Genomic DNA, 51240 nt, shown 5'->3' with positions numbered 1-51240 from the left:
AGAAAGTGTCCTAGTGTTACCTTCACTGATGAGTTAAACTTGAAATCCCTTTTCTCTTACGTGTAATGCTCCCACCTATTCTTGAGGGATAAAACTCTGACTCCAAATCTCAGTGAGTCCAGGACTTCATGCAAATGTTTCAGTGTGCGAGATTAAGTGTTAGATGGGTAGCACGCAAGCACTATCTTTGTGTGTCTCCACCTTAGTGTTCCTGTGCGAGATGTTCCCAGTTTTTTGTTCTTCCTGCTTTGTGGAGAACAGTATGGATGGAAATTTTCCATGTATTAAGAAAAAAAAAGGTCAGTAGTTTCATGTTCCTGAAAGATTATGATGGCAGTTGAAATCTAACAATTTCCAGATCATATTGTATCTGGAGAATGGTAAGACTGACCTGAAGGACTGTGTGCCAGCATGTTTCCACCTTGCTCCATTCTTTCTAATGGGACACGTTGGCACGTTCACCACATTTCATTTCTCACTGGCATTTCAGAGGACGCGTCGTCTCTTTTAGCCTCCTGACCGTGGCCTGTGCCAGCTGGGTGGAGAAGGGGACACATACTTTTTCACATGATTTACACTTTGTTATTCAAAAATACTAGGGGAAAAATTTATGTACCAAGGTGTGCTCAGGAGTATAATGGCACATCACTGGCCTTTAATCTGAATCATCTCAGACCGTTGCCTTGGGAGCACTGGCTTTTTTCACTTACTTGCAGGTTGGGTTTGAAGGGGTACAGTCTTTCTCTCATTTATGCCAAGCTGTTATCTGTTTAGTCTTCACGTTGCTCGTGACTTTTTGTCTCTGAAATGCTTCCAGCATGCCAGGACTCATTTGAAACACGGGCAGGGTGCAGTGTGTAGTTGATGTAGGGCATCACGCTGGGTCCAGACCCAAAGTGGAGGGCACAGGGCAGCTGTGCTCTTGATGGGGCCTTTGCAGCATGGCGTGGTGCCCCCAGCATGGTGGAGACATGGTTTTGATGTCAGGCTGACCTGTCCCCACTGTGGAGTTTCCTGCCCAGCGTGTCTCATGGGTGCCATGGAGAGGCAAGGGTGCTGGCTTTGCTGCTTCTCACTGGGTGCCTGCTGGAGTCTCCCGTGGCTGCGCCCACATCCCTGTGTGCTGGCAGGCACCTGACAACAAGAAGGAAGATTGTCCCTGCTCCCACCTGTCAGTTAAGCAAGCAAAGAAAATCAACCTCAGAAAAGGAGGCTCTGACTTGGCTACCCCAAAGGAAGCCTGGAGTCATTTTGACAGTCCAGGCATCATCCAGCCCTCGAATACATGACGTTATTGATCCCCTAAATATGAAAGCCCACTAGTTAGGGCCTGCACAGTGTGCTGAAGAAGTGAAGGGCAGCACACTAGAGTTGTTTCTTCTCCTCATAGTTGACCATATTTTTGCTTTTCTGCCCTGGGCAAGGTGGCCCATCCCAGACCAGCAGACCGCTGTACTGCACCAGCTTAGTGCTAACAGAGCCCAGGAGAGGGCATAAGGAGAAGCACCTCAGATTGGTGCCTACGGAGACCACACAAAGCCTTTACTGGGAATGGGCAGCCATGGCAGAGGCTGGTAAATGAGTGGGAGATGCTGTATTGGGGTCTCCAGAGGCATGTGGGCTCCCGTGACCACTGCCTGGCTGGGAGGTACTGCTGTTTCTGCAGCAGCCCGTCGTGCTCTGGAGCAGCGGCACAGCACAGCTCTTCGATTGTGGTGAGTCTTTTAAATACACAAGTGTGGTTTTTGAGACTAGACCAACACTGACCTACCAGCAAATAAACTTTAAGGTAATTTAAACCAGGTAGTGGACCTACTGTGTATTCCATTCATCTAGCAGGGCAAGATAGTGGTGTAGGACCTATTTTTGGACATGTGAGATGTCAGTCACCAACTGCATCTCTGCAGCACTGCAGGTAAAACATGCCGAAACAACTTCTCCTTCCTCTGTGGCTTCAGAGGAAGTTTATTCAAATGTGTCTCTGCTCTTCCTCACCCATCTCTGGAGAATTACACCAGTTAGATTCACGCAGAAAAGAGCTCAGTTTTGAGCTCGGATAGTTGCTTCTGAATATGCAAACCTTTTGCAAGTGGCAGGACTGAATACATTGAGCAGAGGAGTCGTATTTGTGTGGGGACCGTGGTAATGTGGAACACTGGAGCAATAGATGTTTTGGTTTATTTTAGTTAATGTTGAGAAGAAAAAGTATCAGAGTTGGGGAAAATAAACACTGACTGTATTAAATTATCATTTCTCCTCTATTGACTTGCCAGAAAAAATACTGGTTTTACCAACAAACCTGAAGGCAAGAAGAACAGGTGACTTACCTGGTGTCACTCAACATGTGAAAACCAGAGATGAGACACAAGTTGTCTTGAACCTGTGCCCCCTTCGTTAGTCCACACTGCCTGACATGCAGGCTGTTAACAGAGATACAGATAATCAGAGAAAGAAAAAATCTGACGATACATTATTTGTATCTGCCTAGTCTTTTTTAGGGCAAAAAAGCCTTTCACTTCTTAGAAGTTGGTTGCAAAGGGATATTCCTCTTATGCTTATGCAAGTATGATAATTATATTGCATTGAAAACAATTTAATCTAAACTGCAAATAAATACTTTGGTACTAGGGAGTTGCATCAGTGTGACTTCAGAGGTGTAGTGCTCAGTTACAGCAGTATAATTACCTCTGTAAATCTCCCCTATGTAGACAAACCCTTCGACAAGCAGAGTAGTACAGATTTCCTGTAAGTAGATGTGTTTGTGTTTCAGAGCACTGACTTGCCCCCAGTGCCAGTGACGGTTAGATTTGGATTTTTGGAGCAGTGGTACATGCAGACATGCTCAAAGCAGCACGTGGCTGAATTTCATACCCGCTGTGTTGTGTGTGGTTGGGTGCATTGTTTTATGAATCGGGCCAAGAAAATGCATGCAATATGCTCTACAAAAAAGGTAGTACAAAGGCACAGCTGGTTTTGAACGAGCCGTGGTTTTTCAGTTTATACCAGACTACCGTCTTTTAGGCTAAAGTTGCAGTGTGTCCATTTTAATCTGAAAACACAGAGGACCCTGGAGGCTCGATCCTTTGCTCATGTAAATTAGGGTTGCACTATTCCCTTCGGTGCAGTTGAATTGTGCTGTCACTTGATAACATTTGTTTTACTTCTGTGGCAGAAGAGCTCTAAAAGCCTTCCACTTTTGCAAGTGAACAGTAAGTAACCGTACCAATCAAAAATAGCTTAATAAAAACACTGAGAAACCTTTCTCTGCTAATTGTAAACAAATCTAGGTTTGCTATGCATATTGGGAGTATATTTCTCTTATTGTTGGAAACAGGTTGAGATGAACTGGATTTCAGTGTCTGTACGGGCCACGCTCAGCTGCCGTGTGCAGCAATACCGCACAGATACAGCCTTCGCGGCACAGCCCGAGCGTCTGTACCGCATCCTGCTGACACCCACCAGGCTCCAGAGGCGCGCGCCTCCATGTTTGGAGGGTTATTGCCTTACGTGCCAGCCTGAGGTAATTCGTTATCCTGTTCTAACTGAGTCTGCTCCAGCAGCGAGAAGGAAGCTCAATAGTTAGAACTGCTGTGTCCCTTAAACTACTGCTTTTTGGGGTCTTCATGCGATGGTGTTGGGTAAATGTTCCCTGGTGGATGATCTCGCTGGAGACTGTTGAGCAGCTGGAGTTTATCGTGGTGTGCTGGGGGTTGCGTGCCGCAGCAAGGGTGCTGCTCACCTTGTGCACCACCCATTGCAGCCTGGGCTGCCCGTGGTGTGCTGGGAGAGGGATGCCAGCCCCAGCCCTCTGGTTTTCTGTCCCCCAGGAGCCCCCCCACGGCCTTATCCCCTACCAAAGTCAGCAGGCAGAAACGTGTGACTTCAGCATGTGCTGGACCATGCACAGCTTCTCTGTGCTAGGATATTTGCATTTTGTTCTTCATTCTCTGCTATTAGAGCAGGTCTCGCCCCATCACCTTTAATACTGAAAAATTTAGCCATTTGATTTGAATATCACATTTCCTCTTCTGATTGTTAAACCGTTCCTAAAATAGACTTGGAAACCAATTTGCAGTTTTGTCCCTGGAGCTCTCACACTGGTAGTGGGACAAGGGGCTTTGTGTCAAAGAAAGATGTCTACCTCCAGCACCAGGCTCGAATAAAAAATGATAATAAAACACTTTTAAGAATGCATTTCACAGTTATCCTTAGTGTGAATTGCTTCTTACACTGTGAACTTTTTGGACTGAGAATTTTCCTTTGAGTCCATCCTGGGTTACAACCAATAAAGGTCTCAGAGCAGAGATAGCAAAGCTGCTGCTCCGAACTCCAGAGAACGTGAAAATGGAGCTCTAATGAGGACGTCTGTCCTGTGACAGCTTTCCCAGCAACCAACAAACTGGCCGTACTCTTGTTGAGCACTAGAAACCCTTAGGGGATGCTAATGTGGCATGTACTCACTTCCTGATTAACTATACCTGCTGAAAAAGCTTTTTTGTTCTCAGGATCTTATGAATTGCTCCGGTCTGAAGGATTACATTACAGAGCAGTTCATGAGTGTGGCATTTCCTGGAACATGTTTAAAGAAATATGGTGCAAGTGCATATATTGGCATAGAGGCTTCAACCTTCCTATAAATGAAATATTACCAAACCCAGAAAACAACCCCCACCAAGAAAAAAACCCCAAACCATTAAGGGTCTGTGAGATGTCTAAAGCTAGGTGTGGACTATGTCATAAAGTGCATTTTGTTAGTATAATATTTTCAGCTTCTGGAATCTGAGTTGAAATTGCTGTTATACAGCTACACTTTTTCTAGGTTAATGCTGACATTAGCTCAATGTTACATTTGAGGAGTTAGATGATGCTTTGCAACAAAATGCAGAATTTAGACAGAAGATTATCCACAGCTCCGTGGTTGCACACTTTGAAAATGTCCGTGCCTCTCAGGTTGAATTCACCAGGCTCTGGTACTAACCTGTGGTAGAGCTCCTACCGTTTTGTGAATGTATGTCAAACCTCTGGCTGTTCCACAGCCCAGGTACACTTTGAAGATTATTTTTGTTTTACTAGCAGATGGATGTGAAGCCTGCCGAGGCTGCTGGGGTTTTTTTCCATCATCTTCTGCAGCTGGTGGGATGCAGTCAGGCCTGGATCTGCTGCCAGTGAATTTTTTCCTCCTGCACCTTGTGGAGTCCTGCAAGAGAAGGTCCAGAAAAGCATGGGCGGCTTTCTGGGCTTTGTACCAACCCGAGGGATGGTCCAAAGAGGCAGGGTGGTAGTGGCTGCACAGCAGCAGGAAGAGGCATACAGAGCTATAAAGCGAGCTGCATCCAGCATCCCCATATGTTATGCATCAAAAGTAACAGGGGACTTCCCAAATCTACAGCCAGCCTGAAACGTTACTCCCAAGAAGTAAGTATTTCTTATTCACTATGAAGCAGTAAGTTGGATTGGATTGTATAATTGGATAAGTATGTATAATTGGATTTTGAGCTTATTTACCAAGACTTTGAAATGTTGCTGATCACTGTTGCACAAGCATTTAGACTGCTCCTTCCACAAATCTGGGAAAGGCAATATCAAGGTTGAAATTCTCCATCTGACTCAGACCAGAGGTTTGAGCAAAGGTGTCCCCATGTCAGCCTGGGAGGAGGGGTAGCTATCGGGCTGCTACAGACTGAGCTGATCGGTTCAGTTTTCCCTGTTCAAGCTCTTTCCTTGTCTGTGGAAAACTTAATTCTTCCCTGGCAGTAGGGCTGGAGCTGAGGTTGCATCTCTCAGCTGAAAATCCTAAATCTCTTGTTACCATCTTCCCAGCCAAAAAATGTTTTACCGGTCCGTGTAAGCTGGAAGAGCATCCAGAGGAAAAGATGCTCGGGCACCGAGTACCCTGCCGTGGCGGTTTGGGCACACTGTTGAAAGGGCAGGCATGGGTTCAGGGTCCCTCCCGCCCCTTGGGAGAACGGTGTCGTTACCAAGTTAGCAGGGTGTAAGCGGCCTACGTAACCTCCTTCGATTCACAGCAAGCAATTATTTTCCTTTCTCACTACAACCACTTGGGAAAGAACTACACCCTGGCAGCAGGAGGGCCGGCAGGAGGAATGCTCCTGTGCAGAGAGAGAGGGGAAAAAAAACGTTGGACTCAAAGCAATCCTTCTGTTGTTTTCCAGTCCAGATTTCAGACTGGAAAACAGGCCAAAGGGTGAGCGTGCAGCCAGGCGCAAAGTTGCCTGGCCCATGATTTTTAGAAGAGCCGCAACCGATTCTGCAGGTTTTCCCTCCGTGTGTGGGTGCGGGCGGCGAGGCCTCTGCAGGCAGGGCCTCGCTCCAGGTGCTGCCCTGTGCCTCTAGCAGGGAACATCTGAGCCTCGGGGACGACTCAATTCCGTGGCTCTGCACTGTCATTTCATCTCCATTGTTCCACCTTTTCCCTGTGAACATGGCTTCTGACAGTATGTTTGCTGCCTTCTCCGTCAAGCTCACTTGTGCCTTGCTCTAGGGACAAGTGACATAAAGGCCTTCTTGCTCAACAAGCAAGGCCCCTTGTGCTGCCATTACAGAGCCCTGACTGAATGCAAAACCCAAGCTGGTATTGCTCATACTTAATCAATCGTGTTACTGCCGATGGTATTGGTAATTCCTGAGTTGTGTCTGCTAGGCAGGCTGGGAAATAACAAGTAACGACCAGGAAGAAAAATCACTTTGCAACAGCCAGACGTGCAGAGATTGAGACGGCAAAAATTTACAGCATCTCCTCCTTGGGCCCGAGACAAGACGACTCCATGCAATGCAAGGTAGGCTCATCTTTTTACTGTTGCGCTGCTTTCTTCTCTATATTTTAAACATCAGAGTTTTCACTTCTGTGCCGTGGTTGAAACTGTTGATTGAACTCTCTCTTCTGTTGGCAAAATTTTCGTGCTTCGCATAGTAGAGCTATTGCTTCTCAGAGCAATACTTCTGTTACTGCAGATTTTAATTACCGCTCACTGAGAACAAGATAAATGGAGCTTGAAGTCCATAGCATTAAAGCTATCCATAGACAACCTAACTGTGCTGGTTACTGTGCTTAGATGATGTCAGCAGCATACTATTTACTTAACCCATAAACGTCACTGATGTGATCTGTGCTGCTGAAGAAGATTTGGGGAGAAATTCTAACACGCAGCAAAAGAAACAAACCTTTAAGGAACAGATGGACAGGCAGGATTTTCACACTCACTGTTCAGATGCAAGAGCATGGAGAACCCGTATTTAAGGCAGCAGATTTTGGTGGGGGTGAGCACATCTTGCACATCACTTGGCGTGCGCGCAGGAACATGCCTTCTCTCCGCACTTTGCACCTGCCAGCGAAGCCCCGTGGCAGCCCGGTGGGCGTGAAGAGGTGCCGGGTGGGTGCCAGCTCCGCGCCTGTCAAAATAGTTGTCCTACCAGTGCAGGTGAGGATGAGCGCGGCTGGGCCAGGGGAAGAGTAAACACCCAGATACGCTGAACTGCTCCTTTGAACAGAGCTTGCCTCCTGGCAAGCACACGCTGCAGGCAGCAAGGCTCTGCTGCGGAGCTGCTGGCTCACGCCAACCTCCGTCAGGAATGTAGGACGCTGGTAAAGGAGCGGGTAAGGCTGCCTCTGCCAGCCTTTGGATCCTGAGTAGAAATTTTACTATTTGGGTGGAAGAAAAAAAAGTCTTATAAACTCTTCTCCACCTGTCTGCTCTCAGCCTTAAAGTTGCCAACAGCCTGTGGTTAGCTGGATGGCCTCACGGACCCCCCGCATGCATTTGTACGCATGCTGCAGTATCTGACCTGAAGGGCGTTCGTCCGTGGAGCAGAAGTCCCAGGTGAGGCTTTCCAAACGCCAGCTTGACCTCTGGGGCTGGATCTGCCACCCTGCCTGCCAGCTTCTCCTCTGAGCTCGCCGGTGGATTGCTCCCAGGTCCTCTTCCAGCCCAGGGGAGGCCTTCTCCTCCGGAGGCGCTGTTGTTCAGAGCAAGGGGAGGACAGAGGAAAAGGTTTGGGGTTTTTTTGTTTCTGTGGGTTTTGGGGGGGTTTTTTTGGTTTTTTTTTTTTTGCAGTCTCACAGGAGGTCACGAGACAATGTAGGTCAGTGACAGGGCAAGGCTAGGGACATTTTAGGTGTAGCTGCTGCTTGTACATCGGGGTTTAACACAGCATGCTCCACAGCTATTTTTGGAGGGGTGGTATAGTGGGAAAGTTACACCCTCTGAATATAATTCCTGATTTATGTGTGTCAAGTCGGGTGTATATTTTTTCTCTTTTTTTTTTTCTTTTTTCTTTTTTTTTGGATAAATTTATACTACTTTCTGGTCTCCATCCTGTTTGATGAGTTCATGGTGCCATCTACTGATTAAAAATGGAATTAGCACTGAGTTCTAGTCGGGGGGCGCATTCTGCACTACCTATTTCAAAATAAAATTTAATTATGTGACTAAACAACAGCTTTAAACATGGAAAGCACCAAATACCTGGGATTTGTTTTTTTTCGCCAGAAGAGCTCAGGACCTCTAAATCACCCTGACTACTTTGGAATATGTGCCTGTCTCTGCAGGAGGCTGAATAAGAGCGGTGCTTTTAAAATCTCGCCCCAAATGTACAGCAGAGCCCCAAGGCTTTCTCCTCCCCCTATGCTCAGAGCATTTGTACACCTCTGCCGCTGCTCTGCTCCTCAAAATGAGAAATAGTTTTCAAAAACATTTTGAGCTTTTTGGAAAACTGGAAGATTATGGTGTGTTTTCCTTTTTTAAAAAAATAGCAGTGACCAAAAACAACAGATCAAAATGTTATGTTTTGAGTTTGTTTGTGAAGCAGACAAATTCTTTCAGCAATGTTACACAATCTGATCTCACGGCCAAATCTGCAATTTAAAAAACCCAAACAAACCACCAGTGAGAGGGGAAAAATTGATCTCAGCTGTCTTTGCGGACGATATGTCTGAATTTCAGATTTCAAAAAGCCCCAAACGTTTTGATTAGAAAATAAATAAATAAATCGGTAAATAATTTGCTGGTTCTACTGAGGATACACGAATGGGGATGAGCTTTGCTCCTGCAGATCCCTTCTCCAGCTTTAACTACTGTCTCATGCTATTATTGTCTCTTCCGTGCTGACTGCTCCTGAACTATCTATTTCTCCTGAAGCATCCTGCTCTTCAGGAGTCTGTTTCCCATCCCCAGGCAGATGCACAGCATCACCAACCTAAGAACCTGGCAGTCGACCTGGAAAACAGGGTATGGGGCTAGAGTTAGAGATCCACATGGATCCACAAGAGTACTTCTTCATCCCCAGGTGGCTCTTGCCTTTTGAAGGACTCTCTATGAGGAGCGAGCAACAGAAAATGTGTGGGAAAAATACAAGCAAGTAGAAACATCTTTAAAAAATATATGAGTACTTCACCAAATGCAAAACAGCCGGGAGGCTTAATTGAGATATATTGGCTTTGCCTCTGAAATACCTAGTTCTTTTTCCTTTAGAAGAAAATGAGAAATGTACCCTAAACAGCAAACAATTTTCACATACACCTTTAAAGCATAGCCCCTTTTCCATCCATTTTCTGTAAGCACAGCGATTGCCCATAAAAGCTTGCCAATGTTCCTAAGGTTAATAGATAAAATAGATAAGAGATAATAGTGTTCCATGTAGTGGTGCTTTAGGGAATACTGCGAATATTGAGGTAATTGGGAAGTCTGTAAGGGGGGGGGTCACCAAAGAGGAGTCAAGGTAAGATTAGAAAAGCTGAGCTGCAGATCTCGGCAATACTTGATAAAGGTCAGAACTAGAGGCCACTGGATCACTTTCTTTTGAAATACTGAGTCAAGTAAAGAAGAGGGCAGAACTAGAGCAGTACCCATTATTTCTGACATCTAATTATTGTATAGATATTGTTATTTTAATAAGATTGCCATAAGGAATGGCAAAGCAGTAGACCCTTCCCTTCTTTGTATATCTGATAGATTAGTCTGCCCACCAGCAGAGCAGTGGCGTGCTTAGAGGGGGACATGCTGTAGTTAGGCATGATAGATCACAGGTTGGTTAAGAAATAACTTTGATGGTTTTCTCCTCTCCTTGTACAATCAGATTCAGCTTTGTACAAGCTGTTAATGGCAGGTGGTGGGAAGCCAGCTACAAGTTAAGAACTGGCTCAAATGATGCTGTAAATGGACAGCCGGTATTTATATGAAGAAGGTTTGGAATTTGGAGGGTCATTATTTTTAATCCAGATCGGACCTGTTAAATTAAAGTCTTTCAGTAAAAACAAAGCAAATGGGATTTTTTTTTTTTTGTTTATAATGTGCCTTTTTAATCCCACCCCAGGGATAAACACAAGGAATATTCTTGCTTTCTACCAAATGTAAGAGGGACGGGTCAGAATTACCCCTTGCTTCTCATTTGAAAAGGCTAATGCCCTAGTTCAGCCTGCCCCCCTTTGCAGGCTAAGCTGATTTTAGGAAACTGATTTTGTTCAAGTCCTAAGTGATTTGGTACAGCTGTGTCGACATAAGCAGGCTGTAAACAATTGTTGCATGATACTTCAGGAAAGTCAGATTCACATGTGCAATAGTGGGCAATGCTCTGAATGTATTCATCGGTGCCCAGACATGTGCAGCAGACTTGCAAACCAGCTCGAGGCAGGGATCGCTGTTCCTCAGTTTGTGTAGGGCTCGGCACAACAGAACCACAAACTCTGTTGTTTAATAGTAATAATTTGTGTTTGGTAACTCCTGGGCACCACTGCCATGGACCAGGACTGTACGAAGGATGGGACCCGGGGCTGAGGTTGGAGCGGAGGATGGTTCCTGTCTCCAGGAGTTTGTAGCACAACATGCCAGCAGATGAATAGGGATATGAGAAAACAAATAAATTATTGAGACATTATTGGGTAATATGATAGACAGTAGTCTCGTAACACAATTTGTTTTATGGTTGTCATGCTCTTTTGGTAGGATCTGTGGCAAAATTAACTTTCTTATGAGGAGCCTGGAGGAGGAAAATGAAGCGATGCAGTGTGTGTCTATGAGGAATTCCTGTTAGAGAAGCAGAAAGTACGAAGATGCTGATTTGAAAAAGTAATTAGAGGATAATGGAAGCTGGATCCATCAAGTAAGTAGAAAGTAAGGAGGTTATGGTGGGAATAAATTAGGATGCACATTAGAAGTAAAGAAAAGCAGGTTACATTTGGTGTGAGAAAAAACGTTGGTCTGATGAAAGTAAGAGGCCAGGAAAGTTTTGGAGTATTTATGTTTTTGGTTTTTTTATTCTTCACGGTGACTGTAGTGGCTAGGAGAAGGAGACTAACCAACAAACCAATTACTTTAGCATCCACACTCACTTGGTGTGGTAGGTATGTTTAATTTGAGCAAGGATCCTGTGAAAGGGAGATGAATTCAGTATCTAGAATTATGGAGAGAGAACTTCAAGTCCTTCAGTCACAGTAGCACCTCTGTGTGATCTTTGGAAAATAGACCTTCTCTGCCTCATGGATGTACTAGAACAAATCCACAAAAAATATAGGGCAAGCCAAAGGTTGGTGAAAGCCGCTGCAGTGCAGAGGAGCTGGATATTGCACATCTAGCAATTTCCTGAGGGCATTAGCCTGAGATTTCGGGTCAAGAACTGGACCTCTTACAAACCTGTGTTGTTGGAGTGTGCTTCCTTTCGTTTATAGGTCTGTTAAGATAACTCTTTCAGTTCCCAGCTCTTTCACAGACAGGCTGAAGTCTGAACTCCAGTAGTAGCCTATAAGGTCAGCAAATGCTCGTGCATGTACTACCAATGTTTTTCCTATGCAAACATTTGTAACTGCTGCAGTGCCAATTTATTGGTTGACTTCTGAACTTGGTTGCTGTTAGTACTCTGCAAGACTCCAGCCTCACAAGAGCAGCTGAGCGGAAGCAAGGCAGTGAAACACAAACGCAGACATGCTCGTTATGTTATGTGCACCTTCAAACTGATCTTCACCTCTCATGGACCTGAAGTTTACAAGGCAAAAGAATAGTTAAAAGAGTTGGAACAAGTCACAGGGGGGTGAGAAAACAAAGAGGCTCATTAAACTTTATGCCTGCACCTCACCTATAAACAGCATAGTGCAGTTTTTGTTAATGCTTCGAATTTTAATTACATGCTGCCTTACCTAGTACACATCTAAACTTATCTTTTTCCACCTGGTATTAGAAAATGGCTCTCAAGTTTAATTTAAAAGCTGTACAAGATTTTGAGGAATGCTGGAGTACATGTTTGTGTGTAGGATACAAGTTTGCTCACTGTTTCAAAGAGAGCAAAATTTTCATTCTGAAGCACATCAGGGACTTGATTTTACTATCCACAAAGCAATTAATAACGTATTAGTATATATGACTGCATTCAGTGTTTGCTGGTAAGTCCACATGCTTCTGTGTAGAACACATTTTCTTCCGAGTATGACATCTTTCTTAACCACCAAAGAGTATAAATATTGGTCTTAGTGCATGAATGAATCTAATCTCAAACAAGTGAATCACATTTTTAAAGCACCATGCTATATTGTGGAATTACTGAATTTCTGTACAGATCAAAGCTGTGACAAATTTTCATGTTGCCTTGAACATGAACCATATCCCTCTGTTCTGACCAAGCAGACAGTATTCCAGGGGGTATCGCAATGTGTTTCAGAATAAGTTCTCTTTTTAAAGTTATTCTCATTGAAAATAATACAGCGTCACAATTTAAAGCTTGAGCCAATTGAAAAACTTTTCATGGAAATTTTTCTCAGAAAATACCAATTTTCCTGAGACACACTCCTGCTTTGAAATTCTCTTCTCTGGTGTACTCTGCAGTCCATTTCATTGACAGCGGGCTATTTTGGGAATCAAAGTGACTGCACACAGGCCTAGCGCAAACAGTGACCATGCACATCGTCCTTATTCTTGTGCCTTGTTAGTCTAGCAACTCCCTCCATCACAAGGTGTTTTTCCTACTGAATCTGGTTTCAGCTAGGAGCAGTAATATCAGCAGAGCAGCAGAAGTGCTGGGACATTATGGAACAACACAGCGCAGTAAGTGCCAGAGATATGCGCCGATGCAGAGCTCAGAAATTTTCACAAAACTGAGCTGATTGCTGCTCCGTTGGTATCATCCGACTCACAGTGATTCCCAGCAGCTGACAATCAAGTCTAAGATGTTTTTCTCACAACAGTTCTTAACCAAAAGCTTGGAAAGAATATTTCCAGGAAACCTGTAATTGCTTTGGAGAGCATTCTCCTAGGTCAGGTCTAAAAACCTTTATGGTGAATATTGGCTATTTTTAGCAGTGATTAAACGGAAACTGGTGAACGATTCAGGCTTGAATTTGACACAAACAGGTAGGAAATCAGTTTTTGTTTATTTTTTCCAGGCTAGATAAATAATTATGGTCAAAACTGGAAACTGAATGAATAATGAAAATTACTTTAACTTTTTTAATATAAAGGATACATATGGGACGTATTTGTGCTCATATACATACGTATCTGTAAGTAAAAATTGTGTATGTTAGTAGGAATTGGGGTACTTACAGAAATGTGTGAAGATTCTGCAGACGCTTTATCTTGGAGTAAATTATTGTCGCAGTGTCACTTTTGTGGATGACTCCAAAGGGCATTTAAGAAATAGTATGGAACAAAAATGGTTTAATAAAAGAGAAAAGTGCTGAATGTTAATTTACTTACTCCAGAACTGAATGGAAAAGCCATTAGGGAAAATATGCTGAACAGGTTTGGCAGCCTGTGCCACAAGAAACATTTCGCGTAGCACATGCAGACAGAGCAGTTAAGTGTTAATAGGAAGCAATGCTGCTTTTTTTCCTTGAAACTAATATTAGTAGATACGTTGTTAAGAAGTGTTAATCTGATATAAGACACAATTATTTCATTTATTAAACATTCTTCACTACTGCTAACAGCTGGGAAACCACGAGTAAGAGGTAAAATACACCCTCCTGATGCATGGGGAGCCAGGGTTATAAAGTAGGTTATAAAGTAGCTCCTGAGGTTATTAAAGAGTCACAGTGTATGTTCCTGGGATGGTAGCACAGTGGTGCCGGTGCGAGGCAGAGGGCAGCCGCCGGGTGCAGAGAAGAGGTGTGGATCAGAATTCACAGCCGGAGCAATTTCCAGCGCCCTGCGATGCCCTGGCCGCCCGTCCTTGCTGGTAGGTCTCGCTTCTGCTCTCTGAGCTGCCACCGCGTTTCACCTTTGCTTAATTTTAAGCCCGTGTATGAATTATCCCACTGCCAGCAATGGGATTGCTCATGTATTTGCAGTATTTCCCACAAGTAAGTCTGAATGGAAGGAGGACTGCCATAAAATGCTAGATTTATTTTCCAAAGTGACACATGCATGGTTAAATTACATTTATGTTATATATCTGTTTTTATCTATCTGTCTATTTTCTGTAATGAATCAGTGCCACAGGATTGTAAAATAAATATTTACATGAAATATGTAGAGGAGGTTATACAAATTAGGTTATATTGACATTGCTGATCTGTTTTATATTGATATTTATGCTATTTGGTTTGTTACAAGTGAATTGAATTATAAATACTGTGTTTCTTAAAGCAAAGTCTATTTAATAGCAAGTATTGAGGTCATTTTTCTGGCATGATATTTCATGAAAAGCTTGTTTTTAACCAAACTAGCAGTTTTTGGAGCACAGCTCTATTCAAAATTTCTGTATTTCAAGAAGTGATATGGAAATTTGATAGCATATTGGAGTCTGATGTACCTGTAAATAAATCAGGTATGTGGGGCAAGAGGGACTTTCAGGAATCACCCTGGGTCAGGTAACTCAGTTGTGGCATATCTTTCATAAAAGCAACGAGGAATCTCAGCAAGTTAATAAGCTTGCAAGTCATCAGATTTTCCGCATGCGGTCATGTCCTGTAAGTGCAATAGAGTGTATTAATAGTACTCCAATGTAACATTTTCCAAGTGTTTTGTAGTAATACTGGTTGGGCCGTGTACTTCTAACAAGCGTTAACATTCCTCGGGGAAGACTCAGGGTTTGAAGTGCCTTATACTACCATAAAATGCGGAATAATCAAATCTGTGAAGGACAGGCCACTGTGAACCTGGCAGGAATATGACACTTGTGTATTGTGTAACAGGCATTTCCTCTATTTCTGTGATGAACTGGAGAAAATTATTTTGAAGTATATGCATTGTACACCTGAAGCAGAACATAACTTTACATAACATTCAAGTTTCCTACTTAATCAACACATGACTGTGGTGGGTTCCTGGAATGGAAAAGAACTGGAATTGCTGCTGACATCCCAAAGTCTTTGCCCAGTATCCTTTCCTCCCCTTATGTTTATTTTCAGTAGCCCCTGGCTCCCCATTAGGTTGTTGGACAGTCAGGGAATGTTCTTTGCCCCAGGGTATGGAGAAGGTGATGATGAGCTGCTATGCAGGTATGACTCTCACGGGATAGTCTTTTGGTCTTTGGACATCCTAGAGTAGGAACCTGACAAGTGGCTGGGACTGAAAAAGAATTATGTCTGGAAAACATTTGATTAATCTGCACGTTGTTATTTGAGAAAAAAACAAATCTGTAGTCAAAAGATGCAGCATACTTTTACACAATTTTAGTTAAGAGAAATTCCAGTTGAAGGTAGTATCTTCCCATTAAGTGGACCACAGGGGCAAGGGTCATTCTTTCTTTTTTAAGAACTGTTACTATTTCACAATAGCTATATCTTTAATTGATGACAGTATAACCTGCCTGTCAATATAGCTAATAGCCAATGCCATTGCAGATGTTGGAAGGTATTGCTTAGTAGCCTAGAAACATGTTTATATTTCATCCTCAGACTCGGTCTGAAGTGTCACCCTGCCTAGATACGTACCCGGAGTTCGACACAGCCCCTAGCTGCAGGGGTGCTCCATAAATCCCTACACATAAATGCCTTCCCTGCTTTGTCTGCAGTTAAGGATGCTTCTGGGCAAGGCTGCTTGTGAAAGTACATATCTGCGGGTTCTCATCTCCAGTGATCGTACGTCACAGCAGCCTGTTGTCACCTGTCCTGCTGTAGTTCCTGAGCTCTGCAACAGCGGGTCATCTCGTCCCATCTTATAGGGAGACATTGCTCACAGTCCTTGAACTACAAAACCTTTTAAGTCAGGGGCTGAAGTATGTTGTTCTGTAAAGAGCTTCACACATACGCTTACATCCTACATATGATCATTTACAAGAATGACTTATGTTTTATTGATTATATGAACTTCCACTTATATTTTAATATGGAATAAATAGTTGATGCAACTATATACAAGGAATGAAATCTGATTTCAGTTGATATCATAATCCATGTAATAAAGTAACATCTGAATCTGACTTCCCAAATCTCGGCTTCCAAACTCTTCAGAAATTAATGGGAAAGTCAGTAGAAAGCCTCTACATAGAGCATAGTATTAATTCTTCATGTCTGCTTCATTTTACTTTATTTAGACTTGAAAGACATCTGATATCTTCCCTCATCACCCAGGAATGGGAATCACCCATGAATAAATCATATATTATAACTCAAAGGAGAATACTGAGGGAAAACAGCCAGAGAAATTCAGCCCCAACCATGTCATGAGTTGTAATAAACAGTTCTTGTACTTTCCACTGGTCTGACCTTTTCCACTACTTGTTGTCTGAGGCACTCTAATCAGTGGATTTATAATTTACTGTATAATACAGCTCTTCTATTTCAAACAGCAAAAGCTTTGTTAACCCTCTTTTGTAAGTCAGTGTAGAATTTGGCCAATCTAAGATACTCCCCGAGTTTGTTGTTTCAGTCCTAATATCTCTCACTGTGGGTGTTTTGCAGTTGATTTTGATGGGCTCAGACATAGACCTTGAACCAGCTCCATTCATTTTCTTGATTACTGATTTCTTGATAATTAGAGGATACTAACTGAAATACTGAAAGTGCTAATCACTGTTGCTATGTACAGTTATCACTGGGTGGGGAGGATAATAGTTTGGCTTACAGAGTTTGGCTTCCAATGACGTGAAGAAAATCCCTCTGTCTGAAGTGGTGTCATCGTCAGGTAACCACCATTTCCAAGGGAAGAGCGTGGCTGGAGAGATGTAAACCTTCACAGGAGCTCTTCAGGTGTTTGCTAAGACCCCGATTTCAGAGGTATTTATGAAAAAAAGATTTACAAAGGCATGCATGCTACCTATATGTGGCTTTCTATTCTTAGATTTGCTTGTGTTGTGATATGTGAGATGTTGCCATTTTATTTGGCAATTGCATTGGTACCTATTAGGGAACAGTGTGTCAGGGCACTGTGGGGGCTGGGGGCTCTCTGGGGTCTGGGGATGCTCCCCAGGGGATGGCAGGGCAGGGCCTGGCAGCCAGGGCAGCACTGGGCACCTCCCTGGGGACTGGGACAGGCTGAGGACAAGCTGGGAACGTGTGTTACGGTGAGAAGTGTGTCATGGGGGGAAAGGAGCATGTGGTCAGGGCCCTCACAGGTTAAACCTCGAGGGCTTGTTTTGCTCAAGGCTGATCTAACCAGTCGTTTGTAATCATCCCTGGTAGGTAACTGCTAGTGCAGAGTAAGCATTTTTACTTTTTTATACACTTGAGAGTATTTTGAAGTTAAACCTTCTTGCTTCTATTCTTTCTTTTTCTTTCGAATGGAATGATTATTTGCCATTATCCTGAGTATGCAAATGTCACATACAAGATATTTTGTGCACTTGTAAATTCAGCAGGCATTTTCTTGGCACCTTAATATTCCATTGATGCAGCTGGTACGCTCTTCATTTAAAAAAACCCAATATCTTGCCAAATTACATTAAGTCTCATTTGGCCTTTACCTCTGTACAGCTAAAAGTGGTGGTATAACCACCCTCTCCTTGTCCGGAAGCAGGAATGAACTCGGAGCAAATGCACCGAGTGCTCAAAGCTCTCAGATTTATATCTCTCAAGATCAAAGAGCTAATCATAACGAATTCATTCCTTTTTCATGAGCGGTAGCTCTTCATTCTGGCCACAGTTCAAGAAAATAGTCACATTCAGAAAGTTTGAGTATTTAAAGACGCAATTTCTATCTCAGTATGCAGGTGACAGCAAGGGTACAGGCAGGTCATTGCCATGACTGCAGTGCAGCGTCACTGCGTGAGAGATGGCACAGCTGCACCTCATCCACGCTGCCGGTGACTTCTGCTGTCCCCCACCATGTGCTCGGGTTTTTGTCAAGGAGGGTGTATTCCTGGGATAATGTATTTTAAAGAAGATTTAAGTAAGAGATGTGTTTGTGGCCATTAGGACCAGAAGGGTAGAGAGTAGCCTTGAAAGGAGGGCAGAAGCTTTGCAAGAGAAGCGGTTGGTGACAGAAGACAGATTTTGGCAAGAATGAGGGAAAGGGGGAATGTCATAAAAAGAAGCAGGGCGATGCAGCAAGACAAAGCTTTATTTCACATAATCTGGGTTGCTGACCTCCTGAAAAGTTGCTTTTCTAGCTTGCTGCCCACTACGCTGTGGCAATTTTGCTCTCGCCGTACAGGGGTGTGTATTGTTATCCATACGGCTGGCAAGGGAACCCCCATTGCTTTAGTTCTGCAGGTGAACCTGCAACGGTTCTGTATGTTTAGAAGTGATAACCAGTGGAAAGGGTGCTGGGGTAGCCCAGATGGGAAAGCGGAGCAGTCCTGAACACTGCAGTGAGTTCTCGTGAGAGATTAGTGTCCACCTTGGTGACTGTTTAAGTTCACAGAAAATATATGCTTCACCGTTGAGCACTAGACTGGGACTGCAGCCATGACCCAAACAGGAGGCACGTGCGCCTAGGCAGCGAGGCAATGCTGGCTGCCCTGCTCCTGCAGGAGGGTGCCTGCGTCGGCTCGTGCGCGTAGGCTGGGACTGGAGTTCCTTCATCCCCTCAGTAATTCAAAGCCTATCACAACTTGATTCAAAGCACTCCTAAATAAATGAGCCTTTCAGCTGATGTCAATAGGATTTCTAGTCTCTTTCCCATTCCTCGGCATCCTTGCATCCCCAGAGAATATAATCGAGCACAGGAGACTGTAACAATCAGGGCTTGGAGATTATGTAGCATCCAGGCACAGCCTTGAGGAGTCATGTTTGCTGACATTAAGTTGACTACAGCTTTACGGTCATTTTACACATGACAGCATGTCAGCTGTGTAAACCTCGCTGGAACAGGAGATTGCCTATGACTAGCTGCTGTGAAATTGAAATGATTTGTCTGTGTCTACGTGGACTGAAAATCATGGCTATTGTTTGCTAGTCATTGCAATTTCTCAAGCTGCTTTTCTAATTCAGTGTAATTTTGTAGTGGAGACAAGGCATTGAGGGGGTTCATGATGCAGGTGTGTGCCAGACCCCCACTTCATCAGTGCCTCCCATCAGCCTCCCATCAGATTTAATGGGCTTCACCTTGAAAGCACCAGATCATATTGTATTTTCCTAAGTAGAATTTTCAGTAGAATTTATTCCAAGGGAAATCTGCGCCATTGCAGAGGGAAGTATTACTCAAGGTTGCTTAGGGTTACAGAAGTGAGCTCTAACTGACATGATTTCTGTGAACAACCTGTGGATTAAGGAACCATTTAGTGTAACTGGTGTAGAGTTTGAGCTCATGGATTCCTGTGCTTTCGGTGTGACTGTATAGGTAATGATGGATGTGCTAGTCTGCACCAGGAACCAAAGCAATTTTGTAAATGATGATTACTCCTGCTCTCATTTTTCAGACTTAACAAAGCTATATAGAGTTTGTGGTGTAGTTAAACAACAGGACAATACTTTGAGTACGGCTTTTGAACATAATTCTATACAAGTTAGCTATATTTTGCTTTAAACTAGCATACAAAAATTGAAAATGTTTTGACCTATTCTTTTTGACCAAAAGCTACAGAGTTCCTATATGTTCCATAACTTGACCACTCCGTGTGTCACAAGAAAAAACAGAAATGCTTTATTTTAAGTTTTTGTGATATTCTATTTCACGTGACTTGAAGTATAATAATGATTGGGATAAACAGACTTTATGCAACACCACATCCTAGTACAGAACATTTTATAAGAGAAAAGGAATAAAGACTCCCACTGAAAAGCTGCTGGTGTCAAATAATCATTTATTGTGCTGTTGTTGACTTGCCCCCGTCTAAATGACAGGGGCTTAGCTACCAACAGGAAACAATATTCCAAAAAACACTTGTTGAAACCCTGTGTAATTCTTGTCACATCAAAACCCTATGTGGAACTGTGTGCTTTTGGCTTTGCTTTGTTCTTGTCTCACACATACAGAAACAATAAATGAGGAAATATTTACGCTTATCAAGAAAGAAGGCTACTTTTTACAAACATCCTTCCCCAGCACATCAATGGATCTTAAACCGCGTGTCTGAAGTTTGGGTGAACTTCAGGGTTGATGTCATATATCGTGCTCAAAAGCTTTTTCATCATGCTCTCCATGTTCTTGTGGTAGCTGCTAGTGAGATTTCGGATGGTTTCTGTTGTTTGCTCTTCTATTTTAGCAGAGAGGTTACCTTGGGAGCCCATTACCTGAAAAGCAGAAGTCCTCTGAGTAAAATAAAGGGTTATATATGACTATGTTTATTGTACTTCATCATCTAGCATAAACATAATGCAAACATGTCACATTGCTTCCTAACAGTAAGGGTATGATCTAGGTTGAACTGTATGCATAAAAGCAGGATTAAAGGGAACTCTTTCATATGCTCATTAGCAATGGGAATCTCCCCATGTAATGAAAGTTGCCCAGCTCACTGTGGGAACAACATTGTACATGTTATGTCTTTTATATCCCTCATTTTAATTTGTTTTCTATTTTAATGACTGGTCAACTAAGTTCTATCACCAGTGTGCTTCGTTTGGCCTCACTGAGAATGAACGTGAGCGCAGCTAAGGAGCAAAACATGGGAAAGCTTCCTGATAATGCATAATTACAGTTTCAGAGTACTTGAAATGTCTTCAGCAGTTAGTGATGTATAACCCTCAACAGACCTCAGACAAGGTCTTTTAATGTTACATTTTCTTATCTGGCGAAATACCAGACAGCTTCTGGCACAGTTAATATCAGGACATTCGCTTAGAATTTAATTGACTCTAGACTCACTGAACAGTTTAGCAAGGTTATGTTATAAACAGATGCACGCATTCCAAATCCGTGACTTTGTTCTCTCCTCCCCCACTGCCCCAACATCCCTTGAATTCTTCCCCTATGGAAAAGTCCTTCAGATAGCAGCAGAGAAATTGGTTTCCAGCTAAAAAATTCCACGGGGGAGAGCAGAAGACATTTCTGCAGGCTGACAGTAAGAAAGGGATAAGTAACGTATTCTTCCTTTTCCTGCCATGGTTCTCTGGGGTGGACTAGCAGCTGAAGCTAACCTGTGATGTTAGTGGGATACCTAGAGGATGACCAGAAACGAGGGTGGAGTCATTAGCTTTATTTTCCATGTGATTTCAGCCCAACTTAGTCCTTAAAAGAAAGAAAAGCAGCTGAGTTAAGATCTTTTGCACAAATCACCTTTGCAAATCTATTTATCAATACCTGGCAACATAGTAAGAAGCTTGTCCATAATCCAGATGTAAAACACTTTCCGATTTGGAAGAAATACAGGACGTAGACATAATTGTAAATATTGGGAAAAGATTATAGTTTTCTATAGTAACTATTTTTAGCTGGCGTTTTATTTTGGCTTTTAGACAAGTTGTAAGGGTCTCATGTGGGAAAGATTGTACAGCTTAGATCAGATTTATGAAACTGATTTTTTTTACTGGGGAAAATAACTTTCTAGAGATCCCAGATGGTTGCATGTTATCCAGCTACTAAATACTTTTGAAAAACCTCAAGAAAAAGTATTATAATTTTAAGAAGAGCCTCTGTAGACTGGGAACCTGCTCTCTCAGTTCATGTTAATACTGTAACTTGAGACAGTTGATTCTTACTCTTCTACATATTTTTTTTCCCTTTTTCTGCTTCTGAATTTGAAGACCTTTTTCTTGTCAGAATGCAGACAATGCTCTGCTTAGTCTCTGATTTCTGTTGACCTTGAAGGTCTGTCCCTTATTTTGCCCGTACTGTTTTTATGCTAGCATCATTCCAAAGTCGCTAAAATGTGGCATTGACTTGGAAGCCACAAAATTCAGAACTAGGCTGCCCATCTCCAGAGTTCGGTGATCTCAGACCCTGAGTACAAACACCATGAGCATTAGCAAAATTGGTTTGAGATCCGGGCTTAAATTTTGTATGTTTTGAAAAAAGATCTTGCATATTATCACTCTAACCTCAAATTAATCATTATTTTCTGTTGCTGCTGTTGTTCATTCTGGACTGATGTGGAACATCTCATAGTATGAGAAAATTTATCCCAGTTTGGATACAGCAACACAAAGTAAAAGGAGGAATAGCATTAAGTGAGACTGTGACAAAGAATTAAAAATACTTGTGTCCAAATACCTGAGCCAGTAAATTGAGCTGGTCATCAGACTTCCCTCTGCACTGGCTTGGCTGGAACTCCTGACTGCCTGCCAGGCACAGGTTAATAATGATGACATTTGTCTGGGTAGATAAATGTTCGACATAATGGGGTCAGGGAACGTGAAGGAGGACTGCAATGATCTTGTACAACATGCTGTCATTTGAGGAGCAATATGTGCTCTGTCCTGCTTGTGTGAAATGCTCAGTCGACAAACAGTGGCCTTTCCCTGCAGCTTTAATTTTGTTTGTGACGAAAAAATGGAGGTCGCACCAAAGCAACATCTTTTCTCTTCTGCTATTTCAGTTGTAAAACAAGAAGTGTGGCTTGACTGAAAAGGTGAACAAGTTTTAGAGGTGTTTTTACTTTATTTTAGTGTAGTAAACATCTGAAATTGTACATATGAGACAATTCCACCTGGCCTGGCTGTGTGACAACGTGTCTGGGGGCTGGCAGTGTATGTTAGAAACCTTGTGTGTATATCTGTTCCTAAGGCTTGTGATCTCTGCTGGAAAATGTTTTATGTGAAGTGTGACTGAAATGACAGGATTGTAAAGCAATTTTTATTTGACCTCTTTGGCTGCTTTTTTGTGGCTGCTTTTGCACATGTAGTTTCCTTATCTTTACACAAAACAAGCAGGGGAAAAAACAAGAACAAAAACGTAAGAGGAAGGTCACCAAGTAAAAAGAGAACGGTTTGTGAACCTTCATGAAAATACTAGAGATAACTGCAAGATGGCATAAATGTATAAAATTTAGTATAATTCACATATGAAAATATCAGTCAGACCACTTTTACTATGAAAACATAGTGAAAAACTCCAAAGTTTTAGTGATTTCAGTTCATCAAAGATGCAGTCCTGTATGCAGTCAAAAAAGTCAGCTACAGTGGAACAGAAATAGAAAGAAAGATTTTAAATCTTTGCTTTTACCGAAACATCCACCTTACTGAAGCCTCCAGTTTCAAGACAGGAATGAGCTCTGTCTGGAGTCAAAGGAAGAGGACCCAAAGGTATTTTTCCTTAAGGGAGATACGTCTTCAAAGGACAAGCATGAACCAAATACAGAATCTGGACAATTTTAGTGGTGAAAGTCCACAATGCCTTCTACAAATGCATTCAAAAGCCTGTGAAGAAGTCAAAATGAAGCATATACATGTCTCAGGTAACATCCCTCTGTTTAATCAGTATGAGCATGTTGGATTGCAGAAGTCTCCATGTAACACTGTTGGAAGCAATTTGTTTTACCATTGAGCAGATTGACTACAAAAGAACATATGCAGATTTTTTACTTACATTTGTTTGCTTGTTCCGAAATTCCTTCTCCCTCTGTAACCGGTAGTGGTCTATCTCGGCTATGGCTTCTTCTTTGGCCTGTTTCAGCCTCTTTCCCTTTCCTAATGGAGGAAGAAACAGGGATTTACTTCACACTTGTCACTGTATCCCAAAAGATGAATCTCTTTAAGTCAGAGGTATTTTACATGGCACAGTAAAACAGACAAAGCTTCGAGCAAAGTCAACAGCAGCTTTTTTTGCACAAGAATGGTCAGAAGAACTGAAGTGATTTACGTAGGGTACTTTTTGATTGAAAGCCATCTTCAAAGACCAACTCCCTGTGCGAAAGCACACATCAAATGAAAAGCTTGTTGGTTTGCTAACAACAGAAGTCTTTTTGCAACTACACATTTTCTCATAACACAAATGCTTTTTTTTTTTAATCACAGCTTGGTGTTTAAATAAATATCTATCTTTCCTTCATCAGCAATAGCAGCAGCCAGATAACAGATTTTAGTTGTCACTGATGGGAAAAGACGTTATTCTGTAAGATTTGCTGTATTGATTCGTTGCCAGCATCCCTTCATCCCACACCAACTGGATTCTGCTTAGAGCTGGCAGATTTCCAAAGTACAGCGAGGTACGTCTTAACCACTACCAAACTGAGTTGCAACCTTCAGGCTTTGTCATCTTCTCCCCAACCCTTTCCCCCTAACATTTGTTAAATGCAGAGGTGAGTGATTAAGAGAAAAAAGAGGTCAATGGTATTCTCTACCAATGCATGGAAAATCTGAAAGTGATTAAAAAGTCTTTTTTTTCCTTTTCATTTTAAACAGGAGGGTGATCTGAAAGGTGGCATTTTAGGCTGTAGTGGAAACTAGAGCCATCTTCCCGAACAGGCTTGTTTACATACTTACTTTTGTTCACTGTGAATAGTTACTTTGTCTTAGGTAAAATGCTAAGGGTTTGTCAAATCAAGCCCACATAAATCATTCAGGACTGGGCATAATGTAGTTCCTGGGTCTAGCAGGGATGTTAAGTAAAGGATAGGAGTAAAAGGTTTGATGGGAATGCGATGCTTAAGTTTTTACGTGAAGCTTAAGTTTTTACATTGAACATGTCATCACCACCCCACAGTGATGCATCTCTGCCTGTCTGTTTTGTATAAAGTTGGTAAAGTTGCATGGATCTTCACAGGACTCTGCTACGCTACTTTGTGAGGGAAATGTCACTTTCTAACTGATGGGGCCATAAACGTCTTGCATTGAAACTTGATATTTTATATTTGAGACACCAGGGCTGATGCTGATTTCTGGGGTCTCTTTCTGCTGCACAGCTAGAATTTTAGGAGTGGGAGGGGACAAGCTTGCTCCCTTTTAATGGGAGAAATGTCTTCAATGGCTGAAAAAGCTATTGCTTAGTTGTTAAAATTAGGATATCACAAAAATGAGCATGTGGAGGCTAGGCAACTGAAAAAGGCATTCATTTATTTATTTACTTATTGTAACCACCTACTTAACATCACTGAGCAATATGAATACCTTTGTAAGTTGTGTGTGTGTGTTTGTTTTTTTCCCCCAAATCTTTCAATTCAAGCACAGTTGAAAACAGTACCTTTTCTGAAATCCTAAGGAACATTCTCCAACTAGGCTAGAAAGATGAGCATTAGTATTTCTGATTTATTTTCTCCAGGCTGCTACACTGGATTGGTTACACCTGTGCTGGGCTTCTGAAGCCTTACCAGGTGTGGCACAGAGCAATCTGCTTCCACTGAGCATGGCACAATGAGGAAGCTGAATCTTGGGAAGAGGACTGTTGTTTTTGATACATCTGAGATGCAACAAAAGCCTGGGTAAAATGCCAGATCCAACAGTATATTATTTGCCCAGTTGATGGCTCCTTCTGAAGTCATTATCTGCAGATGGGTGAGTAGAAGCAGAGAGATGCCTGAAATGTGAATTTCCTGTTAAAGTCTTGATTCCTGGACTGCTTGATTTTGTGGGTGTGCTTATTCCGTGATTGTATAAGGCCTTTTTACAGGAAGGAGCAACCTGGTGAGGAGCTTGGTAGCTTTACTGACTCTCAGTTCATCGGTGCAGCGCTCTCTTGTGTAGTTAATTGTCCTTCTGAGTCCTTCTGCCACTGAGGCACTGTGCTTATGTACAAAGGGGCAGAGAGGCAGTTTAAAACCTAGCATGTACTTTGCCAGAGTTTGTATCTGTTTGATAAGGGCCAATTCCCTCAGCTTCTGCCACTCACTTTATGAAGTCTTGGGACAAGTACGCGTGAACTGACAGATTTCTGTAAGAGCCTGACATCCGTCTGGACAACAAAATTTGGAACCAGGTTTAGGTCTGTATTTTGAAGTTTCTCTTATTCTCCTCCCCAAACTTGGAGCTGATCAGCCTTTTATAGAGTTTTCCTCTAGGAGCAGAGCCGGGGGGTGATTCTCTGAGACTGGAAGTCAGGGGAGTGACTACAATGAAGCTCTGCCAATTTCACCAGCTGAGGAACTGGATCTCTAGAGCAAATTAAATTATTTCAAAATTGGTGGGATTTTAATTTCAAATTCCATCTGGGGGGCCATCTGTAGTAAATATGTTGCATATTTGGCCACCGGATAGATAAATAAATCCTCTTAAAATGCACAAAATAGAAAGAGATTAACTGTAAAACAACAGTTCATTTGCCTCTGACAATGTAGCTAGTGAACCAAAAAGTATATATATATACATACATACATGTCAGCTCTTGACAGTGCACTGGAGTAAGCACAATACATAGGGTGTCACTGTAGGGTGGCAGCCATTTCATTTTTCCATGATGCCTTTAGGATTGGCACAGCAGGAACCTGCTGCTTCCTATTTAATTAAGTGGAAAAGCTGTGAGTAAATTACTGCTAGTTCAACAACGTTGTGGACAGAATCGGCAACTGCCAACATATGCGATGGTGCATATGCTGCACCTGATTAAGTTAAGCAGAAACTAGAGCTTAACCTGCTGTTTCACTAGAGACAAACCAAAATTAATTAATCAGTCTGTTATTAACCACTTGTCTGCTACCTTAGTTGTGCAATACAGGATTGCCTTTTCAAAGTCTTGCTGATCTTCTGGATGGGATTCTCTGCAGAGCACAGCCAAGCTGAAATCAAACCTTCCACACTGAAGGAGCATTGAAATTCAGCCAAGATCATGCAAAAAGATGGCAAGAAATAAAGGAGGATGGGCAAACCAACCTGTCCCTACGACACTTCCTCTAGGATCATAAAGGTGAGGTACAGAAAGCTCCAAGTTTGAAGGGACTTTTGCCTCAAAGGGCATGCTGTGTTGCTGCCCCTTTGTCCCTCCTTCCCACCCTTGAAGATGGGGAGCAGCAAAGCAGCTGTGCTGTGCCTGGTTTCCTTGTCCACTGTTGTCTATGATTACGGTAGCTGACAGCCTATAAATTTCTAGGCATCATGTTAAATTGGCCAGATCTTAACTACCTTTCTGCAACAAGTCAGCCCTGTATTAGAATTTCTTACCTAACCTTGGGAAGGCATTATTAGCATGCAGAAATGTTGTATTCTTCTTTCTAGGTATTTCTGTGATGTTAATGAAATACCTAGATCTGATTACAGCCAAAAGAACTGGTGAGGTTTTTTAGGTTGTTGGGGGAGTTTAGATCTTGCAAGAAAAAGACAGTAGAAAGCAAAAATGTTGCGTTCTAATTTGCTCAAACACTAAGTTATCTTACTTTCCAAAAACTGCCATGCTAAAATTGGCTTTTTGTTTTCAAACATATCATCTAGGCTTCTAGCTGAATTTCTGCATAGAAATCATGTCATATGAAGAAGTTGCCAAAAATTAATCCTATTTGCTTTAAGTAGGACAATTTCGGTCATCTTCAAGAGTGTTAAATTGTCTGCAAAATGGGATTTAGGGATGCTCATTTTGAGAAGACTATTTTGCACTTTTAATAAAATACAATAGAAGCAGCTGATCAGTATGTATAGCTTTTTCAGTAGATAAAATATGTCCTGGATATTATCCAAGAGAGTGCCATGGATATAATTCTGTTTACAGTATCTTATTTTGATTAACATTTGTTTTTAATCTGATTTCCTGAAATCTTTCATCTGAGTTTTCATTTTATTAGGCACTAGAAATTCAAGCCAAGATATAAAAATCTATAGGAAAACAAGTTTTGCTAAACCCAGTGTTCATGACACATTTGTTTCCCATGTTTTACCCAAAAGGATTTTCAGGAATTGATGTCTTGGCTCTGACAATGCTCAGTTATTTCTGGGATCCAAATTATGCTTAAAGCAAGAATGATAAATAAAGCAGTGCTGTGTATGGAAGGCCAAAGGATTGCAGACTGTTTTGGTTTGTGTTTAATCAGTTTAATAGTTTCAGCCTTGCACGTGTGCATTTACCAACAAACTATTAATAATTTGTCAGGTATAAATGGCATCAGCCAATCATACAGTAAAGATATTGCAAGCCAGAATAAAGGGTATCGAGCAAGAAGTATGAAAAGCACGTACAGAAGAGCTTTAGCACTGTATTTTTTGCTTTGCTTCATGTCTATAAATATAATACTATTTCTTTGCTAATTTTTCAGTTATCCAAAGTGGAGTTTGCATTACAAACAGCTGCACATATGTCAGCAAAAACTAGGCCCTTTAGCTGTTTATATACAATATTATGTGTACACTACATTTTGGTCTGGTTATGTGAGTATCAACTGTAAACACTGAAGGGGTTGCATAAGGGTAGTTTTGCTAATCACATTTCCTTGAAAATGGCTTTTCCTGGTTGTGTCCCGTGACCAATCTGCCTTTCGTTCTTCTCGCGTTACAATGTAAATAGAATAGTCGGACTCATTCGTGTAGTGGCGGTGTGCAATGGCTGTTTGCGGTGACAAAGGAGGTCATATGTACGGTTTAGCAAGGACGGGACTGCGTCAGCGCTCGCTGGACGGGTTCATTGCTTTCACTTGCAGCCCAGATCCGCAGAGTGCCAGGCCCCGAGCAGGAGGTGCTGATCTGAACTGGCACCAGGTGGATCTGGCTGGTGTTTCCTGGGCTGAGGCAGCATGTCCTCGCCTTGTTTCTCTGAATTGTGTGTGCACAGGTTAACTGATTGCACTGGATATATTGGTTGTGTTTCGTGTGTTTCCTTTTATCTTAGCTTTCGTGCTCAGAGACAATCTACGCAATCCTTTATGCTGATCTAACTGCAGAATCACTCTGGGGAAGAGATTACTTGAGTTATTCTGACTTGGCACAACTGGATTTGGCACGAAAAGAATCTCTTTTGTCCTTGTCCCACAGTATTTAAGTTACGCTGGTATAGTTGGGTATCTAAGGTGGTATAGTGATATTGCTATGAAAAATACTGAAATTAAGGACAACATGGAAACTTTTTATTTTTTATTTTGTAGCTTCACTGCAAACCTATTGTAATGTTGAATAGAATAATGACTTTCTAGGTATAATTATTCTGTTAGATTAGCTATAATGCTTGGTTTAGCACAAAATCCAGGGTGGAGTAGTCCTTAGAAAACCTGAATCAGAAACATTAAGGTCTGATCTTGCTCGTGTGATCCATGAGATCTAAAAATCACAAGAGCTTTGCTGTTCGCACCCTAGTAGAAACTGTTGGCAGTATTTAACATGAACAAAAAGGTCCACCAAAGTCTTTAGGCTATAGATGAATATGCCACCAGCAGTTATTTCAACTTTTTGCCCTTGATCTGCTATACCTAGGAATAAAATCTCTTAGAAATGCTTGAGGTTGTTTGCGGGATTGCACAGAGCTGCTGAGGCTGGAAGGGGCCCCTGGGGTCTGCTCCAACCCCCTGCTCAGAGCAGGCTCGGCAAGGGCAGCTTCATCGGGGCCATATCCAGTGGGTTTTGAATGTCTCAGGATGGAGACTCCACAGCTTCTCTGGGTAGCCTCTTCCTGGGTTTGACCTTCCTCACAGTTATATAGTTGTTTTCTTATGTTTAAATTTATGCTATTGTCTCTTGCCCTTTCAATGGATACCACTGGAAAGAGTCCGGCTCTCTCTTCTTTACCCCACTCCCATCTTTTTCTTTTTCTTTTTCCTTTTTTTTTCCTCTCAGATTTTTATGTATGAGTAATTTTTCCTTCCCGTCATAATTTTTATAAAGGCAAAAAAATGTTTGGCTTTAAAAGTAATAGTGAAGAAAGTCATACTAATGAAATATTTTTACTCTAACTATTTTTACTGATAGCAAAATTTTTAATAGCTGTTTTTCTGTAGCTGCTGAATAACTCCTACCTCAACACTAATACACTGGTAGGTGTAGGCAGTGGTTTAAGTCAAGTTTCTGACTCAGACGTGTCTGGAAGATGCTTTATGTGTAAGAAGCCCTGTGCTTATCACAAGCATGCTGTGTGGGGCTGAGGTGATGACAGGGGAATGTGTTCTTTGCAGAGTAAATGCACCTGTAACCATGTCTGGATTCTGCAAGACACTTGCCTTCGGTCATTACTTCTATGTTATAATAAAGCTTTTTGGTTTTTTGAGTTTCTTAATTTATGAAACTTCTTTTTAACTAGCTGTTTTGGAAGAAGCCAATCTGACTTCTATGGTTTTAAAAACAAAAGCAAACCAAATGAAAACAAAAAAATCAAAACCAAAAGTAAAGGGTAATCAACATCAAGCTATCATAGCTAAAGGCCTGATTCTGCAGCCTGTGTTCAGACCAAACCCCCACTCCCCCCACTGAGGGCTGTGCCTTTCCAGGTCGTACGTTTTCTTGCTTCTTGCTCCGGGGAACAGTGCGTTTCCTCTCCCTACGTGAGAAGGGAAGAACCATCCCACTGAGAGCACCTCGTTTGGCTACATAAGGGTTGAATCACTTAATTTTTCCTTGATTTCAGGCTGGGAGCAGCAACCCCAAACACCTTTTTGTGAGCCTTCTCTTTTATGAAGATGGGAGATGCCTTTCCCCCTGCCCCCCCGTGGCTTCTGCAAGGCACAGGCAGTGGCTGGGTGCTCAGGGAAGGGGTATTGCCTTCCTACTTATTTTCTGTGTGCTGTTGTGCAAATTAACATGTCGCATAATAATAATTAATGAACACAGAGCAATGCTGAATTCTGTGTAGAAGGGATATAGGAACTACACAAATTATTTTTGTTTAGCTTCTATTTCTCCATGGAAAACAAAATATATTCCTTGATCACACTCCTGCAGCACATGACATCATCTTCATGCATTTTAGATGAGTCCTGCAGGACAATGTTGTTTCCTGCTGCTGGTTTCTAAATCAAGATAACTCCATGAAACGGTATTAATGTTTCACTGCTAATGCAGGTCAGTGACTCATGTGGTTGGTGCCTACGTTCAGGAGAATAAGGTTACCATATTTTGCATTAAATAACCGGGAGATGAATGCAGAAAATGAAGGAAAAACATAATGGAAAGACTGCCAGGAGAATTATTTCTTTGATTGAAATTATTCTACAGATACCTTCATTTTTATGATTGTTATTATTACTTTTTTGCTTATATTTGACGAGAATAAAAATATATGGATCTATTATTATTGGATATCTACACATGCTTTGCCCTGGGCATTTAGGCATTCAGCAAACAAGATGTTTATTTTAAATTAAACATTTAATCACTTGCTGACTGCTTGCACCGTGTAATAAGACTTACAGGAATGACCTATCACAGTACTGACAGATCTTGTGATTATACTGTGACTTTCATTACTATCCTTGTGCTGAAGTCTCCCTTTGTTTTAACATAATCTTTTTGAAGCCCAGCTGAGATTAGAAGGCAAGTTACTTTCGTAAGTAAAGAAGAACACTGAAAAATTTATACAAGACCTATAAAGAGAAATAGAGAGTTTGGAGTCTGGTTCTCCAGAGCTGGCAGCCAGAGGCGTGTAGGCTTCTAGTTTAAATACCTAAGGAAGGCTGTAATGACATTATTGGCATTGAGATAAAGCAAGAATAAATCTAGCTGACAGGACGGATATAACAAAGAAAACCTTGTTTAATGTAATAAGGCATGTGCGTGTGCACAAGCACACAGGTGCACGCAGGATTTTAAGCAAAGTCTGAATGTTCAGGTTTGGTTAAATGCCTGACTGCCGTCAAGGCACAGCACTAACGCCAGTGAGAAGAGAGAACAGGAGCAGCACAGCTGTGATGTATACAGATGAAATAATGTTTTTCTGTGAGCCACTGTAATTCTGAAGAGCTTACAGTAGAAAACTACAGTAAAACCAGGCCAGCTACTCACTTTTTTTGGCTTCCTCCAGTTTGTCCTTGGCACGTTTTTCTGCCTGCAGAAGCTGCTGGATTCCCTGGGACTGGCTGGTCATGCTGATTGCTGAGGCTGGTGCACTTCTGCAGGCACTGGAGCTCAGAGGGAGTTTTATACAGCCGCCAGGCTCTTCCTTCGTTTTTTTTTTCCTGTCTGTTATTACAACAGCCTTCCAGATTGCACCAAACCAGCCAGCTCTGCCTGGATTGCTGCTGGGCAAAAAGGCCTGCTAGTGTAATCAGAAAAACACAGCAATGAGGTTGAAAGGAATGTTCTCCCCTCCTCAGGGTCACCGAAAAGCTGAAGTGTCCGATTAACACATTGGGAAAAGAAGAGAAGAGCACTCCAAGTGGCTTGTAGTTTAATGGGGATTTTTTTTTTTAATCTTCTATTGCTGAAGCAGAATATAGTTAATCTTGTCAGAGGAACTGAGGAAACAAAAAATTGTTTCTTGGAATTTCTTTTTAATAAAACTTTCTATGAATGTGAAGAATCGGACTCAATCAACAAGTAGTTTTGGTTGAACACAGTGAACTGGTTGTAGGCTTCTTAGCATTATTCATTAGAGTTTTTTTCACTTTAAAAAAAAAATCTTCATTGGAAATGAATTCATCAGGGACTAAAGTTTAAAAAAGCGTGTGGTGGCTGAGGTGTGCTCTGTGTTTTAATCTGCCACGAGGGAGATGAGTGCTGTGGTGGGAAGCTGTGGGATTAGCTCTAAGGTACAGACTCTGGGAAGGTATGACTGGTGGTCTAGGTCTTACTTTCAAGTCCTACTAACACACACAACTGTCAAACGAACATGTGACCGTGGCTGTAGATGCACATCCCATCCCCTATGGTAGGAAAGTGTGTCTTGTGAGCTACCGCATGAATAAGCAGCACATTCATATTTTGAATCCTTACAAAAAACCACACAAATCCCATTGTCAAAGGTACTTTGGCCATTGCACACGAGGGGGACATGTCAAGATGCATAATTAAATTAGATTTTTTTTAAAATACTTTATAGGATGAGTAAAGCATATTTATTGCAAGTTCTTCTGACACAGTTGTGTCAGGACCAGAGATCACCTTCTGATGTAAATGCATTTTTCTGGCTGCAATTTTATATATATATATATTTTTAATACATATACGTGTATATATATGATTTCTGCATATATATTATAAAAATATATATATATATAAAAAAAAATTATTTGGTGCTCTCTGCTAATGGCCCTTGCTGTAGGGCCCTTTCTTTTCTGGGGCTTCCTAGGGCGGCTGTACCATGCTACTCGCTTGCTGCAAGGCTGTTAACCTGGTCCTTATGAGGAAATGTGTGCTGCTGTTACAAAGTTCCCCCTCCAATAGCTGCAGGCTTGAGGGAAAATGGAGGGAGAAGCCTCTTGCCCTATTACTATCTTCAGCTCTGCTCTGAATGACAGTAGCACTGAGACTTTAAAAAGGAATTGTTTTGTTTTCTGATTTGTGATAGCATGGAGTCAAATTCCATTTCCATCTTGGAAAATGCCTATTTCTTACAGTGTATTAGTCACCGAGTTTCTTCCTTCATCCAGAAACCATGCAAGATGCCTCCTCATCTCCACCACTGAAATCGGAGATCTGCTCTAGCTGCAAGACAGCAGACATGACACTATTTTTAGAAGATTTTAATGCATATGCTTAAAGTTTTTTTTTTTTCGGACATATAAAAGGAAGTGATGATCAATTGTACAGAAAATGTGGAAACTGTCGGGTTAGGAAGCCTGTTGTGCCACTGGGGCTCAGCTCCAAATGATCTGACCAGCAAGGAAAAGCAGAAGTGGAAAATGAAAGTAAAAAATGAAGAGATTTGGTTTACTTGGGGCAGGAAACTTGGGCTCAGAACTTTAAAGCAGTAGTTACTTAAAAATTAAATAGGAAGCGGAAATGTCAGGCTTGTCTCAGACATCAAAAGTATATTCCAGGTAAAGGGTCTTGTCAAGCAAATCTCATTGCTGCAAGAAATGTTACAAAACTGCTAGCAAACTAAACTGTTTCAACGTTTCTGGACTCGGCTGAAAGCATCTGGGGTTAGACCCTTTGATTTTTCAGAGCAGTTCTCCATGCTGTAATTATGTTACATGGGCCTCAGTAATGATCTCAATTTTGATATTTACAATCTGTTAATTTTAATATTTCACAGAAAATAGTTCTATATGATGAATTTTTATGGAAGAAAAATCCTCCCTAGAACAGATTACAAAGCTCTTCCATTGTTAAAAAATTCATATATTTCTTAAGCAGATCATTTGAGCTGCAGATGTCACAGTTCACATACTTCAATGTTTTTCTGAATCAAAAAAAATGCCAGTTTATAATTTTCCTTGTCGTTAGTTCATATATAGCGTGGTGGCATGCCGTGCAGGCACTCCGCATTGCATCAGGCAGGTATGCCTCTGCAGGGGAGAAGATGATCATTTATTTTGGCTGTGCTTATACACATTTTGTTAGACTCCACACAAAGTACTGCCACTTAGAACTAATTTCAAAGCTTGTCTGATGATGACGGTGATGATGTCAGACTATGTTGACATGGCACCTCTGTGTACTCCACTTCATGGATAATTCATTAAAATAAAGTAGGTTAAGCCACCAACTGACCAAACAGGCTCCTACTTCATCACACAAGCTAATAAGAAACTTCTCTGTGTTGTAGTCACTGACTTGTTTTCCAAGTCAGCTCCAGACTAATTTAATTAGAGAGGAGAAGCCAATGTGGTGACTGGTGATGGGGGGGAGGAGAGGTGTTACCAGAGGGAGAGAGGGCAGAGAGAAGTTTGGTTTAGTTTGGGGTTGTTTTTTTTTTTTTTTTTTTTTTTTTTTTTTAAGACTCCTCCCTTTTCTTCTCAGCATTTCATCCAGCTATCTCAGTCCCCAGAATTTCCTGAGCCTTTTCTGGTTATCCCCACCAACAGAAAAGGAAAAATGGGCTCAGTTCTGGCATTCTCACTCCCCCAAAGCAAAGCTGTGGAGCAAGGAAATAGAGAGTCTTACACGGGATGAGAGACCCTGCTCATCCACAGCTTAACCAGCAGAAACACTCTAAATCAGGCATTTCTAGTTTAGATGGAGGCTGTGCAGCTGCTGTCTTCTCTCTGCAGTGGGAAGGTCAGGGCCAGTGGGTAAATTCACCCCAGGTAGTTCAGATTATTTTATTTAGAAAAAATCTGCTTGCTGTTACTCAGATTGAGCCTTACCTAGCATGAATATAACAACTTCTCGGTCTATCTACCACTGAGCAGTAAAAGCAGTGCTGTGGCATCCATTTATTGTGGTTTAAGTGTGCACAGGCTTTTCTATACGTAGGAGGGGAGCAGGCAGAGTTTCCGCTGAAATGTGTTTAAATTGAAGGTCTCCCATGCATTGTCTCTGTGGCTGTATTTCCCAAAGTACACACATTTTTTTTTTTATCACTATTTTTATTATAAAACTATTCTTTCCAAACGAGCTGCTATGACTACTAAGTAGTACGCTTTGTTCGGGCTACAGCTTCAAAGCAGTGACATTGATTCAATGATAAAGCGTTAAAATCAGCAGCATGTCAGGCAGGGCAGCTGGCGCGGATGCTCTTGTGTGTCAGTGTGCGCCTTTTGTTTTGTTGCTCTAGAAAGGCCTAAGTAAGGAAAAGCAGGGTGCACACCTGCATAGCTTCCTACACCATGATGGGGACTGCTTTTCTGGTGAAAATGGAGCACCTTCAAATGCAGTAATATCTATCATGTTGAGAAAGAGTAGTGGGCTCCTGTCAACGTTAATGTCAAAAGGTCTTTATGCATAAATTAAAATGTATGTGGTGAAAACCATCACGTTTCTCAAAATCACGGCCTTTTCTCTCCGAATTCAACAACCATGTTTGCTTATGTTAAAAGAAAAATGGTTATGAACTTTGTAGTGAAGTTGTAACTATGTCTGCAAACTAGGATTCTCGCTACGGCGTTTTCTGACAGTGACGTTCTCGCTCTGTTGACATAAGCGCAGTTGACCTCAGCAGCCTGAATTTCACCCAGAGGCCTGAAAAATATGGGAACAAATAGGTAAGCAAAGGTGAATAAATATTAAAATATTGCCAGAGGCAGGTTGCTGCCATACCATCTGGGTGAGCTTAGTGACTGCTGGCCAAGTCTGTCGACACAGCCCCAGCTTCAGCTGGCATAGCAGTCTGCCTACCCTATATTGAACACCTACCTGTAAACCAACTCATATTTTTTCCTAAATTTAGCCTGTGTCTAGATAGGAGTAATTATGTTTGCAGCTATAGTTGGTTTAGCATTCAGAGAAAGCCACCGTGAGCTGTGTATTGAATTATTTTTTCTAAAAATCTCTTCAACTCCCAGGAGAAAAATTAAGAAAAAAAATGTATCCTTTTTTTTCACTACCCATGTGGTAATTCAGGTAAAGTAAACAATTAAAAAAAAAAAGTGCAAAAAAAAGCCGTAGTCTCTAAAACTTCCAGGTTAATTTATAACTTAACCATCAGTATGGTTGTGATTATTTCCTATTCTCAGAGTATGGTGTGTTTACCCCAGACAGCAAGTAAGCTCCCAGCCAGCCCCACTGTGGCATGGGGCGGAGAATCAAAAGAGAAAAAGCAAGAAAACTTCGTGGGTCAAGATAAAAACAGTTTAAAAAGTAAGGGTGAGAGGAGGCGAAGTGATGCGAAGGCAGTCACTTATCACTTCCCACAAGCAGACCAATGCCCAGTCAGCGTCCAAATAGTGGCTACTTTGGAAAGACTAAATCCCCAGTTTTATTGCTGAGCCTGGCATTACGTGGCATGCAATATCCCTTTGGTCAGTCTGGGTTGCTGTCCTGGTTGTGTCCCCTCCCAGCCTCTTGCCCACCGCAGCTTGCTCCCTGGGGAGGCAGAGTGAGGAACAGAGAAAGCCTTGACACCCTGCAAGCAGTGTTCAGCAACACTTAAAACATTGGAGTGCTATCAACACAATTTTAGTCACAAGCCCACAATGTGCATGCTGCGATGAAGCAATTAACTCCATCGCAGCCAGACCCAGCATGCAATGTTTCATTTCAAATAATATTTCCTCTTTTTTCTTTTCCCAGTGCAGCTCTCTTCTTTCCCACCCTTCTGCACAAAGAGCATGCCTCTTCCCTTATTACATCCTCTTGATGATTTTTAGCATTGCTGCCTTCCCCAAAAGAAGTTTGCAGCCTCACCAGTGTTTGTGTGCAGGCAGGCAGGGAGGGGAGGGGAAGTGGGGAGTCACGTAAGTATATTTTGAACTATGTAGGCTAACCAACAACTCGCATCCGTGTCACAGCTCAACATTCACTTGAAGAAAACCAAGTGTAGTGTATCAAAAAATTTCAGTACTGTCTCAAATTAGATTTACCAAGATTAACAAAGACACCACAAAGAAAATAGTTCAACTATTCAGCCTAGAGGAGCTGAACCTGCAGTCTTCTGTACTGTACTTATGTGCTGCTGCTTTGTATATAGCTCAAGGTCATTTAACCAATTTGCTGACCTTTGACAAAATCTTAATATTCTACTCGGTCATTTCATTGTATTTCATTCCAGCTCTGAGCAACACCAGCTTAAACTGAAAGTGAATAAAAAGAGTAAGACTTTCTTCTTTTTCACTTTCTTTTAGTGAAAATATTAATACTACAATAGGAAGAAGGAAAGTTTTTTTTTTTTTCTTTTTTTCCCAGTTCTCATAAAGCAAGTGAGTATTTGGAAACGTAAGACACAAAACCTGGGGTGGAAAAATGATGAATACTGGCAATCTGTCTTTAGGACTGGAGTAGACATTGCCTTAGCTAAACTAGTCCCTGTAAAATTTCCTGACATTATTCCTGATACAATTATGAAGGTGATGGGGGTGTTTTTCTCCTTATTTTGTAAGACCTGCTTTTGAATTAGTGTTCCTAAAACAAGAACCGTGTACCTGTACTTACGCTAGTATACATGTGCATACTGTATATGTGTTTGTGCATTGAGATTTAAAATCTCTCTTTCTTCACTTTCCAGTGCCTTCTAGGATTTTTGGTTTAATAAAAAAAAACACCAAACCAAAAAAACCTTACCATCTCTTTATAAAAGAAATCGGAACATTAACTAATTTTAGCCTATTCACCACTTTACATCAAGTCTCCGGTATTTCTGTTCTCACATGGCTCACGCTCCTCACGTGGCTGTGAGAGTAGCAAGTCTTGCATATCAGACAGTTCCTCATCTCAGAGGGGAAGGACTTTTCTTGTCAAGCCTTCAAGCAGTAAACACCCTTTTTTTCATTTTTTTTTTTTTAGTCAGTCCATCAGTAACTTATAGGGGTTTGAGTTTTGCTTTGCAGAAAGTAATTCTGCTGATAAGGATCTCTTTACGTTTTGTGTAAAACATTTGTCCCTTTTACGGGCTTGGAGAAAAGGTCGAGATTCACCATTAGTTTTGCTTTTCTTTCAAACACTTCACTTGCAAGTAATTTCAGAACTTAGCTAAACCAAGCACACTTATAGCACGTTAAATGTTTCCTGACTGCTAGCGTCAGACTTCTTTAAAAGCTGATTTATGCTGCTGCGTGCAGAGCATAAAAAATGCCAGCACCTCTGCACGCAGCATGCTCCACGTTTTCCTGTCACGAGGAATTTTGCAGCTTTATGCAGCGAGGAGATGTATCTAAGGCCTTTCCGATAGATTTTCCTTATATTTTCAGGGCTGCCACTGCAAAAATTGCATCAGGTAATTTTCTCTAAGCCAGCTCTTATGAATATTTTTGGCAATGGCATGATGCGTCACCAACCTGTCAGTGTTTCTAATCCAGTGCTATTATTTTTAAAGCATTACTTTATGCATATAGTACTCTTTAAGATGCAAATACTATGACATAACTTGTGAAGGAAAACATGGGAACCGCAATCAGAGAGTTAGAGCTAGCTAATGCTTACAGCTGACAGAAAAACAGCACCGTGCATGGGTGCGAGGCCTTGTAATCGAAGGAAGCCGTCGCCGCTGGGTCCGAAGGCCACCACGTAGATTATCTGCTCTCGGTTACAGGCAGGAGACGACCAGTCTCCCAGTGGAGCCTGGGGCCCAGCAGAGACCCCCTTCTCCGAGTGCTACTTGTGCCTGTTGCCAGGCCGCCTGTGGTCGGGCATCGAGCTGCCGGGCTAACCCCGCGGGGGGGAGGATGTGAGGTGAGGAGCAGGACGTGGGGTTATGGGCCTGGTTTGAGGCAGCGGGGCTGGGACAGGAGGATGAAGCTGGTGGGAGCCAGCCTCGGAGAAGTTGGGGCCCTCGTAACACCTTTTCAGAGGAAGGGTGAGACTCGGCTCTAAACTTTGCTTTTGGCCCAGTGTTGTTTGAGATTGTCCTTTGTGAGGGACAGAAAATAGCAGGAGTGGTGGTCCAGAGATAGGTCAAAGATGATGTGCATCGTTGTCCTGGAAGCATAATAGACTGAAAAGGTGCATTTCTGACAGGAATTGTGCTCTTAATGGTGGACCTTGGACCAGAGGCCACCGTGGAAGAGCTCCTCCCGTGTCTCCCTCACAGCTCCTGTGATTCTGTGGTTACTGCACCGAAGTTCTAGGGGCCAAACTTTGCCTGGGAGATGCAAAGAACAAAGAGGAACAAAGTATTGTACAGTAGGAGCATTTTGGAAGTTCTTTGTCTACCCACGGGGAATATTTTCTTGCCCTGCGGAGAGCCACGAGATTTCTGGTATCACACAGCGTTTTAAAGGGGAATGTCTGACCACCGATCTGTGCTGTTCTGAAGTCATCACAAGAACAAGGTGGAGGATGTTTTTTTAAAATTATTTATATTTTTAATATAAAATGGAACTTCATTAACATGCAGTTAATGTTAATATGAAAAGTTTTCTCTAGTAAATATATGGTCAGACAGGAGCTGCTGGAAACGACAATATAGACAAATTATTATCAATTTGGTTATTCTGAGCAGCTGCCCAATTTATCTTTGAAATAAAGGCCTGGACAGATTTCTTTTTCTAGAGAAAGAATTGGAACTAGACTACTATGAAAGCACGAAAGTATTCTCTGTATTTCTGTCTGAGGATATTGTGAATATTTGCATTCCTCTTTTTTGACTCTATGGGTTACAGCAGAAGCAGCATGGATTAAACCTTCTCTCACAGAGCATGGCACAGGCTATAACAGAAGTCTCTCAAAAGAAAAAATCATTGCTTTGAAAAACCTCAAAAGATATGTTAAAAAAGGAAGCTTCATGCTTATGGTAAGGTAATGCTTGATAAAAGGCTACACAATATTGGCTCTCAAAACCCTCTTGAAATTAAATTAAATCCATTGAAATTCTTTAGTAAAGGCCTAACAAGTAATAGCTTTTATTCTGTCAGCGTGCCCTACCGGATCTTTTCCTTCCAAGCCACTTGAGATCCTCCTCTTAATAGTAGATATGTGTCCTAGTATTCAGAATATTACAGCGGTTCAGCTGTCCGTTTCACTTCTCGGTCTTTTGAAGGTAGGGGTAAACACCTTATGCCAAAGTACTGAGAATCTCAGAAATTATTCTTTTTCTACCTCTTTCTGGCCACTTTACTCCTCCTTGCCTTCAGAACAAAAACGAATCTGGCTTTATGAAATAACCTGTGATAGTACGGAGAGCAGCGCCTGCATTTTGTAGGTGCCAGCAGCTCCCTCTCAGCACTGGCCGACCAGAGCCTCATGTTCAGTACCAAGTTCAGGCAGGCTTCTGCAGCCACCTGCATGCGTAGCACTGCCAGCCCTTTTGCTCGCTCCTACAGCTGTGTTTTTATGAATCCCACCTGGGAAGGAGAGGGATAGAAATGGTGATGAAAAGACAAGGCTTTCTCCTTGTGAGCTGCTGCAAGTTGGGGCGGGAAGCACTCACCTGTGTACGCAACACAAATAACTGTGTTGTGTTACAGTGTCAAGCTTTCTGGATGTTGCACAAACTGACTCTAATAGCAACAGGTTGATATATTTTTCATAATGTGCATACTATGTCCTATATACTCCAGAAAAAAACGGGAATGTGTTATTACACTGGGAACTGCTTTGAAGCATTACAGGTAGAGCCCTATCATTTCCCTGTAATTTCCCGGTACAAATTACCTCCTCTCATTGTAACGTCTTTTGATATCAGTGTTTTCTTCTGATCCTCTCACATTTCTGTTTTTGCAGTTCTGCAGTATGTGAAACGCAATGATGATACTGAAGAAATAACAAGGCTCTACAGCATAGAAAGTTGTGTCAATAGGTATGTGAATTAGAGGGTGGGAGGGAAGCGGGCGGTAAGAAGTTCAGAAACCTGACACTTTACAGTAACTTCGACTTCCTCTATAAAAATTTTTGCTGTTTTGAAGTTTGCAGATTAAAAATATAAAGGGATGACTTGGTTATGGGAACCTTCCCCCTCCACAGACTGTATCTGATAGGCTTGTTACCAACAAACCAAAGGTTTGTGTGAAAATACACTTATGCCTGTAGCTAGATGTATGTTGTGCTGTTATTGGGCTCACAAATCTTAGTAACATCTTAACACACTCCCTTGTCAAAGAATCTATGTTTATTTTAGAAAACTGACCTGAAAAATAATTTTGCAAGGGGAACCTTCAGAGTTGTCTGCAGGAACTTGATTTGAGCATACTGAATCCTACCAACATTTGATGATGAAGATGCTTTAGTTCCTCATCTACCAGCAGTTTGCCTGAGCTCCGAAGGAGCAAATTAGTGGTGCAGCGAAGAGGCATTCTCAGTTCCCAGAGGCAAGAACTATGGGTGCTATGACATGACAGGACCTCTACCACAGAGTCTATGGACAGCCCGTCTGTGTCCTGGTCTAGAGAGGATGCAGAGATGACCCAGTCCTTTCCTGTACTGCATAATGTCTTTCAGGTTGTCTAACAGCTGCAGGCAGCAGTGGGGAACAAGCAGTGCACCCACGTTACTTTAATGAGCAAAGTTTCATTTTTAGCATTTGTTCAAGGGACGTAAAGTGGGAAAACTGCTATATACATCTAGTCTCTAAATACTTCCTAGAGCTGGTGTTTTCTAGCTTGCACCAGTATTCACGTGGGGAAATGGAGAGGCCTGAGAGGCTGCATTTCTTCCTATGAAATCACCAAGAGCTCAGTTAAATGTTTTCAGGCCTATGGTTTTCAGTAATGTTACTAAATCACAGCCTCTGCACAGAAACCTTAAACTGGCAGACTTCGACATTTGAGCAAAGGAAAGTCCAAGTATTGGGAAATCGCTGGAAGATTTCATTGCATTTACTGCAGTGATTACACAGACTCTTAATGCTCAGAGTTTTAGTAAAAGGTGAGTGGCAGTAGGCTCTGCGTTTGGAGGAAACCCTTACATTAAAAAGAATGTTTCAAAGCAGAAATATTTCAGATTCTCATAAGAATGGAACGACTGGGGGGGGAAAAAGGCAGTTAGGGTCACTCCGGAGTGGCATAAATGAAAACCTTTGCTTCACTTTTGGAATCATAAAGTAAAAAATTTCTTCTTCATAGACTATTCATTCCAGAGGTGGGGTTTTTTGTTCTTGTTGTTTGTTTTCTGGTGAAATGCCATGAAAATGGAAAGAATTTCTAACAGTTTCAGTACGGAGTGTGCCTAGGTCTGTATCAGTGATTGGTACTGACTTTAAAGATCATGTTACCTATCTTTCCCTCTCCCTACAATTCGATTATTGTATTGGGCTGTTATCTTAAATCATATGCCAGGATTAAGAGATTAGTTTTGAAAGCCTTTTTTTTTTTTCTGCTGCATAGTTTGTGGTATCTTGAAGTTCCACTGCTGTCTTTCTATTATCATCCATGCTATCATTATTGATAAAATAACGGTATCAGAAATATATACTTATATTTTTGGAAACAAAAAAATACTGGAAATAGTTTTATCTCCAAAACACCATATTAAATAGGCAGGAAATATCTATATCTATCTATCCAAAAATGAAAAGAGCAAACTGAAGTTTAAGGCAAAAAAATCAAAAGCATAGTATTAATTATGAAGGACTGGCTTTTCAGGAAAAAAAAAAATAAAAAATTAAGGTGCCCCAAACAAACTTCATGCACAATTCTGCAAACTGCTATCAGTTATAGTTCTGTATGCAAATCTATAAACTCTAGATATTAAAAGAAAGCTGGAATCAGTTACTGATTCATAACCATCTTCAGAATTCACCATCCAAGTGTCCACAAGAAGTAATGTCACTTCAGAGTTCTAGCATTTCAGAGCTAACTTGTTAATTATGCAGAGAATAATTGGGAGATATTTATGTCTGTAATCTTCTTAGTCAACTACGTAGATATTTGCAACTACAGAATCTTGATTTTTTTTTCATAGCATTTGTATGCTGGGCATGATGTATAAAAAATGGATTCTTACATTTTTGCTCTTCAAATATGCAACATGATTTTAAACAGTATGAAGTATTCAGCTAACACAAGTGATTTAGTGGGAACTGATTGATGGTTAGTAATATTTTTAAATTATTTAAGATAGTTTTAAAAATGAATCAAATTTTTAAATTTATTAAAAATTCCTAGTTACTAAAGAAGGTGAGTGGGAATGGGTGCAGGTATTGGGTTGCCTTATCTTACTTTTTAGGTGTTCTTGCCACATTGGAAAGCGTTGCCAGATTGAAATATATTATTGTGTGTAGGTTGTGTTTACAGTAGTGGGACGAGATTCCCTTGATGAAATCTAGAGAGCTGCTGTACAAAAATACGAGACGCTCGTTCTACCATGTTTTGCAGCCTGGAATTTTTTTTCAGTCCTTACTGACAGTTACAGATCAGGGAAGAATCCTCAGTGAAAGTGTGGTAGTTGGTGTGCACATGCTCACGTGTGCACACACATGTTGATGAAAAGCTCTACCAGTCCTACTCTGTGCTGCAAAAATAATTTTAAAGTCTCTCCCCCTCTCCCTGAAGCATCTTACGGCTAATTCCAGAGATAAGGAGAAATATAAAGGTGCGATGCAGAAGGCGGAAGTATTTATGCATAAACCAGAAGGGGGAAAAAATGTTTTTAAAAGAAAAAAAAAATAAGTGCAATGATGACTTTGAATTGCCTAACTAGACATACTGCTTATCTGTATCTTTTCTCTTTTCTACCCTTCTCTTCCTGAAATATAGTTTTAATATGTTCACAAAGTTGATTTAAAACATGCAGCAATAAGAGACTATAGAGTACTATCTCAGGGAACTATTAGCTAATGATACCAAAGAGTATGTAGGTTTCACTGTGTTATGACTAAAAATAGCAAGGGATAGGCTTTTTAATCTGGATTGCTATATGTGGAATGGAGTGTGTATGTGTGTATACATGTGCATATATGCGTCTGTATAGACACAGACAAATAGTTATATGAATGGCAGCAAAAGCTGCTTATATACACTGTAATAAATCTCTAGTGTTTATTGGGTGCATTTAAAATGCAGTTTTTCTTTCCATACGGACTGTATTTTCAAGCTCCGTTTCTTTCTGCCCTTTACCTCATTGGAGTATTCATTTCTTTGTACAGAAGACCAGCAGGAGGTCTGTAAAATGACTTTTTTTCAGTAAGGGCTACAGGATTTGGCCTATAGTTTTAGTGTAGATGAAAGAAATAATGGATTTCTTTGAAAAAGCAAGGAAAATCAGGACCATTTTGTTCAATACTACACCACTGTTTCCAGTAATTGCCTTGTACAGTTTGCAAGTCTTTCCAATTTATGCAAATACATTAACTTCTGAAAATCCCTTATAGCTGTGAGGTGGGGCCTTTTGAAGGAGGTGTTCTTTTGAAGGTTTGTGGGTCTCTTAAACACACATTTTTTTCTTCAAAGTAAATCTTGTAGACTCCCTGTCACAAATCCTTCGTGTTAGGAATTCTGCTTGAAGAACTGTTTGAATTTCAATATCAGGTATTTCAAACAAATACATCTAATGCCTCAATACATTTTTCTTATGGTCAGTCAGTGGCCCTAAATAAGAAAGGGAACCTCTGATAATTTAAAATCTATTCCTAGCAACCCTTTGAAGAAAAAAATAAAATAAAATCTGAGGTTTTTATAGTTACTCCTGGAAGCTAAGAAAGAGAAAGTAACTGTAAAGTAAACTTTCAATTTTTGAAGCTGTTGAAAACAAAAAAAACCCAATCCCACAAAACCCCTCAAATTTTAGAAACCAACTCTCCACCTCCTTCCCCAAGCACTTGGTGAAACTCTTCTGGTTCATATTTATGCAATGATGTTACAGACTTATAGAATAACCTAGACTAGCAAAGCTCTCAGAACATTATCTGCCTGTATCCCTTGCTTAAAGCAGGGCTTACTTCAATGTTAGTTGCTCACAGCCTTTTCTCATCGAGTTTTGACTCTGCGGATGGATGCTCCACAGCTGCTCTGAGCAGCTCATTCCACTGGATGACTGTACTCGTGAAATTTTGGTTCTTAATATAGAGTCATAATTTAGCTCGATGCAATCGGTACCTGTTGTTCCTCGTCCTTTCATTTTGCACCTCTGAGAAGTGTTTGACACTGTCTTTTCTATAACCACCCACCAGGTAGTTGAAGACAGCAATAACATCTCCTGTTTAGCTTTTTTTTGGTGTAGACTGACAAACATAGTTTTCTCATTCTCTGCTTCTTCATCATGTGCTCCAATTCCCTATGCCCTTATAAATAAGGTAAATGAGAGGTGCAAAACTCGATAACAGAAAACGGTGCAATAAATATAAGTAGGTTTTTGTCTTGACTCCTGAATTAGAGGAAATAATTCATTATAAGCATGTCTGTCATTATCAGTTTAAGCTGTCAAGTGAATAACCGTATTTAAGTTTTCTATAGTGAAATCCTATTCCAGCAGATTTCATTAATTGCAGGACAAGGGATCTGTTTTATACATTATGCAGGAGTGAGGCCATAAGGTTTTAAAGCATTTAGCTCTGAATTTCTTTCTGTAGCTAAGAATGGCTATTTTGTTTGATATAATTTTGAAAATTCCGATATATAGTGCAAAGGTTTTGTAGGCTACCAATCTGGAAAGAGAAAAGGTACTTTTAAAGTTTGGATATGGAGAAAAAGAGTATCATAATCTCGAGAAAGGTTTGTAATAAAAGCTAGAATTTTTGCTCAGTGTCTCTATGCAGTTGTGGACATAAGGAAGTACATAGCTCATCTTAGATTTAAAGCCTTTAGCTATAAGACAATTAAGGGGCCACACAGATTACTTGAAAGCTTGTCTGGCTTATGTTGAATTGTTACAAGATTCCTACAGCTCAAGGACACCATCCTGTTGTTAAGAAAACCAGAAGTGAACTTGCTTCTTGAAGTCCAGCCTCATTTTTACAGTCAGGGTCTCCAGGAAGGAGAATCATAAATCTGGAAAGTTATAAAATCTTTTCCCATAATTCAAGGTCAAGCTATAAATCTAAGTTACCAGGTCTCTTGCTAGATATGTGTTTTCTCTCGTTCTTAGAACTTAAAGCTTCCAAGAAGTGACTCTTTAAATGCTATCAACATTAATTTTAGCAGCAAATGTGAACATTAATCTTGCTGAGCTGGGCAGTATGAGTTGCTTAAAACAAGTATATGATCAAAGGTTTTGTGTAACATGGAACACAAAACATGCTCCATGCTACACAAACATGGAACATGTAAAGGATCCTCTTAGCCTGATAACCCTTCCATCTAAAAATGACAATTATTTTGCAACTTCATATATGTGTACATACTCATGTACATGTTCCTGTATACACCTACACACACTGAGGATCCTGTGTATTATTGCCCTTTGGAACACTCCTTGGGACTTCCTAAATGCTTGTAGAGCCCAGCAACCTGACACCTAGATGGAGTTGAATATAGTGAAGCACATTGTCCCAGCGTTCATGCTTTCTCTGCTGAGATTGTTACCAGCATCTTGCTTTCATCTGCAGTGCTCGGAGTGATCACCACTTCTTACTTTATGATCTACTTTTCTTCTCTGCTCTCCTCCTCCCACTTCCCTCCCACAAACATTTGCATTGTTCGTCCAGAACACGTGTGCTGCACGGAGGTGGATTAGTCAAAGTGTGCATTTCCCTGAACAGAGTAGTATGGTTAGGGGACATTCGGTGAAAAAAGACACTTACCCCCAGCTTAGGAGAAGGACAACATAGATCTCTGCACTGGTAATATAGTATGTCTTCCAAAGATGAAAACGTTCAAATTATTCCAACAAATGCTGCAGAAATGGCCATAAAGAAACAGCTATGTTTTCTAAACATAGAAAACCCAACCTCACACCTCATTAGCTGGTAAGGGAAGGGGGAGATACTAGCAACTGTGTATACAATAGGTAGATTGAAATGTGTGGTTAAACTACAAGCCAAACCACACTGAGACATAACATGCATCTCATCGAATGTACTGCTGAAAACTGGTATTAGGGAGGGCTATCTAATGGACCATTTTGTTCCGTACAACATGTTCAAATTCTATCTTGTCAACTGGAAACCATCAATAAGCTGAAAGAGCAGCCAGGGGCCAAGCAGAGCGAGAGATGTGCTCTCAGCACTTGGACTGGACAGAACTTCAAATTTCTGCACACTTCTGCAACCCCTCCACTGCCCCAGAGCAGGGTTCGTTGGTCCTGCAGGACCTGGGAGTGAGTGTCATGTATGCTTTAGTTCAGTGCATACTTCAATCATCCAATGTATCATGACAAGAGCTAAGAAACCAGCTTATCAATTTAGAAGAACCTGAGGCAACTGACTGAAAAAGTTTTGCTGAATCCTTAAAGTAGTCCTTAGATGAGGATTTGGGTAGTATTTATCTGTCACTGTACTTTTCTACTTTCAGTAAGAAAGTGCTGGCTCCTGTGGCACTTCAGATACAAAGCCAGACTGGTGACAAGGAGCTCGGTACCTCTGATGTGCAAAATGAAATCCAAAATATTACTTAGATTGTCCTCAAAGGACCAGCCTTTTCATCCAAACAATCCAAAGGTAAGAAGGCATGCACTAACATAAAAGGTTTCAATATGTTAAACCGAGGTTGGGGAGCCGGGGGGCTGTATATCAACACTGCTGTTTTCAGCTCCCAGAGTATTTCTTAACTTCAGGGACCTGCAGTGGGCTGCATCAAAATGCCTTAGCTGATCTCCAGAAAGTCCGTCTTCAAAGAGATCTACCAGAGACCACTTAAGCGAAATTGTGACTTCACCGATGTAGCTTGGATTTCACTTAGCTGAAAAAGAAGGTTATATTCAGGCCTTTGGTTATGAATTTTGCAACTCCGCCCCATTGCTGGGCCTTGGTAATTATCATACAGGAACCAGAAAGTGAAACCAGCTTGGAAAGCTGAGGCAAAGGCAGAAAGCAGCAGTCAGGAGTTTTTATCATTTTTCAGTTATATAGCTTTTTTGGGGGCCAATAGTCTTAATCTGACAGTCTTGAAAACAATGCTGCTGATCTTTTATGGCGTAATTGACAGTAAAGGCATTAAATGTATCTAATGTTGCAGTTAAACAAAACTTGCTTCCAATATGTAAACTATTGATAAACACAGCATAAAAAGTAGTAAAGTAGTTTAAGTGGGTATTTGCTTGGATTCAAGATAGATAATCTATTTGACAAGACTTTTAGTTTTTGTTTTTCCTTTTGAGCTTTTACTTGATCAATAAGCAATTTTAAGAGGTTTTGAAGATTGGTGTAGATAATTTATAAAACTGGTTTTACACAATGTAGCTATTGTTGATCATGCAATGCAAACTATTTTTTTTTCTTAATTAATTTGAACGTTAATGAAAACATAAAATTCTTTTAAATAGGTAAATAAGTAAAGATGCATGATCTTCAGAGAGTTCACCTGGTTGGTTGGTTGTACAAAGAACATGTACATTTTCAGCCTGCTCAACTTTGCAACACTGAACTAGGACATATATCAAAACCAGACTTTTTCTACTTCCCGTTACCCTTTGGAACAGAGCAGAGGCCATTGTGGAAACAGCAGAGAAAAGCTGTTCCCACCCTGTTTTGGAACTTCTCTTTTCTCACCCTGCTTGTGTTCCTTATGCAAACAAAATGTAATGAAGACTGAACTCCCCACCTCGCCCCAAACTCGAGGGTTTGCTTGGAGCTCGGTTTCCTCAGGACTAGTTTTTGGCACTTTCACTGTCGGAATATTATAGTAGTATGCGAAAGATATTATTTCCAGCTGGAAGGAAACATTTATGATTTAAGAAGGCGAACTATCTCTGAACAGTAGTGCGAAAGTTTAGACGTTGGTAGGTATTTTTTCAGGCTAATGTGGGAAACTTGGAGAAAGGAAGGTTCCAAGGGCAAGGAATAGCACAAAGGATTTTCTGGGTCAGAGACAGTGGAGGGCAGGCTCATGTTATTTTGTTCGCTAGCATCATCTGTCTCTAAATTATGTTCCTGTTTACAGTAGAAGGAAAGGAAAATGAACAGATTAATTGCTTTTCTTAGAAAAACTTCTTTGTGAATCTGTATTTTTTCCATAGTGGTTGATCTCTTCCACCTAAAATGACAGTGTGCTGGACAAGGGGGCAAAATCTGTCAGAAACTTCACCCCTCCAGAATGCGTCTCCATTGATCAGTGTGGGACAACTTGCTGAACATCAGCAAACTGAAAATAAAGCTGGGATGTCAAACTGAAATGAGGTTGATATCTTTCTCAGTATACCTTTGTCTGAAGGAAAAAACCTTAATTTTTGTTTACCAGTTTACAGGCTTGATAGATTGATTTTGCTCTAGGAACTGGCAATGTTTAGCTAACAAGTATTTCTTGTTTTGCATAAAAAAGTTTTAAATAATGCCTCTGTATTTTAACCCAGAATTTCGTAACTAAACTAAATTTCAAACTGTAAAGCAGATCTTCTTATGAGAAGAAGAAGACGTCAGACAGAGCCTCTTACCAAATAATTGTTGCATGGAGTTTCATCTTTTGTGACATTTCCTAACTTCCTAAGTATAGGAAATAACACTTGCTATAAGGCAGAAAGAGGCAAATATTTTATGCTGATCTTGGGAGGGGGAGAGCCCATTATCTCAGTTAGTATGTCAGCCTGAGCTTGATATGGGAAAAATGAGCTATTCTTGCTATGCCACAATTTATATTGCTAACACTTTATCACTTTTTAAAACAAACTGAAGAAACAATACTGATACTAGCCTTTTCTTTTTTTTTTTTTTTTGACAGAGACTGGTTTTTTGGCAGTGTACACATGAGTACAAATTATAAAATCAGCTGTTGTGAAATGGTGATATTTCTTTGTGAGACACGTGAAACATTTTTTTTCCTGAACTAAAGGCATCTGATACTGTTTTACTCTGGTTGTGATTCAATTGTTTATAGAACCATAGTATCATAGAATCATTAAGGTTGGAAAAGACCTCTAAGATCATCGAGTCCAACCATCAACCCAACACCACCATGCCCACTACGCCATGTCCCTAAGGGCCTCATCTACACGTCTTTTAAATACTTCCAGGGATGGTGACTCAACCTCTTCCCTGGGCAGCCTGTTCCAAGGCCTGACCACTCTTTCAGTAAAGAAATTTCTCCTAATGTCCATTCTAACCCTCCCTTGGTGCAACTTGAGGCCATTTCCTCTTGTCCTGTCGCTAGTTACTTGGGAGAAGAGACCAACACCCGCCTCGCTACAACCTCCTTTCAGGCAGTTGTAGAGCGCGATGAGGTATCCCCTCAGCCTCCTCTTTTCCAGACTAATATACTACTTTATATAATCTGAGAATTCCAGGTGTTTTGGGATATCACAGCATGGACTATTTCAACATGATAGATTACAAGCTTTCCCTCCTCTTCCTCCACCATCTTCTTTTGGTTATTTTTGACTATTCCATTGTGTTGTATGCAGTAAACATATTGTACGTGTTTATAAGGCCCCAGCAATATGTTTCTTGATCTTTTGTGACACAGTTAAAATAGCCAATTTGTGCTAAATGTCTTTGAGTGTTTATTATAAAATATCCTACAGTGAAATAGAAATAAGCGACAAAACAAAAATAATTAAACAAAACTTTTTATTTCAGAGTGTTTAATTTTCCAGTTCTGTCTTTTCTTTTACCTTTAAATCACTCAAGTATTTACTTGGCTGTGTGCCACAATTTGTGTCTTGCACAAAAGCCTACTGTTTACCTGGGTGTTACTTTAAAAGTATATATT

General features: G+C 41.1%; 1 protein-coding gene and 1 long non-coding RNA gene across 2 annotated transcripts; one reads left to right on the top strand and one right to left on the bottom strand.

The window, feature by feature from the left end:
* Nucleotides 1–20110: 20110 nt before the first annotated feature.
* Nucleotides 20111–32884, bottom strand: ATP6V1G3 (ATPase H+ transporting V1 subunit G3). The gene is made up of 3 exons (XM_075156546.1): nt 32039–32884; nt 23790–23890; nt 20111–20557 (listed from the first exon to the last, which is right to left on the bottom strand). The coding sequence occupies exons 1-3, from the start codon at nt 32118–32120 to the stop codon at nt 20384–20386; spliced, it is 357 nt and encodes a 118-aa protein (XP_075012647.1). The 5' UTR covers nt 32121–32884; the 3' UTR covers nt 20111–20383.
* LOC142085041 (uncharacterized) lies at nt 25466–41309 on the top strand. Its single transcript, XR_012674536.1, has 3 exons — nt 25466–25693; nt 26899–27038; nt 41234–41309. It is a non-coding gene; the product is annotated as an uncharacterized LOC142085041 (long non-coding RNA).
* The last annotated feature ends 9931 nt before the right edge of the window (nt 41310–51240 follow it).

The sequence above is a fragment of the Calonectris borealis genome, chromosome 8 (genome assembly GCF_964195595.1).
Source record: "Calonectris borealis chromosome 8, bCalBor7.hap1.2, whole genome shotgun sequence".
Taxonomy (NCBI): Eukaryota; Metazoa; Chordata; class Aves; order Procellariiformes; family Procellariidae; genus Calonectris; species Calonectris borealis.
This window is presented reverse-complemented; position numbering and strand designations above follow the sequence as displayed.

Excerpts from the sequence above, each read along its gene's own strand:
- ATP6V1G3 (XM_075156546.1), bottom strand. The coding sequence starts at position 32,120 with ATGACCAGCCAGTCCCAGGGAATCCAGCAGCTTCTGCAGGCAGAAAAA. Across the intron at positions 23,891-32,038 it reads ACTGGAGGAAGCCAAAAAAA|GAAAGGGAAAGAGGCTGAAA; the intron begins GTGAGTAGCTGG and ends TTCCTCCATTAG. Across the intron at positions 20,558-23,789 it reads TTCGGAACAAGCAAACAAAT|GTAATGGGCTCCCAAGGTAA; the intron begins GTAAGTAAAAAA and ends TCTGCTTTTCAG.